The 62,871-nt window shown below is 38.1% G+C and overlaps 1 protein-coding gene and 1 long non-coding RNA gene across 2 annotated transcripts; one reads left to right on the plus strand and one right to left on the minus strand.

Annotated features, from left to right (window-relative positions):
* Positions 1–42,262: 42,262 nt before the first annotated feature.
* LOC145987079 (uncharacterized) lies at positions 42,263–50,429 on the minus strand. Its single transcript, XR_014441616.1, has 3 exons — positions 50,138–50,429; positions 46,259–46,357; positions 42,263–42,451 (listed from the first exon to the last, which is right to left on the minus strand). It is a non-coding gene; the product is annotated as an uncharacterized LOC145987079 (long non-coding RNA).
* Positions 50,430–59,792: 9,363 nt separating this feature from the next.
* LOC145986827 (protein GVQW3-like) lies at positions 59,793–60,185 on the plus strand. The gene has a single exon (XM_083121299.1). It carries the CDS (start codon positions 59,793–59,795, stop codon positions 60,183–60,185), a length of 393 nt encoding a protein of 130 aa, XP_082977425.1.
* Positions 60,186–62,871: the final 2,686 nt, after the last annotated feature.

The following is a 62,871-nucleotide window of genomic DNA, read 5'->3' on the forward strand; positions in this document are numbered from 1 at the left end:
GTCAAATGGAACGAACTTCGAATATCCGAAGGCTATTACGCATCTATAAACAGCATTGTTGCAGAAATCAATAAATATTCTGAAACATTAAATTTTAGTCTCCGAAATCATCCTGCGTACAAACATGTGACTGTTGATATATCTACCAAGCAGAGAAACATAAATGTACGATTGTCACCTCAACTGGCACGGATATTAGGTTTTAAACCGACCGATGACCTATCAGAAGTAAAAATTGGACGCTCGCCTCGAAATGTTGTGAGAGAAATTCCTTCCCAGATGTATATTTACACAGATATTGCGGAATCACATATGGTGGGAGATGCTGTCGCCCCTCTATTACGTATTATAAACATTAATCCTATGGAACATACTTTTGGAAGTGATGGTGTGCAAATTTTCGATTCACCACATTACATCCCAGTGCAGAAACATAATTTCGAACAAATAGAAATTGACTTAAGGGATAGCACTGGTGCACACATCCCATTCTCCTTCGGACTAGTGTGTTTGAAACTTCATTTTAGACGTTGTGGTGAAAAGCTCTGATTATGAATGACCCATATTTTCAATACTACCATCAACAAGCTGGATCTGGTGTGGGTAACATATATTACGGTGCTGCCTATCAAAAAGGACATGGCATTGGAAGTTTTCTTGGAGGACTTTTTCGGTCAGCTTTGCCTCTTATCAAAAAAGGAGCGAAAGCTGTAGGGAAAGAAATGTTAAAAACAGGGGTAAATGTGTTAGGTGATGTTGTAGACAAAACACCCCTAAAACAGTCACTACAATCCAGAATTTCGGATGCCAGATCAAATCTTAAAAGAAAATCTGAAACAAAGCTAAAGGAAATGATTGGTTCAGGTTGTCAGGGGCATAAACATTTCAAAAGGAATCACTCTGCTTCGGGACAGCGAACTGGAAGGATCGCTCAGAGAAAGAAGAGATCCAGTGCCAATACAAACACCAAGAAAACAACCAAACGCAACCGTAAGAAAATTCAAATAACATCAGATATTTTTGATTAGATATGGCGCTAATTAGGGAGAAATCATGTGAGTGTTTTAAAAGTGAATTGGATATTTTCTCGGTAAAACCTACTCAGACAAGCATCTTAGAACACCACACCATCGGATACAAACCTGTTAGTTCTCTGGCAGATAATGCCCCCACCGAGTTTGTAATACCTGGACATGGTGATGATTATATGGATTTAGCACAGAATGTTGAATATAGATGCCAGAATTGTAAAAGCGAATGGTCAGTTATTGCTACCCACAGATAAAACAATTGGACCTGTCAATGATTTTCTCAATGCAATGTTCAGCGAAGTACAAATCTACATAAATAAAAAACTCATCTCGTTTCCATCTCACATGCACCCATACAGGTCTTATTTTGAAAAAGCACTGAACTATGACATATCTGCAAAATCATCTCATCTCCAAAGTGCATTGTGGTACAAAGATACAGCAGGCGCTTTTGATAACGTTTCGGAAGACAACAAAGGCTTTACAAAACGTAACCAACTAACAAAACAGAGTAAAACATTTGATATGTTTGGTTACTTGCATTCTGATATTTTCAATCAAGAGAAATTTTTGATCAATGGAGTGGAAATGCGAATAAAACTGATTCCTTCGAAAAACACTTTCTGCTTGATGGGATTAGATGACAGTGAAGGCAAATTGGAAATTCTGGATGCTACACTATATGTGAGAAAAGTATCAGTCAGTTCATCCATCAAACTTAGTCACAATCGCATATTGCAAAAACATACAGCAAAATACCCTCTAACAAGAGTACAACTTAAAGCTGTAACTATTCCAAAAGATATTGTTTCAAAAACAATTGACAATGTGATACTTGGACGTCTTTCGAAACGATTAGTTGTGGGGTTTGTTACCAACGATGCATTCAACGGCACTCTGTCTACAAACCCATTCAATTTTCAACATTTCAATTACAACTTCTTTACTTTATATGTTGATGGAGTCCAAATTCCCGGCAAACCACTTCAACCAGACTTTGAAAACAACAAGTACATAACAGCATATCACACATTATTCTCTGGAACAGGGATACATTATATGGATGAAGGAAACAATATATCGCGTGAGGAATACCCCCAGGGATACGCATTACTTGTTTTCGATATAACACCAGACGCAGCTGCAAGTGCCATATCCCACTGCAGTCTTCAACGGCAAGGGGCTGTTAGCTTGGAAGTCCAATTCAAATCGGCTTTGGAATCTACTGTGACTTGTGTTATCTACTCTGAATTTGACGCTCTCATGGAAATTAATAATCAAAGAGATATTCATCTGGATTAATTGTATAACAAGGTGAGTTGCACAATATTACTATTTAGTGTCCAGCAATGCTGTCGACTTTAAATTTGCTTCAGGGGTTAATATCAAATAGAGCCTTTGACAATCATCATGTTGGGGTTTTCGCAGCTAATGAATTACCTGTACATGTGGAACTACCAGCAGCGTTGATTGTAAATACAGATCCCAAAGATAGCCCCGGGAAGCACTGGGTAGCAATTTACATAGACAGTAACTCCCGGGGGGAATTTTTTGATAGTTACGGAAAACCTCCACATGTGCATAACCATTTGCGATTTTTGGAAAATAACTCTAAATTCTATACGTACAACACTCATCAGATACAAAGTTACGGGTCTGTGTACTGTGGGCATTACTGTTTTCTGTATTTATTCCATAGAGCCTCTGGTAAACCCATGCATAAATTTCAAATTTTATTCCCACTACCGATAAAAAACGACAATATTATAACAACTTATTTGCTGACTCGTAAATTAAATTTATAATACTCGGTACGAATACTAGAAAATATTGACAGTAAATACTGTTTGAAATTTTATACAAGTTACATATAGTCCTAATAGTATATTAATAATTTTGTAGCGTTACAGTTTACAACAGCTTAGTTATAATATTTATCTTGTTTTGTGTCTTTACAGAACAATGACGCAATATCCAGAGATGGGATCTTTCAATGCTAGATTTTCCTCTTTCAGAAACTGGCAATCAAAAGAATTCCCGTTTGTAGAAGCTCTGTCCGAAGCAGGATTATTTTACATTCAAAAAGAGGATAAAACAGTATGCTTCAAATGTGGTGGAGGATTATACCGATGGAAATACAGAAACAATCCAATACTAGAACATCGTCGATATTTTCCATTTTGCCCCCTGTCTATAAACCTAATTTCAGATCGACAATGCGGTTGATGCTTTAATTAAATTAATTAATATTTGTTATCCAATATTTCCTCAATATGACGTTTATGATATTCTGCTGATTTTTCTCTCACCATTGATCTTTGTAATGCCCCGCCCCCTCCACCTTTTTTGTCCAGCACATGCTTGGTTTGCTACGCGCGCATGCGTCTCAAAAACACACCCACGCATTTCTTCAAATGTATACCTGCACGCTGCGACATGCAGTATCTCGCAGTTCTTAGTCATGGAATCTTCTATTTCGATGCCGCTGAAAAAAGATTTCAACCGTACACTAATTTCAAGGGGGTTCTTCAGAAAGAGAGCGATCAGCATTTACCTGAAGAACAAAAACAAGTAACTAGTCTTATACGCCAGTCGATATTATTTGATCACGTCTACTATTTGAATGCTTCGAAAACAAAAGTTATCTCAATCGGACTTTCCTCTCATCTGGATTTCCAACCTGTGGTCAGGCTACACAGAAGCGGGGCGGCCGGTGTTGAACTACAGTTGCAGGAGTGGCACGCTCTTCAGGAATTGTTTCCAGTAATCGACAATTACATCGCTATTCCAGGTGAGCAGCCTCGTGTTTCCTACCCACTAAGTGAGCAACATGAATTGCTGATAACCACACTGTACAATCGCCGTCAGATCATTATAAGGAAGAAACCAGCTTACGGTTCCCTGGAGATAGTGTTCATCGCAGAAAGTTCGTGGCGGAACTTTATGAAGATATTTGTGTGCATCGAGCATGCGAAAGTTATGTGTGAAATCATATTTTGGAAACTGTGTGGAATCTTGCATTCTCGACCTTCGCGAACAATGTTTCGGTTGCACAGATATTTCCCCTGTCCATGCATGTAATAAGGAGAAGTTTGTGCTTTCCCATCTACATGGATGTACAAAACCTGAGCCTTTGTCTATACAAAACATCGACGGAAAAAGACTTTCCAAAGAAGTGTTTGTTTTTTGCGAGAACATGCTTGTGGATAAAATAGTGAAACATTTTAATTCAGTGGTGGCAGCAGAAAATGGATATGATAGTGACACAATTCCTTATGTGGGTGAGTGAACAAACTTGAAGAATAAAAACTTGTTAAATAACATGCTGATAAACTGGTGACACAATATAAACATTTTACATATGTATGTGTGTGTGTGTGTGTGTGCGGCTCTTTTGAATTTTGTAAATATTGGTAATAAACAGGGATAAAATATATGTCTTGGCTTTTTTTCACTTATCACCCCTTTAAAAATCCTCATGGTTTATATTTTTACTGGTAACAATCGTTAATAACAACATTAATAATTAACTATATAATGAAAAAGTGTGTATTGTGGACTTGTCGAAGATAAAGCATGAGAGCTTTTCTTCACACTGGTAAAACTCGGTGTTAATAACAACATTAATAATTAACTATATAATGAAAAAGTGTGTATTGTGGATTTGTCGGAGATAAAGCATGAGAGCTTTTCTTCACACTGGTAAGAATCTGTGTTAATAACAACATTAATAATTAACTATACAATAAAAAAAATGTGTATTGTGGACTTTTCGGAGATAAAGCATGAGAGCTTTTCTGAACAGCGCTGGACACGCAAAGGCAAGTATCTTTATTTTCATTCTATTTCTAACAATGATTCGCTATTTTTTCTGTCACTATAAAAACTAATTCAATTTTTCTTTTATCACATCTGTCGCCATTTTGCTTGTTTTTGTTTAATTCCTCTTTATGCATTGAGGTTAATCGAAACATAACATACATGGAATTGAAACATAGAATCTTGCCTCCTTTGATTGAATCGAACCTGTGACTCCTCTTTGATCACAAAACAATAGTGACGGCCATCTTGCTTATTTTACCTACTCTTTATGCATTTAAGCTAATCGGTACTGGGGCCCCACACGGCAAAACAACAGATTCTAATTTATCTTTATACATTAGCAGTAAAGTCTTGCGTTGTAATCAAAAGGCATTTTGTTTTGATTTTTAATATCTGTTCCTGCCTAAATACTAATGGGGACTCAACACACTTCTTTTTTTAAAAAACAACAACATCATTATCAGCCAATTTGACATTGTGAATCGAACCGGGATCTTTCATTACAGCATAAACATCCTATTTCCAATTAGTTCATTTTCTCTTTGTGCACAAAAAGCTAATCGGAACTTTAAACAAATACAATTGAATATCCAATTTTCACCAACATTGGGAATCGAACCTCAACCACTTGTTGAAACATCTCGCGAATAAAAAACACCCCCGCGCGCCGCGCCGCGCCGCGCCGCCCCGCCCCGCCCGCGCCGCGCCCCGCGCCGCGCCCGGTCGCCGCCGCCGCCACCGCCGCTAAACACAAAACGCGGCCGCCATATTGATTTTATTCAAATACTATTTATGCACAGATGGACTAATCGGACCTATAATGGCGGGACTAAACAATTGGCCTAATTTAACTACGACCTCTTCATTGCCAGGTGACAACATTAACCACTAACCCAACTCGATTTTCGAACTCAACCATTTTGTTGCCTTTATTTACACCCAGGCTAATCGAGACCATTCAATATTGACATCGTCGCCTTGTAATCAAGGGGTCCCAGATTCGATACTCGGTGGAGGCACATAGTGGTCCGAATCACCACTTTTCAACTGTAGCTCCAATCCTGATTAGTTTTGCCGTGCATAAAACGGACTTAAAAAAAACTAGCCCAATCTATCAATCAATCAATATTGACTCTACCAGGCACGCAGGTTTTTACTGACGTTTAGTCTCTTAACTCGTGATGTGATGGTGTCCTTGGTGTGTTGACCAGCAGTTAGGATCATCTCCCTGGGCTCTATTTGCGAGTTTACCGTTGAGTCATGCCATGCGAAATCAACACAGCCCCAACCTGACCATCTCCGATTTTCATAAAGTTTGGGGAGTTTAAACTATGCAAGGAACTTAGTAAGTATGAAAATTTTTAGTTTCGTTTGTCTTGTAATTGTTAAATTATTCAAGGTCATAGTTAGCCGAAATTGCCCCTTTTTGAGCCCGCTTAGTTATACTAAATGTGCTGTAACTCCGCCCCTATTTCGCCTAGGAAGCTCAAATAAAGCTTATTGTACAGGGAATTGAACAAGCTTTCAAGTGATATATAACAAGCCTACCTGTGGATAAAAATATAATTTTGTCACGTGACCTTGAACTTTGACCTTGAATATCTCAAAACATGTCATCAACAAAAATCGTGAAAAAAATATATTTGGTCCCTCATGCCATACTATAAAACATATCAAAAAATCATTCTGGGACTGCAATAGGATCAGAAGATACAAAATAATATGTGTAACTATGTGACTGATAAAAGCCTCATTACATGAACTATGATAAGTCAAAAATCCTTTAAGGCGATGGGGGACAATTAAAAACTTGCCGAGGTTTACACTCGTTGGAAACACTGCGCAAGGGAACACTGCACAAGAGGCGGGTCGTTCGAAGAGCACGCCAAGTCCACAGCTGCCTCCCTCGTTCACTTAGCGGCAATATAATTTATGACTGTTGATGGGAGCGAGGAACACCCAAACCCTCGGTCAACTTTCTTGCAATATGAGAGTTGCTGTGGCGTCTGGAAAGAAGCCACCAGATGGGAAAGAACTTCTCCCCCTGAGATATCTGGAACAAGTTCATGAAATTTAAATTTTGAATTTGTATTGACATTTCTAGACTTTCGTTTTCGGGATCTAGAAAGTGCAGAAATCATTTACGGAAGTCGGAAACTGACATTGACAATACACGCGACAATATTTTCAATTACTTTTTTTCCTACAGTATCTTTCGGCGCGTAAAATCATGCATCAGGGATACCATGAAGGAGAGCAGAGAAAGTGATCTCTGTATGTTTTTATTTTCTCGATTATTTTATAATGATAGTGGACTCAAATATGAACTTGTCAACAATGCCAAAGTATTATGAATTCAATTAGAATTTTATGATCTGTAAAATAATTAGGGCTGAGCCGATACCACTTTGAACCGATACCGATGCTGATACCCTCACCGATAACGTTACTCTCACCGATACCGATACTTGAAAATTGCAATAATTAAAATTTGTTCAAAATATTGATCAATATTGGTGTGTAAATATTCTTCTCCAATTATATGTATTGATTTACCAAGAAATTTGCTTTATAATATTCAAGAATTGCATCAGAATATTAAAATATATATTATGTCATAAAGAAATATAGTTTGTCTTGCAAAATTTGGTGAAAAGAAAGTTTGACTTTTGCATAATTTCCAGGATAATTAGACTCTACGAAAGGGTTGCGCGGCATTTTTGCGGAGCTCGTGAAGGACCAAAATGCCGGGAAAGTGTTGGCTGATATCGGTGGAAGAATTCCAACCGATACTTTCTGATACCGATATCACTGGTATCGGCCGATACCGATGCATCGGCATCGCTATCAGCTCAGCCCTAATAATAATAATAATATTAATATAGGTAATATATATTTTCCTAATGACTAAAGATGAAGACATGCCTCACCTTCCTGCAGACAAAAATTCTTCGGGCGCCCTAGGTCGTCAGAGGAATGAAATGAATTAACTTTACTCCCATTTTTATGTGATAAATTAAATAATAATGTATTTATGTTTTTGGGTATTTTTCAAACACCATAGCCTACATTACAGTTTACCAAAGTCTCCAACGTAGGTCATTATCGAACAGTAGGTCTCTGTCTCGTCTCGATTTTACAAAGTTTGTCTTGTTCTCGGCCCTGTCATTACAATTTAGAATATTGAGATGTAACAAACTTGTACCAATCCCTTCGAGTTCTGAGGTCTAGCGCGATTTTGGTTTAGGTTAATTTCTCGAAGGCCACACATTCTGATTGACCAGCTATCCAACGAGACGAGAGTGTCGAACAGTAGGTATCGGTGTTTTCAGTCTTTAGAGAAGCACGTCTCAACGTTGGTCTCGTCTTTTGGAAGTCAAGGCAAAGTTCCCCGTGCATGTAGGACCGTGCAGAGGAGGCACATTTAGTGGATGTGGGGTATAGGGCCCCACATATTCTCGATCTCGACCGCTTTGGAGGTGATGTTATCAGCACCACTCTCCGACCGCCTTCACCTCCCACGGTTTCCTCCAGGTAACCACTGATTTGAGGCTGGGTGAAAACCGGAGCCGTTTTAAGTGGGGACAAGGCCGGAAAAATTCCAACCTTAATCGAATCCGGGTATCTCGCGTGGCAGTCAGATACCATACCGACTAGTCGCAAAAACCTGCCCTTCAGTCAACCGGTAAACTATCGTTTTCTACCGAATTATAAGTTTCCTGGCTTTCTCCCACATTGCTGATTTGAAAATCGCAATCTAAAAATGTGACCCATAAAGAGCATCCGAAAAGTAAAAAAAAAAAACGCCAAATGAGAAAAGGTTACACACAGAGAGAGAGAGAGAGAGAGAGAGAGAGAGAGAGAGAGAGAGAGAGAGAGAGAGAGAGAGAGAGAGAGAGAGAGAGAGAGAGAGAAATGTGTGTGCGAGCGTACAACCATTATATACACACATACAGGGTGGGCCAAAAGTCGCAATACATAGGGAAAAAAATGCTTTTAAGTTTCCATATTTATTTATTCTTTAACGTGTTCATTTCTAATGGTTGTTCATCAAGAGTGGGAGAAACGTATTGCAAACCAGTGATAATGACGTAGAGCATATTATATAAACACGTTGTTTCTTAACACAACATATTTATTTATTTATGATTATTTTTTCCCTCTGTGTTTGTTATTATTATCCCATTTAACCACAAAATATAATGCTATTATTAATAGGAGTAATAACTATACTCCTTACAATAATTCAATGTGTTTGTATATATATATTATACCAGTGGCGGCTATTATATTAGGGAGGCGTTGAGGGCAATTGCCCCCTACTTTTTGTCCTCGCACTATGGCCTCTTATTTATCAAGAGAAAGTAAGCTGTCCTTCCCTCCTAGTTTTGGCACCCAATCGCCTCTTCTGTATATAACCATATAAGCAGAACATTTTGAACGGCACATATATTCTTGTTCTAGAAATCGAGATTTGTGCATATTGCATGATCTAGGGCTCACGTACATTATACCATGAAGGTCTCCGCAATAATATTTCCTTCGGAAAATAGATCAAAATATTATATTATTTACTATTATTATTATTAACTACTATTTGTCACAACACAATTTACTGCAAACTAAAACCATGTGTCAGGTTAAAAAAATAAAGATGTAAGTAATTACGTTCAATTTCACAGATAATCACGCAAACCACACACACACACACAAATATTCATACATAATTTGTCTGTGTAACATATTCAACACGTAATTACTAGAAAGTATAATAATATCATGGCTGAGGTTGAACATTAGGAAAATGAAAAAAACAACATAAGTGATGCTAAAAATCTATTGAAATGGACAGATATACAATACGTCATTGTTATGAAAAATTTACAATAACTTTGAAAGTGAGTTGTTATTCTCTTTCGAAGCAAAAAAAAACTGTTCAAATCAACATGTACAACTGTTTTAAGTGTCCGAAACAAATACAGATACTTTTTTTCTCTTACGAACATTGAAATTTTTGGCAACACAATATGGCAATTTTACGCAGAATACATAAACTAACAGTACTAACAAAACTTCTCTGTAGCAATTTACTTGAAACCCACACATGTTTATTCAAGATATTTCAAAGACCTTCACCTTCATTGACAATTTTCATGGAAATTGAAATTTGCACATCCTTTACATAAAATCAGGCGATTACTATATCGACTGTGAAACTTTGTCAGAATGTTCTGCGAAAATATGCAAGAAGATATGCTTAGTACGTATATTTAGGACTAACCATTAGATTTTTGATTTGAATTCACCAGGTTATGAGTCAGAAATATGAAGAAACATTCTATCATATATCATAACTACATATTCTATTATGAAGAGCGTGAAACGTCACGTGGAGTGAGGATACAAAAGTAAATATTGTGAACATATGATACTTTGGGTCAAATAGGCTAAAGGCTAAATATCCTGCTTATATTGAAGCGAAAATACAACAAGCGGCATAGTAGGCCAACTGCTTCCTATTTTGATCAATCGGCTTGTTTTACAGCGAATTAAAAAGAGATAACCAAGAAAGCAGAGGACACGCTTTGCCTCAATAGCAGCACAATGGATATTCAACTTGACGTCATCACGCAGTGCACTTTGGGAAGAAACACTAGGTAAAAGTTCTGATTTGTATGTGCCAAAAGCTCACCGATAGAGTAGCTGTAACCCATAGAGATGTGTCCCATTTGTTTGTTCATAAATAGATTTACACTGTCCATTGTAAAACACATGAAGTTGAAGGAGAAATTTGGAAAACAAAACTGTGGGTACCAACATGAGTACAGTTTATTTCTTTAAAAGCACTATGTAAAATACCAGATAAATTGTGAAAAAAAAAAATGTGCACATATATCTTTGTGGGTCACGGTATCAACCGGGGTGTGAAATCGTTTCCTGGTACCAAGTTTTTTATTTTTATTTGCTTTATTTTACTTCGCTTTTTGTATTTTGGCTAATTTGCGAAGATGGAGATGAGTGATGACATGATGAAATTGATGAATGAACACTCATAAAGATCCATGCCCAGGCCTGGATTCGAAACCGGGACCCCTAGCGTCGTAGGGCGATGTGCTAACCACTCCGCCACGGGGGCCGGCACCTGGTACTAAGTAAAATAATCATAGCATTTCATTAAACTCTGATAATTTCCAAGGTATTTCCACGATTAAAAATGAATTTTAAGAAACAGTTGTATGCTTCAAAGTAGAACACTTAATGTAAAATTATGAAATGTTGCAAATTCATTGTGAAATTTACATTTCTACTTATCGTCCTAAATATAAGGGCCTTTCAAAATTATCCGAATATTTTTCTTTAGAAAATTTTAAAAAACATGAAAATTAAATAACATGATTTCATTTCACACCCTCGCACCAATAAATCATCGTTCTGGAAGCATAGATGTCCCAAAGCTTAAAATACATTCTACGGAAACGGCAAAATTTCAATGAGGAGAAAAACAGGTTTTAGTATACACATAAGTTAGTTCAAACGTTTTTGTGAGTAGTGTATATTGATAGTTTCAAAATAGTACTTGGCAGGTATCCTTTTTTTTTACCAATTGAATATCACTTTTTGACATATTTTGACAATTTTTTGTCGATGTTTTAGCGTTTAGCAATGTTTTTAGTACAATTTTCACTATACTCATTTTTCCCCCACTCGTACTTGGTAGGTATCCCTTTTTTTTACCAATTGAATATTATTTTTTGACATATTTTGACAATTTTTTGTCGATGTTTTTAGCGTTTAGCAATGTTTTTAGTACAATTTTCACTATACTTATTTTTCCCCTATTTGTATTTGGTAGGTATATTATGATCTTACGTGATACAACTTAACCTATTTTTTTTTACGATTATTTAATTTTTTTTACGATCCTAAGTGATATAACTTAACCTATTATTTTTTTTATTTATGCACTGTTTGAACGTCATCATTTGAGGATCATATTTTGTAGGTATTTTTTTTTATCAATCGAATATAAGTTTTTGACATATTTTGACAATTTTTTTGTCGATGTTATAGCGTTTAGCAATGTTTTTAGTACAATTTTCACTATACTTATTTTTCCCCTATTTGTACTTGGTAGGTATATCACGATCTTACGTGATACAACTTAACCTATTTTTTTTTACGATTTTTTAATTTTTTTACGATCCTAAGTGATATAACTTAACCTATTATTTTTTTTTATTTACGTACCGAACTAAGCTACAAGGGACTCTGTTTGTTTTAATATTTTAGTATTATAAGGTTTTTCACAAATTTTATATAACCTAAAATGTGTTGGATGTTGATTTTTAGTATGTGGCAATTTTTTATGAATTTTAAAACTGCTCTGTGACCCTCTTGTTCTTCACGTCGTAGGCGAAGGACTTTTCTGCAATTAGGATGACACTGCATAGGGTATCCTCGGGCAAGGCATCGTGGAACTCGCAAACACCCACTCTACAAAAATTCTACTATATGATCTTTTACTGGCTAAGCTAACCTACAAATAGGAATTGGCAGCACTGACTTATAAACCCACTGGGTCTTCTTCGCATGTTTTTTCATGATGTGTTGCCAGGCTATTGAGCATCTTGGCGTATACAATGACCCCCCCCCCAACTCCAACTAAACAACTAGGGGAAATAATTGTACAACAATTTGTACCTAATTGTACAATACTTGTACCTAATTGTACAACATATACACAGGCATAAAAGAGAGAGCCTTCCCGTAACTTACTTCATGTACAATTTAATATGATTTTACAACTGTGAAAAGAAAACATATGTGTTCTGTATGCACACATTCATTCTTATTTTTCGAAATTGAATGGAAGCACATGTTTTTACGCTCTCGTAATACTGACCTTGCCCCAGTGATTTTAAATTGCTTCCATCCGGTTTTTTTTTTCTGTGCTATTTCCGCATGCACGCAACATTCGCTTTCAATAGTTTAATGAAATACAGAAGGAGTGTTAGTTTAGCAGGTTTTGAGTTTACAATTTATTAAATTAAACAATAATTTATGTAAGAATATACTTGTACTTACCGAACACAAAATAATAAAAAAGCACATGTGAATTTTTGTGTGTGTTTATGTTATATGACGACTGAGTAAAAAAATAATGTTGACTCCCCGAAAGATAAAAGTTCCTGGTTCGACATCAGATGCATGCAAATTTTATGTTTTGCTCTCCAAAATCTTGATTTTTATGTTTGTGCTATTTGTCATACAGCAGAGGAGAAGAGGGGAGAGGGGAGGGGAGGGGGTACTATTAGCGCCATCTATTAGCAAACAATAGAAATAAAAAAGTAGGGTCAAACTTTTTCAACACCCAAAAATTTTAAACGTCCTCGCGTAGTAATACGATCAGCTGAAGATGTTTGAAGGAGTACTCTTAGTCGACGAAGCTAATTGCTAGGGCCCATATATTGCTAAAATGTTCTTTAATTTACATATTTCTCATACCGCCATATGTTGTTCTAGTTGACTTCTTCCAAAAAAATGCTAATTAGCGAGAGTTAATTAAGCAAGGCAAGTAAAAGAAGCAAATAGGACAATATGTGGCGGCGTGGAAATATGTAAAAATTCGACTCGATTCGAATTAAAATTGGAGGATATTTTGCATTTTTTTCCTATAATATACAAAACATTTACCGTACATAATTTTTTCTATTTACAACAGTATAAAATAAGAAGAATGTGTGACAATATCCATATTAATTAGGAAGGTATGTCGTATGCTAGGTTAGCTAATTGTGTCTTCTACAGCTTCACTGTTTAGAGGAAAGATGGAAAAAGAGAGCTCTACGGAAACTAACGCTCTTGACAATATTGTACGCCCCGTGAAAATTATATATAAATAAGGTATAAGCGTATTATCTGCTTTCATGTCAGATTTTCCCGACCTGTGAGCTGTAGTGTTTAGGCGACAAGCGACGCGCTCAAATATAATACCGTTGACAATATTGTACGCCCCGTGAAAATTATATATAAATAAGGTATAAGCGTATTATCTGCTTTCATGTCAGATTTTCCCGACCTGTGAGCTGTAGTGTTTAGGCGACAAGCGACGCGCTCAAATATAATACCGTTGACAATATTGTACGTCCCGTGAAAATTATATATAAATAAGGGATAAGTGTATTATCTGTTTTTATGTTAGATTTTCCCGACCTGTGAGCTGTAGTGTTTAGGCGACAAGCGACGCGCTCAAATATAATACCGTTGACAATATATTGTACGTATATTGTATTGTATAGGAGACTAGAAGCATATAATTTGGCGAAAAAAAAAAACCCCAAAGTAAGGTCATAGAAAATAGTTAAAAAAAAGTGAGCAATTATATTTTGCATTGCACAGCATTTGGTATTAAATAACATACCCCCAAAAAATCTCTGCATTATGCGTTCTGAAAAAAATTGCCCTACGTGCCAAATTACTGTGTCAAGTAAAAATTTTCAAAAGGCACTGTCGTACTTGTGTGCCGGGAAAGCGAATATGTGCAACCAAACTGTACTCTAAGTGTGGAAACAATTTTTCTATTGACTACTTCAAGCGACACCAGCTTACTTGCAAGAGCACTGGAACATCTCTACCGCAACCTTCCAAGCGAAAGGTAAAAGTAACCTCTCTCGATGCATCGCCACCTACCAAATGCGTCAAGCTGACGAAGAAAGCAGACCGAATTGCGTTTGAGCATTTATTAGAAGACTTTAACATAACATCAGACAGCTTCTGCGATGTGCGTAGTTTTCTGGAGAGCGAGCGAGCTAAGATAATATCCATCCTCAACGATGCATTGGCTACATACTCCACTAAATTCTATGCTGTGCTATGCTGCAAGTATAAGAAACCGTCTGATGAAATACCGGTTTTTTTTCACAATGGCTCGGGATATGATTTCCATCACTTGGTTACACATCTAGGGTACGACAATGAGAGAATCAATGTCCTGGTGCAGAACGAGGAGCGTTATATTAGCATCAGCAAGTGGGTGCCGATCCCCAACTCAAGCAACAGCATCGAGCTTCGGTTCCTCGACTCTCTAAGGTTCCTCCAGGCAAGCATCGAGGCTCTTGCTGGGAAGCTCAGAGACGACCAACTAGCCATTACTACATCAAGTTTCCCAAACTTAGATGTTGCACTCATCAAACGTAAAGGGGTCTACCCCTACGAATACGTCACAGACCCTTCCAAGTTCGAAGAAGAGTTGCTGCCTCCCCAGGATAAGTTCTACAGCCAGTTGAGAGGTTCAGGTATTACCGACGAGGAGTACAAGCATGCTCAGTCTATGTGGGTCGAGTTGGGTTGCCGAATTTTCGGTGATTACCACGATGCATACCTGAAGCTTGATGTGACGCTTCTAGCATGTGCGATACGAAGAACAGGTGTGTATGTGACTTACTAGGATTAGGCTCATGGTAATGAGGTCCTAGTAGCTGAAACGTTGTTGGGGTATTTTGCAATTTTTTTCAAATATGAACACGTTAAACTGGACTGTCTTGGATTTTAAGTTTTGTATTCGCCCCCCAAGAAAATTCTATATAAAATAACATACCTGAAAATTATATTCACAGTAGATTCATTTTTTAAGTTTTGTAATTACCCCAAGAAATTCTATATAAAATAACATACCTGAAAATTGTATTTACAGTAGATTGAATTCTTAAGTTTTTGTATTCGCACACAAGAAATTCTATATAAATAACATACCTGAAATTCTATTTACAGTAGATTGAATTTTTGAGTTTTGTAATCACTCCAAGAAATTTTATATAAAATAACATACCTGAAAATTGTGTCGCTATATACTAGATTTTTTGATTTCTGTGATTTTGGAGAAAGCAATGGCATCCACCACCAGTTTTAATCGTAAAAATGATAAAACTGAATGTGTTACTTGTGGGAAGCTAATGTTAAGGAACAATTTATCGGCACACAGGGCAAGATGTAGCAAAACAGGTTCGAGAATTAATCGTTCGTTACCTTCTAAGCCCTGTGCTCGATGCGGAAAGATGTTCAGCATTACAAATTTAAGTAAACATCTCAAAATTTGCAAACCATCGACCGAACAAGGAACATCGAAAAGGAAAATCGATAATTTAGAAACGGAAGCTTCCACTTCCAAGCAAATTAAATTATCTAATAAATGCAAACCAATTAGATCTGGATTTAACGACCAACTCCAGGATTTTTCAATTAAGTCAGAACCAGGTCGTGACATCCTTAGTTTCTTGGATGAAACGAAAACATCTGTACTAAATATTTTAAAAGATAAACTTGAAAACAACTCTATAAAAGTATATATTGTTCTGTTTTCTGAATACGAGAAAGTTGATGGCACAACGAGTATTTTTTATCATTGTACAAAAAACCAGACATTTTATTTTGCTGACGTCGAAAATTTGGACAACTTCTATTATAAAGTTACCAACGAGCTGGTTAAGAAACATGACGATTTCGAGGCTAAAGGGTCGGGATGGTCTCTGTGTGGAAGTCCTCACACGTTAACCGTTTACGTGAACCGATTCTCGCCTCTTCGCGCTTCCAGCTATGTTCCTCTTCCACCGAACATTCAACACAAGAGGGCTGTGTTAAATATACAGAACAGCGATAACAAGTGTTTTCTCTGGTGTGTGTTGGCCGCACTGCATCCTGTTCATTGCAAAAATAATCCACAGTGGGTTGGACATTACAAACAATACGAGATCGAGTTTAAAAGTGTAATGTCTGACATTGAATACCCGGTGACATTGTCGGATATAACAAAGTTCGAAAATCGTGCAGGAAAATGCATCGCTATTAATGTATATTCCTTCACGTCAGATAAATATCTCGTGCATCCCGTCAGGATAAGCGATATCGACGATGACGATGCCTGTGTAATAAATCTTCTTCTAATTTCCAACGAGGATGATCATCACTACACGCTAATTCGTTCTCTATCACGTTTGGTCAGAAGTCAAACTACCAAGTATGCAAACAACATCGAAGTTTGCCCGAGATGCCTAACCACGTTCGACGATCGAAAACAACTCGATCATCAAAATCTTCATAGTCGTCAAATTGCTCTGGAGAAACTTGCCGAACATAAAATTTATTGCGGCGACAACAGACCGGCTAGAATGTTGATGCCCGAAACGAACGAAGTCGAAGAATTCAAAATGCACAAGGCATTGTTGAAACATCCCGCAATCATCGTCGCAGATTTCGAGGCGTTCCTCAAACCACTCTCCTACTGCGAACCGGATCCTGAAATTTCCTCCACAACGCCGTACCAGCTTCATCAACCTAATAGTTTCGGCTATGTTGTTGTGCGACGTGATAAAATAAATGAAGCATATATATACCGCGGGCCAAATGTAATCGAACACTTCCTGGAAAAAATGGTGGAGGAGGTTGAGGTAATTGGTAGCGGACTGCTTACATCAAAACCGATGGCACCTTTAACTGAAAATGAGCTTCAAAATTACAATTCCACTGAGGTGTGTCCGGTATGTGATCAAAGTTTCACTGATGAGAACAAAAAAATATTCCACCACGATCATTTCAGCGGAAACTACATAGGTGGAATTTGCAACACGTGCAATCTTAAAATCCAGAAACCTAAATTCATCCCCATATTCTTTCACAACGGAAGCGGATATGATTTTCACCACCTGGTGAGACATCTTGGCTACGATCCGAAACGTATAGGTGTCTTGGCCGAGAATGAAGAACGCTACATTAGTCTCAGCAAGCAAGTGTCGATTCCGGGAACGAAAAATACAATCGAGATGCGCTTCCTGGATTCGTATAGATTTCTCTCTGCAAGTCTGGATGCTTTAGCGAACAAACTCACCGACGATCAATTTAAAATAACTAGAGCTAGTTTTCCCAACGTAGACATAGAACTCGTTAGACGTAAAGGGGTTTATCCTTACGAATATGTTAGTGATGGTTCTAAATTTAACGACGACGCTCTTCCACTTCCAAGAGAATTTTACAGCAGACTCAGAGAGAAAGGAATCACGGACGAAGAATACCAACACGCGCAACTCATGTGGGAGAAATTAGAATGTAGGACACTCGGAGACTACCACGACGCATACTTAAAATTAGACGTGACGATACTCGCGGATGTTTTTCAAGCATTCAGGAAAACGGCAACGAATATTTACAAATTAGATCCAGCGTATTTCTACAGTCTACCGGGATTAGCGTGGTCGGCAATGTTATTCCAGACAAAGGTCAAGCTGGAACTGATATCGGACGTTGACATGTTGCTATTCATCGAAAGAGGGATACGAGGTGGAATGGTGCAATGCGTACAGAGACATGCAAAAGCTAATAACGTACACATGAAAGAAGATTACGATTCAAATCGAGCATCGAATTACATCTTCTACGCCGACGTTAATAATCTCTACGGACATGCCATGGTTCAGAAACTTCCTTACGGCGGATTCGAATGGTTAGATCCCACTTCGATAGATATTATTCATTTCGACGATAGCGAGTGTGGTTTACTCGCAGAGGTAGATCTCCAATTCTCCGACCACCAGCACGACACGTTTTCGGATTTGCCTCCGACTCCCGAAATCAAATGTCCACCCGACTCCGTTCAAGACAAGCTTTTGTTAACATTGGACCCTAAACAGAGATACGTCGTCCACTACAAGAATCTCCGGTTTTTGATTGGGAAGGGTGTTCAGATAGTAAATGTTAGAAGAATACTAAAGTTTAAACATTCCACGTGGTTAAGACCTTACATAGAAACTAACACACAACATAGAACAGCTGCCACTTCCGATTTAGACAAGGATTTTTTTAAATTAATGAACAATGCGGTGTACGGAAAGACCATGGAGAATGTTAGAAAGCACGTAGACGTGAAATTAATTTCCGATAAGAATAAATGTCGGAAGTGGATAGCCGATCCTAGATTCAAGTCGAGAAAAATTTACAACGAGAATTTAGCACTTTTCAATCTACATATAAAATTGATGAAATTCAGAAAACCAATTTACGTTGGCGCAACGGTTCTCGACTTGTCGAAACTTTACATGTTCGAATTTCATTATGACGTGATGAAACCCTTCTACAATGATAAAATATCACTTTTGTACACAGACACCGACAGCTTCATTTACAGCATACAAACACCTAACCTATATGAAGACATAAAAAATCCTTCCATGCTTGAGTATTTCGATACTTCTGCGTACCCTCAACCCAACAGATTTGGAATTCCATCCCTCAACAAAAAAGTCCTAGGTAAACTGAAAGATGAATGTAACGGTGATATTATTGTCGAGTTCGCGGGTTTGCGTTCGAAGATGTATGCCATGAGAACAGAGAGTAGCGTCACGAAGAAAGCAAAAGGTGTGGGCAAAAATACGGTGGAGAACAAACTCACCTTCCACGATTACATCGATTGCCTTTACTCACAATCGACGATACTAAGCATAGAACAAAGAATCCAAAGTGTAGACCACGTGATTACAACAAACAAAGTTAGGAAAGTAGCATTAGATCCGCATGACGATAAAAGATGTATTTTGTCTTGTGGAATCCACACGTTGCCTTGGGGACACTATCGTTTAGAAATTAGTAAAAATTGTAGGCAATGCAAATGAAAAAAAAATGAACTTAAATAACTATAACTAAAATAAAAAAAATTAACTATCTCACATACACAATAAATAACTAGCAAGGACAATGAATCATTTTGGTTTCCGAAAGCAAACAATAGAGACTGTACACCGCACGGCAGATCGTGAATTTCTACCTTCCATGTTATCTAAACTCAACGGTCTGTTGATCAATCAATTTTCGGAACGCTGACGATTTCGGATTCGCGACGATCGACGTGACGAGAAAACCCAACGACGGAAAATACAGAAACAAAATCAACGACTTTCTAAACGTTGCAACGTTGTGAGAATAAATAACCAGCATGCCTATGAATTTGTTCGGTTTCAAAAAACAGATCATTATGGAAACCATACCAGATCATGAAGTCTTACCTTCCGTGTTACCTAAACTCAACGGTCTGTTGATCATTCACCTCAACAGCATTTGGACGAAACTGAATGACGATGTGGGCAAGATGTTTTATGTTTTTAATAACAATTTACATTTCTACGAAATTCCGATCGACGGGAAACTTCAAATCACCGTGAATCCGGAAAACGCAGGCGAAATCAAAATTTCTACCGGCAAGAACATTTTTCGAATCAAGCACGACAAGATGCTTTCTAACATTACGTACGATGTGTCTGCAGGAGATTATCTTTACATGGAACTCCTCGGAGATTACGACAAACTTATTCCTCTTTTTGTAGAATTACGAATCGTCTATCCTATTATAAATAACCGTTAACAAAATGCCTAACGACATTTTCGGCAACACCAAGCGTGTAGACCACGCAGAAGAGATTCTCATGTTGGATATTCGAGTTAAGAAGTTGAGGACCGATTTGATCGCTTTGCAGGAAACCTTAAACAAAAGTTTAGAGTCGGAAATCGCTACGCTCCAAACGCAATGTCTCGACCCCATTCTGAAAATCGATTCCGAACTGAAAACGCTCATAAAAAATTATGTCGACGTACCTTCTTACGACAGCGTTCAAAATATACAGTTGAGCGTGGATTCGCTTCAAAATGATTTGGCCAAATTACAGCAATTTCAATCGAAAAATAAAGATTTGGAAAAACTGAAACTCGAAATCGAAGAACGAACTTCCGCAATAGAAAAGAATTTCTCAGAACTTCAAACCGTCGTGAACGATATTGATGTAGAACGCTTGCATGTCGTTGTTTCCAAATTACAAGAAGAATTCACCAGCACGTTGGAAGAAATTAAATCCAAGTTGCAGACTTTGGAAGATACAATGACAAACCTACCATCGTCGGACGAACTGCAGGTCATCGGTAAAAGCGTCGCGAACATAAAAATTCAATTGGAGGCCTATCGAGATTTCGAACACATTCAAACCACCATCGCTACGCTTCAGGCGTCCTTGGAATTGATCAACGAAGAAATTAAAAATATTCACGCTGAAGCAAGAGCGTTGACGAGCATTCAAGACACGTTGAGCACGGTTCAGCAGAAGATCGAATATTTAGAAAATTTGAACGTCGAATCCAATCTCGCACATTTTCATCACGTACTGGACAACATACAGGGTGACTTGGAATCGTTACGGACGAGCGTACCTTCGAGCGAAGATTTGGAAAAATTGAAAACGGCGGTGACGGCACTATCCGATTCGAGCGACATCAAAAGTTCATTGAGCGATCTCGAGAGTAAAGTGGCCAATCTCCCCACCTCCAAAGAATTGCACGCTTTGAAAAGAAACATATCTCGAATGCTGAAACGACTAGAAACGGAAACGGCGAACGTGGAACAGATTCGAGACGAAATTAGTTCGCTGGTGTCGACGCTGCCCACTTCCCAGAGCGTCGCCGACCTTCACACGCAGTTTACAGAGATGCGAAGCATCGTGAACGATCTTACCGAGAAGAGCTCGAAATTGAATCAAGTCGAGAACCTTCAGAACATCGTCGTCAACATCAGAGATCAAGTCGGAGTGCTGGAATCCACGCAGGAATCGACGCTGGCCTCTTTCGGTGCCAAGTTGCAAGAACTCAACGAAAACTACAAGCAGTTGAACGTGGAAGTGAAAATCAAACCGTCGTTTTCTGCCGTAACGGATACCATAGTCGAACATTTGTTGCCCGTACAAAACACGCTGGGTCAGCTTCACAGCAACCTCGTTAGCGTCGATACTAAATTCGCTAAACTGCATTCTCTGCAAGCCATCGAAATCAACAGCGTACCCAATCAACAGAGAATCTCCACGTTCGTCGAAGGTAACAAACTGTACATGTTGCATCCTTATCATCCGTACTACAAGTTTCTCCTCGATGGCACGATTCAGATAAACGAATTTTCGTACTGGTCTCACGGTAGAAAAGCTAGCGTTCCCACCATGACTTTGATATCGAATCGTGGTGTCCAGAAAGCAGGAAATATTCCTCTGGCACGTTGGAACGAAACGCGCAACATATATGAAATACACGAAGACGAAGATCTCACCGTTTTCGACGTGAGTGCCGGCGATAAGCTGATCATTCAAAACACGAGCGAAGTGCCACCCTCTTTGAATCCCATCACGCTTGTGCTTCTCTTGAAACGTAATCTCTAAGAAAATGTCTAGGCAAGCCATCGTCGAAGAATTGCATAAACCTGCACGCCGCAACTACGAACGTTTGGCTGTGGTAACCAAGGGCATCGACGACCTCTGGCAAAGTGACCTCGTGGAGATGAGCAGCGGCAATTTGAAAAACGTGCATAAATGGAACAAGGGCAACAAGTACCTCCTCACCGTCATAGACACGTTTTCGAAATTCGCATGGGCTCTACCTTTGAAGGCGAAAACGGGAACGTGCGTCACGGAAGCATTCAAGACAATTTTTCGCGAAAGCGGCGGCAGACGACCACGGTTTCTGCAAACGGACAAGGGTAAAGAATTTTACAACGCCGTATTCGAAAAATTTATTCAAAAACACAAGATTCGACATTATTCGACTTTCAGTCACATCAAAGCCAGCGTCGTGGAAAGATTCAATCGAACCTTGAAAACACACATGTGGAAACAATTCACGCTTCGGGGAAATTACAAATGGGTCGACATCCTGCCGGAACTCGTCGATATTTATAATGATACGGTACACAGAACGATAGGCATGAAGCCAGCCGACGTTACCAAGTCCGACGAGCAGCGTTTAATTTCTACAGTTTACTGTCCAAAGTACGCGCCCACGACAAAAAAAGCTAAATACAAAATTAGAGACCAGGTGAGGATCAGCAAATTCAAACGCACCTTCGAGAAGGGATTCACAAAAAATTGGAGCACGGAACTCTTTACGGTGGTTCGAGTTCTACCCGGAAACCGACACACGTATATAATAAAAGATAGTAGCGGCGAGATTTTGAAAGGAAGATTTTACGAAGAGGAACTCTCTAAAACGAAACACCCTGACACGTACCTCATCGAGAAAGTATTGCGTAGGAAAGGTGACAAACTTTTGGTCAAATGGCTGGGACTTCCGGAAAAGAGTTGGATCGACGCGGACGAAGTGATCTTGTGAGTACGTGGAACGTGGTGAAGCGTCTACCGGATCCGGAAAGTCAAACGAAGAAAAAGAACGGCGAGTTGCTTCCCGACAGCATCCGCTGTCTGATCGTAGGTCCTTCGGGGTGTGGGAAAACGACACTGCTCGTGGACAATTTTCTCCTCGCACCGAATTGGTTAAATTGGAAGAACAGGCACCTGTACGTGTTCTCGAAAAGTTTGGAGCAATCCAAATACCAGCAACTGATGAAACTGTACGATGGTCTGGACATTGCAACGTTCGCCTCGGAAATAAAACCACTCGACGATTGTCGTGAAAATTCAGTCGTTGTGTTCGACGACGTCATCCTGGAAAATCAAAATGAAATTCGCAACTTTTTCACGCAAGGTCGTCACAAAGAAATGGATTGCTTTTACCTAACTCAAACGTTTTCCAAAATTCCAAAACAGTTACTACGCGACAACGCTAATTTCATATGTTTGTTTCGTCAAGATCACACCAACCTCAAGCACGTAGGCGGAGACATGAACTACAATCAATTTTCGGAACGCTGCTCTTCTTGCTGGAACAGTGACGATTTCGGATTCGCGACGATCGACATGACGAGGAAACCCATCGACGGAAAATACAGAAACAAAATCAACGACTTTCTAAACGTTGCAACGTTGTGAGAAACGACGTGTATAAATAACGTCATGACGAAACGAAAAATCGAAGACGAAAATCTCAAGCTTCGCGATTACCTCGCGAAACGCTTCAAAGGTTGGAAATCCGAGAATCGCGGATTCTACGAAGAGAAGAAACGTCAGGATCAACCCGTGATCGATGCCATCAGCAGTCTAGGTAAAGAAATTAAAAGTGTCACGGAACAAAATAAAAATTTGATTAATGAACTCGTACCGCTCGCAGCTAAAAGTTACGCCCTACCCACACCTATTTCGAGCATTCCTTCGACGCCGTTCGAACTGAAGGATGCACCGGCACGACGTCGAGCCATAGGCAGCACGTCGTCGTCTTCGGATAAAATCGAGTTGGGACCTTTGGCACGAGACTACCTGAGCACGGGGAAATTCGACAAGGATGAAGTGTTCGGATTGTATCCCAGCATGGAAACCAGCGAAGGCGGTGGTGTGGTGTGGAAGATTGGGAAATCGAAGGTGACCTTCGAAGGCAACGACATTAAAGTTAATTTAGGCGACAAGGATAGTTGGAACAGGTATCCGGGTACGGTGGGACTGTGGGAACTCGTCGCCAAAAAGCAGCCGAAAGATTACACCGACGAAGATTACCAAAGTTACAAGGAAATTCTGATCATGACGGATGCCTTGTACCAAAACAACGACGCCTCGCAGAATAGGGTGAAATCGAGCAGCGGCGAGAAGTACAGGAATCTCATCAAACCGATTTGGAACCAGGTCAAAACAGGCAGCGGCGTCAAACGCTACAACACGTTACCCAAAGAATTCGTTTGGGTGGACGACGTTAGGAAGCTCGTGGACCGATTGTTGGTGATAGCCGGCGAAGAGAATGCAGGCAACCGTAATTTCTACAACGAGAAGGTTGGCATCGTGGACATGATCAGCACGAAACTTTCCAACTTCATCGTGAACAACAACAAGGGCATAGGTTACCTGATCAAAATCATCAACACGCTGCCTCCGAAATTTTGGAACGTGGCCGAAGGAAAGGGACTCGTGAACGACATCATCAACAAGTTACCTTTCGAGATGCATCTACCTGGCTACCAGTACTGCGGACCGGGTACCAAACTCGAGAAAAGATTGGAGAGAGGAGACAAGGGTGTGAATCCGTTGGACGCGGCATGCAAAGATCACGACATCGCCTACAACACCACGCAGACGGATCTGAATGCACGTCACGAAGCAGACAAAAAATTGGAACATGCAGCTTTCGAAAGGTTCGTGAGCAGAGACGCATCGCTGGGTGAACGGGTCGCCGCACTGGGTACCACCATCGCCATGAACACGAAACAAAAATTGGGGTGGGGTATATAAATAACATACCGTAAAAAAAAAAAAAAAACTTGTTATATAAATAACACACATCGTAAAAAAATAATCTTCGCTATATATAAATAACACACATCGTGAAAAAAAAGCAATTAAATTTCTCTCTAACACTCTGACAACTGAAAAAATGAGCGATCTCCAAGCATTAAAACAAATGCTAAATTTGTCAGTTGAGTATGTAAAAATTCAGGAATTGGAAGTCGCCAAACCTTACACGATAACTTCCGGTTCAATCGTTTCTACCCAGTATGGTCCCAAGGTACGTCTGTTGCTCAACGCACAATACAGTCTATTTTTACCAGATCGATACGCTAACATGTTATCCGACGAGAAGCTATCTATTTTAATCGAGAACAAAACTCGAATCGTGTACAAGGGGACAAAGGAACTTCTTGGCAAGAAAACGATGCACGTAATAGAATTTGTGTAACAACTGCGAGGCCTTGAAAATATATAAATAACATACCGTAAAAAACTACACAAGAAAAATCTCAGAATATATATATAAATAACATACCGTGAAAATAACACATAGAGCGTTAACATGAAGCCCAAGGGTGTCGTGTACCAGATACCATACTCCAATCTAAAAAATCTAGGTGCTCTCGATGGGTTACTCACCAAGAAACAACGCGAGAAGAAACGTTCTTGCTTGTCGAAAGGACACGGAATGAAATTGCTGCTCAGCACACCTCAATTGAAAAGATTGCAGCGTTCACGGAAACAGCAAAAGATCGGAGGTTTCATATTCAGCATCCCGGCCATCCTGGCAGCATTGGGGGCCGTTGGAAGTTTGGCCGGCGGAAGTGCCGCCATCGCGAAAACCGTCATCGACTCGAAGAAGAACAAGGCGGAATTGGAAGAACAGAAACGTCACAACCTGGCCATGGAGAAGAAAAAGGGGAAGGGCGTGATGAGAAAGTTTAAAAAAAAGAAACAGAAGCACTCACCAACCGAGACATTGAATCTCTGATCGAACCGTTACAAATCAAACACTTTAGAGGAGTTTTCATGTCCGACTCGTTACCTTCAAGCGTGAAAAGAAGAGAATGCGGAGTAGTCAACTTGGACGATCAAGAAAATCCAGGCACGCATTGGATATGTTACCACAAAAACGACAATGATAAAGCATTCGTTTTCGATTCTTTCGGTGGTGTTCCACCTACAAATTTAGTTCATTATCTGAAAACAAACAAAACCTCCATATACTACAACGACGAACGCATTCAAGATTTCGGAGACGTGAACTGCGGTCATCTCTGCCTCTCCGTGCTCGCGTTTCTCTCTAAAATAAATAACCCTACGATCGAGGATTTCCAGAAAGCATTGTGGAACCTCAAACAGCATCACTAGGATGGGCGTGTTCCATCTCACGAGCGAATCTTCAATCTTGAAACTCACGCTGCACGACGACATCGTCTATCCTAAATCCGTGGCTCTGCGTGCATTCTACAGCATGTACCTCATACCCAATGTTACACAGCACAACAACAAAATTAGCGTCGGAAGCGAACACATCGTCGTCACGCCAGGTCAATACAATCTTTCCACTTTGCAAGCTCAATTACCCAAAGGTACATACCTTTCTCAAAATTCGGTCACGCACAGAGTGGAAATCCTATCCGCGACGGAGACCGTGGACCTGGGCACCATGGGAGAACTTTTAGGTTTCGAGAACGACACCAAACTCGAAGCTGGTATCAAGCACGTGGCAACCAACATTCCTAAATTCTTGGCCATAGAGACTCTGAACGTACACTGTAACGTGGCCGAAGGTATGATCACGAAATCTTCGGACGGATTGTTAGGAAGTCACAAGCAGACGGGAATCATAGCCACGTTCAAACCAAGTTCCGAGTTTATGGAACCGATCATCTACACACCCTCTTCGCCGATCTATTTTCCAGTATGTCGCAACCGCATAGACGACATAGAGTTGGTGGTGACGAACGAGAAAGGAGACGTGGTGGATTTCGCAGGTGCCACTACGACGGCCATCGTGGAGATCAACGTATAATAAATAACCATACATGTAAAATGGAGCAAATCGAAAGTTACGAATTGCAATCTTTCCCACCCAACCGTCGCACGTTCGCCAATCTGAACGAAGCGAACCGGGAGATCGAATACGACGTGGACGTAGGCGACGGGTTCATTCATCCTCACAGAGCGGACCTCTACCTTCAATTCGATGTGGTGAAGAAGGAAAGCGGAGACGCGTTTCCTGCAGCAGCAAACTTGATACTCGTGGACAACTTCGTACCTCACCTGTTCTCGCAGGTGGAGGTGAGGAAACACAACACCGTCATCGATAGAATAGACTATCCAGGCATCACGTCGACGGCAGTGGGAACTTTGAAATTATCCAAAACGGACGCAGCATACTACCAGGCCGGGGGATTCGAAGCCGGGACCAAAATATCGACGAAAAGTCACACGGTGCTTTTTCCCATGCGTCTGCTGCCTGGTTTCTTCTCGGACTACAAGGAGATCATGTGGAAGGGAGGACTGAGAGTAACGTTTCGAAGAGCGGCCAACGACAACAACGCACTAATGCGATACGCTACTTTGGGTCCGGACGGCACCACGTCGATAGCCAACACTTTACCCGAAGCAGCGAAATGCGTCATCCGGAGCATGGAATTGAGAATGCCGGTGGTGGAATACGAAACGAACTACGCCCTCAAGTACAAAGCGGAGATCTTGAAAAGTCCGCAGGTGCCGATTCACTTTCACGGTTACCAGTGCGTTCAGAAGATGGCGTCCGGAAGTCACATGGAATTCGACGTGACGACGCAGTTCAACAACATACAGTTCGACATGCCAGATTTCGTCGTAGTGCTCTTTCAGACCGGGCGCGATAACAACCAGGAAAAAAATTCCAGCAAATTCGACGACTGCAAGATCAAGAACGTTTATCTGAAGAATGGACGCAACGAAGTGTTCCCGCGCGAGAATTACAATCTTGACGTGACCAAAAACGATTACCTCAAACTTTACGAAGCTTACACAGCTTACAAACGCGTGACCGAGGGAAGCGTGGACATGTACTACGCGCCCAGCGAATTCAAAGCACGGAGGCCGATGTTCGTCATCAATACATCTAAGAGAAAGCAGGTGGTGGTCAACGATCGAACCAACATCAAGGTCGTCTGCGAGTTCCACGATGCCTTGCCCGAGGATACCCTATGCAGTGTCATCCTAATTGCAGAAAAGTCCTTCGCCTACGACGTGAAGAACGAGAGGGTCACAGAGCAGTTTTAAAATTCATAAAAAATTGCCACATACTAAAAATCAACATCCAACACATTTTAGGTTATATAAAATTTGTGAAAAACCTTATAATACTAAAATATTAAAACAAACAGAGTCCCTTGTAGCTTAGTTCGGTACGTAAATAAAAAAAAATGATAGGTTAAGTTATATCACTTAGGATCGTAAAAAAATTAAAAAATCGTAAAAAAAAAATAGGTTAAGTTGTATCACGTAAGATCGTGATATACCTACCAAGTACAAATGGGGGAAAAATGAGTATAGTGAAAATTGTACTAAAAACATTGCTAAACGCTATAACATCGACAAAAAAATTGTCAAAATATGTCAAAAACTTATATTCGATTGATAAAAAAAAATACCTACAAAATATGATCCTCAAATGATGACGTTCAAACAGTGCATAAATAAAAAAAATAATAGGTTAAGTTATATCACTTAGGATCGTAAAAAAAATTAAATAATCGTAAAAAAAAATAGGTTAAGTTGTATCACGTAAGATCATAATATACCTACCAAATACAAATGGGGGAAAAATGAGTATAGTGAAAATTGTACTAAAAACATTGCTAAACGCTAAAAACATCGACAAAAAATTGTCAAAATATGTCAAAAAATAATATTCAATTGGTAAAAAAAGAGGATACCTACCAAGTACGAGTGGGGGAAAAATGAGTATAGTGAAAATTGTACTAAAAACATTGCTAAACGCTAAAACATCGACAAAAAATTGTCAAAATATGTCAAAAAGTGATATTCAATTGGTAAAAAAAGAGGATACCTACTAAGTACTACTTTGAAACAACCAATATACACTACTTTTGTGGCCACTGAATTCAAATCCATGAAGAATTGCATAATTGTAATCATTCCAGGCGTTTCCTGCATTTTACCCATAATTTTCCAGTTGTATTCAGGTACGTAGCTACTCCCTGCTGTCTGCTTTTCTTTTTCTTCCCTTCCTACTTTCCAGAGCTTCCTGGGCCTCCTTGACAAACCTGGGCTCGCGAATCCCACCTATATTATAGCGCGGACTTGCGAGCTCAGGTAGTAGACAACAGTGGTAAAAGCGATGGAGCTTTGGGTACATCACACTATTCCAAAACGTATCATCCCTCACAATTCTTTCTATCGAGGTCCCCTTCGGAGTCCAAATAACAAAATCGCACCACTGTCTTCTTGTGATGTGAAGTTGTCCTTGGATCTGATAGTAATAATTGTGCGAGACTTTCAAGTTCAGTTGATTTCCAGGATCAACTACACTACAAAATTGCTTCAGACACCGGGCAGCCTCAACAGGTGTCATATTTCTGGCACTGAAGGGACATTTCACCTCCAAAACACCTTCAGTCGACACAAGACCATCGGGAGTAGCAGCCAGGAAAGGGAGCTCCTCGTCAATAATCAAACCACATTTGATTACTGACGAGTTGGTTTGAGCTTCATACTGTGCAATGGCCACCGGCTCATTGGCTATCCCAAACCTGATGGCGGGAGAACATTGGACAGGTTCGGGATAAAGAAGTCTCGAAACTGTAGCTCTGCAAGGCGTCGAATCTCTCATCTTAGAAACAGCACCAAAGTTGGAAGCAGTGAGCCTTACCTTTCTTTCTTCCCGCCATAATCCATGAGCAGACTCACTGCCTCCACTTTGGTCGCGGGTCGCCTGGTACGAGACTGCCAAGTCTTCTAATATTTGCAATTAATATGAACATCAAACCCAAATATGCACAAAGTGTTTCAAATCGAGTCAAATGAATTAATTCGTTGAAAGCATTTGAATTTTCCTCAAGGAAAAAAAGAAATATGCAAAAATTCGCCAGCGAATCATCATCACTCATCTTCATCGTCGCCATTAGTATAAAGTGGCAAAAAAAACCAACGGTAAATAGCAAAACTTTAAAAACCAAGCGGGACTCCAACAAAGTATAAAAAATTGAAGGTAAGGACTTCACTTCTCTATACATTGCTAACAAAAGTAACAAGAGTGAAGTACTGGCCTGGGTTTGTAAATAAAGATACAGAAGGTTCGAAACATGTAGGGGAATTCGTACCTGTAAGTCCCATGACGTCACTAACATCTTATACTAACACGACACCCTCTCTTTTTATTCTTGGAAACAAATGATTTCCAATTACTGACTAATTGTTGACATTCCTACAGTAGCAACCAATGCCCTGGATGTTAGCTCCCAAACAAACTTTCACACCCCGCTTGCTTCTTGCCTTTGTCCTTGAAAATGTATCAGAAAGAGGTAACTTTTGTTACAGTGACAACAGTTAGAAAATAAAGTATCAGTGAATATATATATATATATATATATATATATATATATATATATATATATATAATAACCCATGGCTTGATAGCCCTCGAAGGGCCTTGGCCCTATCTCCCGTATATATATTAATACTTACTTACAGATTAGGGGTTAATTAAGTAATAACATAAGAAAATTGGGTTTAATTTTGTAAACGCTTGGGAAATTGAAAACTGATTATTAAAGGTTATCTTTTGTTAGAGTGACAGAAGTTAGGAAACAGCTATCATGTATCAGTGTAAACATTAGATTCTGGAGAATGCCTGGATAATTTGCCCATTCTTCGCAGATTAGGAGTTTATGAACAAATGATGCAAGGAAACCGGATATTTTTATAAAAAGGCTTGATACACACACACACATACATACATAGAGAATGAACTTCGATGGAAAACATACCACTTTCAAGTTTTCCAAAATTCACTTTAGATCCACGCTTAGCCAGTCCATTGTTCCTGAAGGACTCATCGGTTATGACGCACAAGCGGCTACAATCAGTATTCCTTGAAAAGCATAATGTTTGAAAAATACACGAAAAAATCTGACAAAGTTTGTCTATTTGTGGATCACTGTATGAATCTGTTTGAAATAGTTCCCTGGTACGAAGAAAAAGTAAACATAGTATTCGATGGAATTCTGATCATTTCCAAAGTATTTCCATGATGGAAAGTAAATTCGGCAAAATACAGAGCGTTCCCTGACATTTGGTACGAGACTCGGCGGAAAGCGGCTCGGCATCGGCGCTTGTCTTTCCCGGTGAATGGGTCCGCGACAGTCGCTTATATTAAACCTCGTAAAAATGTTTAGAGTAACCGGGTCAGTTCTGAATAAAAGAGGAAAGAAAAATGGGAAAATAAAGTATACAAAGACAATCCGCACACCATCCGTGAGTTAAAAGAGAGTATTGTACGAAAAATCGGGAGAATTACAGTAGACGAACTTGCACGTGTAAATGTCAATTTCCTTCGGAGATGCCAGGAATATGTTGCAGCAGAGGGACATCATTTTTAACACCTTCTGTAGTCAAGGTTAGTACACAATATAAAAACTGTAATTTTAATAGCCGATTCTAGCGACTGTCGCTGACCCGTTCACCGGGAAAGACAAGCGCTGATGCCGGGTAGCTTGGCGCCGAGTCTCGTAGCGAATGTCAGGGAATGCTCTGTAGTAGTATGCTTGAAAGTAGGAAATGTAAAGGTTTTTTTTATTATTATTTTTTTATTTTTTTTATTTTAACATACGTTCAGTGTGAAATTTACATTCAGTAAAAGCAAAATAAACATTCAATACACAAAAACCTGTCTATTTATCGTCCGAAATCACAGAGCATCCCAAAATTATCCGAACAATTTGTTCAGGGAGATTTAAAAAAGCCCTGTGAACAAAATAACACCGTTTTATTCAGTAGCGTACGCAAGGGGGGGGGGGTTACCGGGTTCAAACCTCCCCCTTGAGCTTTTGAAATATTATGGAAAATGCTGTAGAAAAAAATTAAAAATGGCTAATTTATCACAGTCAAAGATCTGCGACAGTATTAATAATAATAATTTGAATTATTATTCCCATGCAGCATGAAGAAAAACACAACATTCCAAACACAATCTAAGCGGCCGCCAAGTTCAATTTTGCAATTTGTTTTGCAAAAAGTCGCGCAGTGACTCTCGCGAGAATTGTGAAAATTCCTTGCTTCGTCGCAGTGTGCCGACCTTATTTCAAACGTTCTTCCCGGTACTGATTTCACATCCCCTTGTGCACTCTCAAGTGATGCTGAGTCTACATCCACATCATTAAATAATGTTGAAGAAGTGCTTTGTGAATCACCTAGAAGTGATAAATGTGTTGGAATGTCTATAAACTTACTTTTCAACGAAAACATAGACTCAGTGGAATTCAGCAACATGTATTCTCGCGCTTCATCATCATCCTGGGCGAGTTCCATAGGTAAAGGTAACGTAAATTCCCCGTGCATATAGCACCGTGCCATGAAGGCACACGTAGTGGTGTGGTGGTCCCCAAAGATTCTCGATCTCGAACTATTTTTGCAGGTGATGTGATCAGCACCATGCTCCGGCAGCCTTCATCCCCCAGGGTTGCTCTCAGACCCATTGCTATGAGGCTGGGTGCGGAGACAAGGTTGGATAAATTCCAACCAATTCCGGGAATCGAACCCGGATATCCCACGAAGTTGTCAAACTTGACCAGCGCGGCTCCTTGAATTAATTTCATATTTCGATCGATTATTTCAATAAATTTAATATAGTTGCTTGTTTTTATGGATTTTTTCACACTTAAAATGTCTCACTTATCATATACAAATAACCGTTGACTAGACAATTATTTCGTAACAAAGAAACAAAAGAAATGTAATTTTGTTCTATTTCTTTCATAAATAGCAGCTGCATTAGTAGTAATTATTAGTAGTAATTAAACTAATTGATTATAATAATTATTAATTAATTTATTTTTATTAATTAATTAAAGTGTAATAAAACAATGGTAATGTGAATTTGTAGAAAGGTTTCGAAATAACACCCCCCTTGATGAAATCCTGCGTACGCTACTGGTTTTATTTCCTACCCCAGCACTAATAAATCATCGTTCTTGAAACAGAGATGTCCCAAAGTTTAATATATATTGTGCGGAAACGAAAAATTGCAATGAGGAGAAGTACAAGTTACAGTAAAACAATAGGTAAACAATGGTAAACCAAATAAATATAGATATAATGTAAATATGTACTGTATTTGTTCGGTTACATATATATTGAGACAAATCCATGAAGAATTACATAATTATTATAGTAACTCCATGCCTCTCCCGTATTCTGCCCGTAATTTTCCAGGCTTGTTCAAGTACGTTACTGCATATTACAAGAAACTGTATAATATGTTTCCTGCCTTTCTACCTGAAATCTATTCCCTGCTGTCTGCTTTTGTTTTTCTACCGTCCCTACTTTTCATAGCTTCCAGGGCCTTCTTGCCTAGCATGCCTTGGTCGCGAATCCCACCCTGCATGCTTGTTTACTCTGGTGGACCCGTCAGAAAGATTTTTCCTCTAAAACGAACATGTGTTTCTCGTTCGGTGACCAGAAGACAGACCTCTTCTCGCTCCTCCCCCTCTGCCAACGCGACGAGCCTCGAGGGGTGAAGCGTGTGCGGGGTAGCTGTAGCAGATAGGCAGAAATTTAACATTACGCATATGGGAGAATTACTTTACTGGTTCTCTTGGGAATATCAAACTTCCGATGGCGGAAAAAAACATATGATGTGGTAGAGGATCCATTGAAGATTACATTTTCAAATGGAAAATACAAAACTCCCATTGGTTTAGCCGTAACTTGAATTTAAAGTTGCTCCTCCATAAGGAATACATGGGATTCTGTAAATACTAATTCATCATATTTTTCAAAGACCGTATAAGGCGTAATAATCAACTTAAGAAACCGCTTCCACTTGCCAAATGGGGAGAAATTCATACTCTTCATTTCTGGCGGAGATATTTTTAGTAGCATTGCTCATTCCGACGATATTGGAATAAATGCATGCCTGGTGCCTGGTGCGTTATTGTCCCTCTTCGCAAAATGTAAAGGAGTTATCGTGGTCCTGAAAAAAATAGGTTAGGCACAGGGAGATCTCTAACTGTGTGTGTCAAGCGCAGGTCCGGCATATTTTTGACCGCCATATTGAATTCAACGCAAAAATTTCAAAGGAAAGGGAGTGATGTGATATATTAAATCAGGCTAGAATTTCACGAGAAATGAAGCAGCGAAGGTTTTTCCAACTTCTTTTTAGGCAGCAAGACTTTATACACATATCTTTCACTTACGATATATGCACATTATAGTGTTGTCAATATTCCTATGGACACACTCGTTGACGTCTCTCACACTCACATAGAATATTTGGCAATGTAGCAGGTGCAACATCATCGCAAGCAGCAACTATGCCTTCTCTCAGGTGGTCAATATCAGGGGCTTTTAGTGCATGCATCATTCTCTTCAAATGTTTCTGAAGGTAAAAGTCTTCCTAAGATGTTAGATCTGGGGAATGTGCAGACCTTTTAATAGATCCCCGTCTGCCCATCAATCTACCTAGAAATTTACCATGAAGAAATTGCCAAAATGTTCACATAGTGTGGTCACACACTGTCCTGTTTCAAAACTCTGGAAAAGTGCCATATCCCATAAGCAAGGATGAAAAACCTGTTCACTTAACACATCCAAGAAGTCCTCATCATTTAAGGTTCCGTTGTTGAATATGGACCAACCATTCCCGTTCTCTATACACTATACCACATAATTAGCTTACCAGCAACAACCATTCGGCTGGGATCTGTCTACTGTAGGATATCAAATCACAGGTATTGCATATAATTTTTATTAACTTTACCGTGAACTTAAAAATTAGCCTCGTCACTGAAGAATTTTTCATTCCAAAGGAAGTGTCACGTAATTGCTTGAGATATTTTTCCCAATATTCTGCACTATTCAAGTATTTGGTGAATGTTGCTGATTAAAATCATATGCAATGGTGCGTATACTTCTTTCTCTACCAAGATGTCAGCTTGGTCTCGACGAGTTCCTAACACGTTAGGAGCATTCTTAATACTTTGTTTTTAACACCTCGAAAAGGAGAAAATGGTTACAAGCATGCAGTAATAACTTTTTATTGGTTAAAGATACTTTGGAAAAAGCTTCGCCGTTTCATTTCTTTTGAAGTTCTAGCCTGATTTGTATATCACTTCACACCCTTTCCTTTGAAATTTTTGCGTTGAATTCAATATGGCGGTCAACAATGTGCCGGACCTGCGCATGACACACACAGCTAGGGATCTCCCTGTGCCTAACCTATTTTTTTTCAGGACCAGGATAACTCCTTTACATTTTGTAGCGGGTGTTAAAGGACTTTTGACTCGTCATAGTTCATGTAATGAGGCTTTTATCAGTCACATAGTTACACATATTATTTTGTATCTTCTGATCCTATTGCAGTCCCAGAATGATTTTTTGATATGTTTTATAGTATGGCATGAGGGACCAAATATATTTTTTTCACGATTTTTGGTGATGACATGTTTTGAGATATTCAAGGTCAAAAGTCAAGGTCACATGACAAAATTATATTTTTATCCAAAGGTAGGCTTGTTATATATCACTTGAAAGCTTGTTCAATTCCCTGTACAATAAGCTTTATTTGAGCTTCCTAGCCGAAATAGGGGCGGAGTTACAGCACATTTAGTACAGCTAAGCGGGCTCAAAAAGGGCAATTTCTGCTAACTTTGACCTTCAATAATTTAACAATTACAAGACGCACGGGACTAAAAATTTTCATAGTTACTAAGTTCCATGCATAGTTTAAACTCCTCAAATTTCATGAAAATCGGAGATGGTCAGGTTGAAAATTGCACATATCTGTGTTGATTTGGCATGGAATGACTCCGGTGTCTTGTCATGTGGCTCCAAATGTAAAGGTCGCAATGCGTCAAATCGATCGGGGGATCGAGCTGGACAGTCATCATGCTGATAAATCATGTCACGTCTTGTAGCTAGAGGCACATCCTCCAACAACATTGCCATCCCGTTCCTCAAAAAATGTTCATAAGTGATGCCATTTAAGATTTGGGGCAGGAAAAATGACTCGATCAAATTATTGTTGATTATGCCCATCCATACTTCTGCCTGGGCGTGCGACAGTGGCTGGATAAAAATTACCCAAAGAAATGGATTGGCCGAGGCGGCCCGTTTCCCTGGCCGGCTCGATCCGCCGATTTGACGCTCAGCGACTTCTACATTTGGAGCCACATGACAAGACACCGGTAAACACGCAAGAAGAGCTCAGGGAGATGATCTTAACAGCTGGTCAACACATCAAGGACACCATCACACCACGAGTTACGAGACCAAATGTCCGTATAAATCTGTGTACCTGCATTCGTAACGGAGGTGCCCACTTTGAGCAAGACGTGTAATGTTGTTTAATTGTATTGTTCATTGATTCCATTCACATGAAGATGAATGAAGTATTATTTCTTGTACACAAATGTGAATGTTAGCAACATTTGTACCTTGTTGGATAGCAGATGACACAAGGAAGTAATTATAGTAATTTGTACGCTTCGTGTCATACCATTTTTGTTATTAATACGTTGCCAAGTAAACTAAGAGAGCATTTTTTTATCATCACTTTTAAGTTTAGACCCACCCGGTACTTACATGTGATTTTTATTTGGGAAAAACTTTTTTTTTCAACGAACCACTTATTCGTTAGCTATCAGCAAATGCTGAAATAAGTTCCATACAATGAGCAGTTTTTTCTCAATTCATGTTTTTATGTGGAAAATTGTCATTTTTTAAAAAAACAATTGAAATTCGATTATCTCGAAAACTACTAATTTTCGGATGGGGTATCATATGGTCAAATTTATTGCAAATTGTCTCTACTTAAACCCCTTTCAGGGAATACATCTAATTACCATTCACCCTGTATATATTATAATTTTTGGAGTTTCTCTGCTTTCACCGGTTCCAACTCCCTCCGTTGAATTACACATACGCGCAACCAGGAAAAACATAAAGCGTAGTGTAAAAATCTGATATTTTGTATTATCGACCCGTGGCTGCTAGGGACGACCCAAATGACGTCTAGTTTAGTGTTCTTTGTGCATAAACATATTATATTTTGCCCGTTTGAGCTACCCTGCCGTTGCGCTTTCATGTATTAATTCTTAGTTTCAGGATAATGTAATTTTCGGAAACTTATGACTTGCTACATAATCGTAAAGCTTTGCTAAACCCATTTTTATTATCGATTTACAAGTGAAATTCTTACCTTCGTTGAAAATAACTTTTGAATTGCCATCCCATCGAACTCCAATGAAAAGCTTAGGGCAATCAAATGACGAACGAAATTCTTTAGGGACATAACAGGGATGGCGCCGCCACCGGAACAGTTTTTCAATGAACAGCCCCATTTTAAAATATAGTTGCTTGCCCTTGAAGTAGATGACAGTGTTTTTTGTAAATTGTCTTAACTTTAAAGTTAATGGTAATAACACCTCTCTATCTAAAACCATATGCTAAAACTACCCTAAGAGGCGGTTTATCGCGTTTTCGAAAAACTGGCTCCTTGAAGGTAAATTTTGGCTCTATTAAAGCTGCAACTTAGCTCTTTTTTGCTGATCGTGTTTGGCAACACTAAGAAAACAAGACATGGCGCCGAGTGGACAGCTGTGGCCGTGTCCGGATTGGCAAGCTCTCCGTCCCGTTCTCTCCCGTTGCTCTCGAGTGCCGTCGAAGTCACGTCCAAATCGTCCGAATCTGCATGTCCCCTTGTAGTACGGTTGTCACTTTTCCCGCCAGGTGTCAGCCCGAACTTCACCCACCGCGCTCTGGGGCGCAGGCGCACCGCACGGAAGCAGAAGGCAGACGCCAAACAAACATCACAATGATTTCCACCTATTTACTACTCATATTAAAAATGTAACATGCTATTTCATCATTTACAATTTTTCTACATTCAGTATTATCGATAAAATGTTAAAGTATCACTGAGTTTTACATCGTCTAATCAATAAATGTTGTCTGTACAAAGTGAAAGTTAGCATATGGCTGCCAAGCGCAGGGCCACAGCGAGTTCAAGCGTGCATCTGTCGCGCCTCTCTGCTCTCCCCTCCGACTCCACGTCTGCCGCGAATTCGGACAACGGAGTTTGGGTAAGTCCCCGGATGGAACGGTGCTCTAGGTGACATCTGGTGCCGATTCGCTCGCGGCCTGTGTGAATTGAATTGTGCCCTAAACCATTTTATGGTAATCAACATATATTGCAAAATTGTGTTTGTGTTTAAAGCTTTCATGTGAGAGACTGTTGGTAAAACTGAATATGAATAATTCATGAAAACGGGTGTGTCAACCTATAATGTGAGAAATCGTAATGAAAACGCTCCTTTGACACCCTCGAACTCAAATGACCATCCATTATCGAAGTTTCTGATGATGAAATGGAACTACTTGATGATTATAGCGATACTTGTGATCCGGATAAAAATATAATAATCGTAAGTTTCAGGGATAGGTAGGGTAAGACTCAACTTTACGTCCTTTTCCTAAGGAATACGTCATATATCGTTGGAAAGCTTATTGTATAAGGAATTCAACAACGTAAATCCCAAAGCGACGAAAAATTACCTGGACGAGGAAATCGATAAAAACCGATGTTGTCCGGATATGCCGAATTGAACGTACTGAGGAAATTTTTCGATGATTAAGCACATATTTAGGGGTGAAATGAGTGCTAATGGAACCTAACCTAACAGGCCTCACCTAACTTCATAGGCATACCTCGTCCTCGTGAATGGTTCATGGGGCTATCGTGAATGGTTTGTGGGGCTACCCGTGCATGGTTTTTGGAGCTAACGTGAATGGTTTGTGGGGCTAACGTGAATGGTTTGTGGGGCTATCGTGAATGATTCATGGGGCTACCCGTGAATGGTTCATGGGGCTATCGTGAACAGAAAGTGTAAAAAGAAAAAGGTACTTACCCGAAGAGATGCTGGCTGTCTGCAAGCACTGTTTTGAATGAACCAATAAATTATTACTGGGGATAAACGTATTTTACACTATCTACAAGTTTTTGGAACCTGTTCTTCTTCATGCACCATACACATGCACAACACACCGCAAACGCAAAGAAGCAATCACCACACAGAACACAAATGAGCAAAGCACATGCATTCACAACGTGGACACATAGATGAGCCTGCAGTGTTGTTAATTCCCATCGGTTACCACCAAAAGGCAATAAGGACGTAAAGTAGAGTCTAGCCAAAGGTAGTAAAGTGCACTAATTGTTGTTCTTCACAAGATTTGGTGATGAAAATGATAATTGCATGTCGAAAACCGAAGTGATAGTGCTAAAAGATGCATGTGTGTCTTGCTGAAAATTCAGCCTTCTGTTTTCGGTAGATCAATAGATGTTCTAAAACATCTACAGTGTTCAGATTTTCAAAAAGATATAAATAAAAATTGTTAATAAGGAGGAATGGAAAGTTATATTTACAGCCAACATGTTGAGCTAGACACACTACATAGAATAATACATGCAATACTGAAGAGAAAGTTTTACTTGTAGTTGCTCTATTGCACAAGTACATTATGTCTGCTGAAGGTGTTCAGTAGGAAACAATTGAGTTTCAGTGATTTCCGAGAACGACAGTAGACTAGAGTAAATACAAGTGATAACAGTATATTCTGTCTACTATAAACAGTAAAAAATTTTAGCAGGCTAGTTGAATCAGTTTGTGAAGCTTAATTCTAAGTCTAATTCACATGCAGGTGAAGTTAAGCAAGCAATGTGCCTTTGTCTGACAGTGATCACCCAATAACTTTTATATGCCTGGGAACCCTGCAAGGCAACAAATGACAGGCAACAAATGACCAGCAACTTCCAGTGTTGATATAATTCAAACTTCCACTGAGAGCAAGCAGATTAGGATAATTAATGCTCCAAAGTCATCTCACCAAGATGCAGTAAGACCTAAGTATAATAACCAAAGGAAATTACCCATACAGCACAACATGGTTTCAGATACGTTAGCAACACGTAAGTCGTGAAACATTGTAACATTGCGGCAATGTTGCAGAACATTACAGAAATGTTTCGGGTAAGTTTCAGTAATGTGGAAATGTCCGCGAACATAACACAACATTGAGAATGTTACAGAAACATGTAAATGTAACATTACCGACATTACAGAGACATTTCCATTAGGTTGCATAATATTTCAGTTACATTACTGCAATGGTATTTTACATTGTGGTTATATTGCATGTATTCATGGATGGCATATTTGAGGGGGGTTATTGGGGGTTAAGCCCCTTCAAAAATTATTACAATATTAGCTTGTAAATCATTTCCTGAAAATAGAATTCACAAGATTCTACTTAGAAAACTAGGTTTAGGCAAGATATCTAAATGTATTTATTTTACCTCTCATGAATTGACCACATATCTTAATTGTCGCAATTAATATGAGGGGAGAAAAACTGCATAAAAGTACTGGATATTAATTCATTAATATCAGATAACAGGTAGAGCTAATAAAAAAAAGATAAGGAAACTAGAGTGAAAATTAAATATTGACAACTAAATCACTAAATTCTAAAATAACATCAAATTTGTATAAAATAGTGTTTTACATGCTATAATAAAGCTCTCCCTGGTTTGTAACACCATGTCATGAAGAAGATTGGATTTGAGTGATGTTATCAGCATCATGCTCCAGTCGCTATCCATCCCCTTTACCAATTGATGAGAGGCTGGCAGGATGTAAAACATTTTGCAGAATCATGGTCATCTGAAAATTCAATTCTGTCTGCATTTCTCAGGGATAACACATATGTTCAACTTTCATGGTTTTTCAACCTACACAGAGTCAAACTATCAGTATTACACAGCAATATTCCAAATGTTACAAATTAAGTATGTGGTTTTAAAGTATATAACTTCCATATACTAAAAATTACCATGTGTAAATTCTGGTATAATCTGGTGTAACATATTGTTCTGTTTTGTAATATTCCTGTTAATTACAAAAGAATCAAGACGTGACTTCAGCCTTTCATCTCAAATAAATTAATTAAATAGCACACTTGCATGTTTGTAGTTTATCAAAACCTTGTACGTACCTACTTGAAATTCTTGACAAGTCTGCATTCTAATAATATTAATTGTGAAGTATTATGCATTATTCTGTAAACTTGAAATACCTCTGGAGATCATGCAAAGGGTCCTAAAGTAACCTGAATTGGAAGACAATGTCTCTTATACTTACATAACTGGAGAATGTAGACACACATTGACCATGAAAAGAGATTCAGTTAATGAACCAGTAAAAAAAAAATTTAAAAAACTGGGAAAAACTACCAGTTCACAAGAGACAAATGCAAAATGGATAAAAGTTAAACTTCAGGAATTTTTGTGCAGTAACATTACAAAAATGAGAACACGCCAGACAATTGTTATGATGTTTGGCCGGTTTGAGCCTACACTGTAAGAAATATAAATGAGAGCCTTGTAATCAAGGGGTGTCTAGTTCGATACACAGTGGAGGTACATATCTGTGTATAGTGTGTTTAAAGCAACAATAACAACTAAACAAATATAAATAAACATACTTTGACACAGTTATGATGCCAGTGAGTGCTCAGGCACAATTCATGTCCAAGGGCTTCCCCGATGGCACAGTGGTAACGTCATTGCCTTGTAATCAAGGATCCCAAGTTTGATATCTGGTGGAAGCACATAGTGGTTCACATCCCACTTTAAACTGTAGGTCAAGTCCCGATTAGACTTACTGTGCATAAAGTGAACTTAAAACACCAAATCAACCAACCAACCAACCAATTCATGTCAGCATTGAAGTCTACAAATTACACATACATTACATGGTTTGTTAAAACACCAAAATCACACACTAAGAGCACGATAAAAACACTTTGGAGTTCTTCCAAGCTTTCGACTCCTTCACGGAGTCATCTTCAGAGCTGGTCTGTCCTCGAAGAACTCCGAAGTGTTTTTATCGTGCTGTTAGTGTGTGATTTTAGTGTTTTAACAAATATGTTGCCGGCACGTGATGTAAGAAGTTTTCTACAATCATATGGTTATGGTTATTATGAAAAAAACATTTTTTCATAAAATATACCCTTTATTTTTATTTTTTTTTGTTTAAATACACTTTTATCTGTAGTTCAGAAGAATTCCATTGCAGGTTCTGCAATATACCCTCATGTTGGAGTGGAATAACATTCAGTTCCTTCCTGTAAAGGAAATACGGTCATGTGTAATATCAATTCGGAATTAACATTCTCGTCAGAACTTTCATTTAAAGAAAAATATTTTGCATCAGTAAAATAACAACAACCCAGATTTTTTAAACTTCTAGTTCCCATATACCAAATATTCTTAACTTCAATTTTATTTCTAAAATATATTGTGTGTGATAATATCTGCGAAAGAATACCTATGATACACTAGGGCTTCTAAACAAAGATGACTTTCATCAACAATAAAAACCAACTTCATCACAGAAAGAATACTCCAGCTGCCTCCATGGTGGAGTGGAGTAGTTATCACAACATGCTATGATGCCAAGGGTCCCGGACCGAAACCTGGCATAGGGATTTGTGAGTGCCCATTCATCAATTTCAGCATCCCCATCTTTGCGATTAGTCAAAAGTGGCAGAAATACAAAGTAAAATAAGCCAATTCAATCAATTAACAATCAGGAATATTGCACAAATTTGCAAGACATTTAATTTGAAAATAAAAACGTTGCAACAATGTGAAAAGTGATCAATAAGTTATCGGGAAATTGTGATTTGACGAATGTTTGAAGATGAAATTTTGGCATTCTGGGCTATGCAACAACCTACTGCATAACATGCCAAGTTTTCTTGTGAGATGATAGAGTTGCAAAAAATCTAGCTTTTTGAATGAACTGTTTCTTTTTTCGATAAAAAGCAGGCTTTTTTTTAAAGAAAAAACAACAGAAATTTTGGCTTTTTACCAATTGCAGCTAACCTATTTCACTTGAAGTTATTGTTATGAGTTTACAGGTTTGTAGTCACATATTTTACAACTAGCTACAAAAATTTACATGATGCAGCAGCCAAGAGACATATATTGACCAATCTCAGTGGGCACATATTGCATAATGGTTCAGCTACAATTTAAATCCTAGCTTACCGAGGAAGAGGGGGAGGGGGGGTTGCAGTCCAACCACATCTTATTTTTTAGATTTTTCAACTGTTTGAAAATAAATTACATGGTTCCCTGGAATGTTCCCAATATTTCTGTATTACTTCTGCTCATAAAAACATAAATGTAATGTAATTAGGAGGCAAAATGCACTTGGGGAACATATCATGCATCATCTTTGAATGCGAGATACTCATGCCAGTGACAGTGTACAATTAGTTGGTAATGATGGTAATTATTGTAATAATTATATTTAATAAACAACTGCACTTCTACAAACAAAAATTCATTAATAAAAATGTCATCGGTTTTGCGAGTTTTAGGGAATGATAAAATATATGTTGGTCACTCATGTAATAATTGGTTATTATTTTTTATTCATGATAGTAATTTCTGTAATTATTATAATTAATAAATAACTAGCCATATATAATCAGCAAAGGAAGCAGTGATTCAATAATAAAATGGTTTCAATGTGACACCCCCACTACCATGCGTTGCTTCGGTCTGAATGTTCTTTCTCTATACTTAACAAGATTATTAGGTACTTCATCCGAGATTAAGATTTAGTTTAGCCTGCAAATCAGAGAGAACAATTTGCAAGTACTGTTGTTGGAAAAAGGGCAGCTTTTAATATAAGGTACCTTTCATAATAATAAATGGAACTCTGGAGTGGAATAAAAAGTAAATGCTCTTGCCTTGTAATAAGAAGGGGTCTGAGGTTCAATCCTCATTGGAGGCAGAGTGCTTTGGATCTAATTCCAAACTGTAGGTCCAGTCCTGATGTCTTAAATATTTTTTTGCAATTTGCAGTCAGTCTTATTTGCTTCTGCTTCAGTTTTAATGCCAGTGCATTTCAACAAAAGGTCCGTTGCACCCAGGGGTTGACAACTAATTTAAATCTAATTTCATATTTGACAGCAAACCTATACATAATTGAACTATGTATTACTCTTTATGATTATGCCATAGTTTATATATTAATATTGAATATTCATTGAGAGTGCATGTTAATTTACACAAACTTGAAAGATCAGAAATGTATTTATGAATGAAATTCTTGGGATCAGGGCACCGACTTATAAGAAATAAATTTAGTGGGCTGTGATCTCAAAGGTGAGAACCACTGCAACAAGTAGCAAAATTACATCACTAGTTGCTCCGTGACCAGGTTTAGCCGCCATTTAACCAAATTATACATTATGTACTGGAAAGCCAGAATACAATTGTATTTTACTGAACACAAACTTTAATGTAAAGAGATTTCATACTAGATTCTCAAAAGATAGAGTATATTATTTTTTTGCTTCATGTAAATGATCCTATAACAAATTCAAGCATTGAAAATCATATCATACTATTAGGTTATATTAAAAACACACACAAAACTACTCTAGTTATGTGAATATTTTTATACTACATAGATATATTTAATAAGCCTACCGAAATATGAAGATGACACTCTGAAAGAGCAGCCCATTAAAAAAAAACAGCTTTTTTGGAAACACTGTTTATATCTAGCTACGAATTTCATATTGTAAATTGTATTTTATATTTAGAAATGAGTGCCTATTTTACAGTAGGGAGATATACGAAAACCATGCAACAGGAAAAGTACTGCCAACTCCTTTTTTTTCATTGATTTGAGACACTTTTGTAAAAAAGCTCAACCAAAAACAGCTATGGAGAAAAAAACTTGTCCCCCCCCAAAAAAAGCCAGTTTTCCGACCACTTCCAACTCTATGAGATTATAAAACAAACATGGAATGACAGTAATTCTATACATTTATATCAAAACTTTTACAGCAATTCCTTCAATCAAACATCTCCAACTCACTGTGCCACATCTAAGGGAACGGATAGATGTGCCAAAATGAGATTTCTTTTTCTAATGTCTGTGCTTTAAGAATACAATAGGCACAATTTTGGAAAGGGAGAAAAGAAATTAATTATGAGCTCTGTATGTTTGTACAATTTCTCAAAGAACCAAAACCATTGCTGGAAAAAATTCTGCATCTCACATAAAAAATGATGACACAAACACTTTATTGCCTCCCTGATGGCATAGTGGTAACGTAGTTGCCTTGTAATTAAGGGGTCCCAGGTTCAATTTCCGGTGGAGGCACCTAGCAGTTCGGTTCCTACTTTAAACTGTAGGTCTAGACCCAATTAGCTTATCTGTGTGTAAAGTGAACCTAAACAAAAAAAAAAAAAAAAACACTTCAAAACGCAATGAACATTTTCTTATGCTGTGCGAAAGTCACCCAAAAGGACAGACAGGAATAAGCATAGGTGAATATATGTCTGCTATGTAATTTAACCAACTTTTCAAGGCTGATTTGGAAAAGAAATTTGCATTTCACTGTCTCTGGATTCTGAGTTTGAAGTGGAAAATGTTAGCTGAGGGATGTTTGATAGAGCCTTGGGGTTAGTTGGGGGGATGCTCATGTAGTTTAACATGGTGACAGTGAGACAACTAGGGCGAAGGGGTGCTTGCGAAAAAAAAATTTAAATTTTTTTTATGGATTTTTATGCTTGCCAAATGGGGGGAAAAGTTTCACCAAGTTTTCTTGCTATATATGCCTTTAGCAAGCTGTCTGGTGGGAGGAACAATGGCTGATGGGAGCAATGGCAGATATCTATATCTTGATGATGCCAATGTTCTCACTGTAAATCAAGGAGAATGTGATGGTAGATTACACTTTAAAACTAGCACAACCACAAGCCCGGCAAATATCTAATTCGTGCTTAGGTTTCTGTAACTGCACTGTAAATATGTTAATCTGAATCAGTGTATTGCTTTTCATGACTTTTGCGAGTAAAAAAATGCAAATTATCCCAGTTTCCATTACATCGTTATAACTTACTTGTTTCGTTTGTTGTTTCCGAGTTTGACCCGCACACGCCACTTCTGCCATATTAGACACCTCTTGCTCTAGCATTTGGTCAGTGTTGGTGAACAGTTCCTAAAAGAAGAAATTTTATGAATTAAATCAGTAGTAATTTATTTCTATTTAAATTGGATTCCTAATGTGGATGAGTAGTCAAATAAATTACTTATGAATTAACATGTGAAATGCTCGGTAGTGCATTGAAGACAAATTGCAGAAACAATAATCCAACCTTGGACATTGGGTATATTCTACCCCAGCCCGAACACAACCATTACATGCAACAGTCAACAGTCAGTAATGAACTGACAGGATTATTTTGATGGGTGACTGATAGTGGAATTAATGTAGAGTATAAAAAGGGTAGTGGTGGAACCTACCCCACATGCAAGGTTGGAGTTAATGTTTCATTTCCCCATAACATTGCAATTGAACATTCATCCTCCCCCCCCCCCCACCAACCGTGGGACCATTATTACCATTACAGCAAATTACTTTTCCCCCACAATTTAATCATGGAAAATTATTTTGTGTTATCGACGGCTAATTTTATTATTGCCGCCAAAGGAGCTGAAGTAACAAGAATCGAGATTCAAAAATAATTTACAATTTTACTTCGTGCATGTTGTAGATTCCATCTATATTTTAAAACAAAGTCTGATTGCATAAGTTTGCAAGAATGTGACAATTATTTTTTTGCAAGCAATGTAATCAAAAATAGAGTTGGGAAAAACAGCTTGGAGACATGTGCGAACATGTAACAAAAAATATTTTTGGGCCTTTTATACAGTATGTATAAACCTGACCTGCCTAACCTACTGACGTATGCATCTAGTATCAGAAATAACCTAAACTTGACTTACCTATACTATTCACATATTTATTTCTGCTATAGATAGGATGCACACATGAGTAGGTTAGGCAGCTCAGGTTTATGCATAGAAAAGGGCAAAAAAGGTTTTTGTTACATGTCATACAAACTAAAGGTTAAAAGATTAAAAATCAGTAACTTACGTGTGTGAGCATAAGATTTATCGAACTACATTTCGAAGGTTATACTACCTCCTTCTTCAGGTTGAAACGATGTTTTCAGACACCTGACATGGTGCCTCGTCGAGAAAGTGATGGTTGAGGATTTAGGTTAAAATGGTATAAGAAAGACACTTTCTAAAAAATAATGTTAAATACACATACTAAAACCGCGCAATACTCCATAAAAACAAGGCTCGCCTACCCTGAGCACCGATCGGCAGTTGGCCTTCATCAGCCTTGAACGTTCTTTTGTTTTTATGGAGTATTGTGCGGTTTTAGTATGTGTATTTAACATTATTTTTTAGAAAGTGTCTTTCTTATACCATTTTAACCTAAATCCTCAACCATCACTTTCTCGACGAGGCACCATGTCAGGTGTCTGAAAACATCGTTTCAACCTGAAGAAGGAGGTAGTATAACCTTCGAAACGTAGTTCGATAAATCTTATGCTCACACACGTAAGTTACTGATTTTTAATCTTTTAACCTTTAGTTTGTATTTAATTGTGAGCAATCAGCACATTACCAGTATGTTACATGTCAGCACATATCTCGAAGCAGGCATAGCTGTTGCTATCTACTCATCTAGCCAGTGTGTAAAATTAAAAAAACTGCATGACAATGGTGCTGCCCTCAATTTACACATTGTAACAATATCGCAGAATGAATTAGTTGAAACGTGAATATTTTTAGATAGAGGCTGGGAACGTAACAACTTATATGGTACAAGGTATTCTACACCTCTTCACTATACACAGGAAAGATAGAAAATTTTCTTTTTCAAAGAATAGGGTAAGTTTTGTGCAAAATTTAGGGGAGGGGGGTTATACTGTAAAAGCAAAGGTGTATATTTAGGCCACAGCTTCATCACCAGGTGATGAGAATAGCATATGGAATTGCTATCACAACAGCCCTAAACCTGGCCTGCCTAACCTAACAAATGCATTTAGGAATGTAATACCCCTTCATACCTACATCGCGGGCATTGTATTGGTAAGACTGCAGAATATGGGCTGCTTAGGAGGAACGCGGTTAATAATTTTTTTGGTAACGTTTTGTAGTTAGTAATCGGGAAAAGTAAGTTTTAAGGTGCGGAAAAAAAAAAAAATTCTTAAAAAAAACAGAAAAACGTGTCCAGGTTGGGCGGTATTGAAATCGTAGCAACGAAGGAAAAGGCATATTCCTGCACAAATCTAGTGAAAGCAAAAAATTCCTATGTTGTTAGGTAGCTAGGTTGAGTTCACTTAGCTTAAATAATAGTCACTGTATTTATGCTAATGAAACCTAACATAACCTTGTAGGCATTCCTCGAAGAAATAATGAAAGGAACTGTGCGTAAACAATATGGACACGATCGAATGGAGAAATGCATTGCTTTTAGTAGCACGAAAAACATTTTTCATTGTATTTATGCTATTGGAACCCAACCTAACAGGCCTAACCTAACCTTGTAAGCATTCCTCGTCTGAAATAATGAAAGAAACTGTGCGTCTGTGGGTGGAATCCGGAGCAACAAATCAACTCGAATGCTGCGAAACGAAGGGTCTCACTTATCGCACAACACTTGAGCGCGTAAACAATATGGACGCGAACAAATGGAGAAATGCATTGCTTTTAGTAGCAGGAAAAACATTTTTTACGCACAATAATATAATAGTAATCGTAAAAGGAACACCGGAAAATGGAAGTAGAAGGTACGTACTTTCAGGGGATATAAATTTTGTTAGTCTATTTAGAGGAAAAAAGCAGGCCATGTTCTGCAGCGAGACCATTGTATTACGGAAGAATTTTAATGCTAACAGCCCCATATTTGAGCTTCCTAACCTAACAATGAAAGCATTTAGGTGTGTAATAATTATTCATACCAACGTCAAGTGACATTAGCAGCAGCAGCAGCAGCAGTCCACAACGGAACACTTTGCAGTATTCTTCCACGTTATTTTATTTGTGCGCGCTGGAAATGTTCACTGCAATAGTGGTACCCTTGTCCCTCTGTACCCCAAAAGAAAGTGAAATATCTTGCATTGTTTATGAAGATTTTGTTGTTTATGAACGTTTTCAGTTGATTTTAGCTCTCGGAAATGTGTTATTGTGAAGTAAAGTACGTTTGTTTCCTTAGCATGTTACTTTACTGTGAAGCAGAGCAGTCTTCACGCAAGTGAATATAGCACCCAAAACGACTTTCCACAAAAGCAGCTATAATTTTACGTAGTTAGGTTACGATTGTTAGGTTTGGTACTGATAGTCATTTTCGGCGTATTCTTTTGCTATTTTACTGTACATACAAACAACTTTTACCAACAAAAAGTGGCGAAAATACTTAGAAATTTAAGATTTTATCTTACGTGTGCCATTCTATGGTATCAAATATGTCCGTTATTTGTGCTTTCCTAAAGCTGGAACCACTTTTACATTACATAAAACATTGAAATCTGTCGATTATGGGTAAACGGTTCCGCGATAGTCAGCCACGCTCGGCAGAACGATAACAAACTCTATCTACATGCTTGATTACGTTACACGTAGAAATAGGAAATAAATTACACGGTACGTGAGTAATTCTGTTGTGTATATATATATATATATATATATATATATATATATATATATATATATATATATATATTTTAATATGTATGTTCACACACACCACTATAATTTCACAATAAAAGTAACATACTTTTCTCACTAAAACTGACTTTGTTTCCAATCATGGAGGAAGCAGAATTAATAGTAGACTATATTTAATTTATTTAATGTTGGGAGTGCTGTATTTTCGTCGTAAAAAACACTACTGTTAAAAAGTAAATATTAATACACTTACCTCTGTCTTTACAAAGACGATTGTCCCATGAAACGAAGCTGAAACCACGCTACTCATCTGTGTTTGGCTTCGTCGGTGCGGAGCATCGTTCAACTTCTTTGGCGCAGTGGATGATGGGAAGCAACGAGGCAGCTATCGCAAGTAACTTCGCCGAAAGATCCCTGTGTAAGATGTAACGAGCTCCAAAAATGAAAGCACCACGCAACGTTAAAGCAACCACGACAGGGAAACACTGAAGTATGTTATGTAAATGAGACTTCGTAACCTTTCAGAAACATGATTCTGACTTCGTGTGCTGTATGGGTAATGCAAGGTACTAAGAATAACTCAAATCTTTGAGAACAATAACAAACCTCAGGAAGAAAACAGAATTTTTAATAGAGAATTCCGAAGAAGTAGCCAATATTTTGAAAACTAAAAAATGGGATGAAAATTATGATCTAGTAAGTTTTGACCCAGTGTTCCAAAAGAAATTGCTTTGGATTCCCTTGGAAAATGGTTACGTGAAGCAAAGGTGGAAGAACTAACAATATGGAACACACTTCAGATCATAAGAAGAACAGAGAAGAAAATGAAAAAAAGAGAGGAACAATAAGGAACAAGAAGAAAATAAGGATGCACAGGAAGAGAAGAAGTATGTGAGTGTGCCATTCAGAAGAAAGTTGGAGAACGGTATAAGAAACATCTATGCAAAGTATGGACTAAGAGCAGCCTTCAAGCCACCAAAGAGCATCGACAAATGGTTTAATGAATACAAAGGAGAGTGATGAATTGGCAACGGCAGGGGTATATGAAGTAGAACACACAGGAGAGACAGGGAGAAGCATCAACAAAATAATTAAGGATCATAGGAGAGACATTAAAGATGAAGATCAAAGAACAGCATTGAGTGAGCATATATTCACATATGGGCATAGGAGTAAGGAAGTACAAATGAAGGAGAAGAGGGAAAATGAAATAGAGAGAAAAGTGGTAGAGGCGAAGCACATATGCATAAACAGGGAAGAGAAAATGAACAAAAACGAAGGGGAAATTGGAATGAAATGGGTGGAATTAATAAAAAAGCATGTGGAAAGCAAGTTGGTTAAGTTTCCTTAGCCACCTTCAATTTTCTGCACAAAAATGGAAGATTTAAACTTGCCACATGAGTTAAGGGAGAAAGGGAAGGTCAGTGCCACCAGAAGGAGGGGGAGAGAGAAGACAAGAAGAGTAGGTTACAGGATGGAGGGGAGAGTGAGAAACAGCCAGCTATGACACCTGCAAGGTGGAAAAAACTGTTTACCTTGGGGGAAATAAGGACACAAGTTATTAATTCCTTAGAAGTGTAGAGTGACTAGTCGTGTGAGGTTGTATGTATATTTTGGTGTAACTTGAAAAACTTCTGGGAAACCAGAAAGAAATGTCACAGATAAAATAAAATAAAAACCACTAGAAATAACTGTGTTAGATTATTTTGCATCTACAAAAAGTGGTTATGCCAACCTTTAAGAAGAACGCAGGCCTCCCTGATGACAGTGGTAACATAATTGCCTTGAATTCTCTAAGCTGCTACAGTTCTTTACAGGCTTTGTCCTGCTGAATTTCATACTTCCATCCATCTTTATTCAACTCACTTTTCCTCCAATTTTCAATCTTCATGCACGTTATGACACTTCTAACATCATCAATCAATCTAGTCGTGGTCTTCCTTTTGATCTTGTAGCAATAGGTCTTCAGTTGTAAATTAGCTTTACAATTCTTTCTTCGGTCTTCTTTCAATGTAACCCAACCAACTCAGTTTTTGAGCTTTGATGTATCTTCTTATATTATTATATTTTATTAATGTACCCAGTTCTTCATTTGCCATGGCCATTAGACTGTTTTGTTGGGCCATATATTTTAATATCTTTCTTTCAAATATCATCAGTTTCTGAATTATATCTTCTCTGAGCACCCAGGTTTCACAGCCGTATGTAACAACAGTTCTTATTATGGATTGGTACAGTTTTAATTTTGTTCCTGAAAACTAATTTAGAATAGAATATCTTCTTATTTGCATAGTATGCTCTGTTTCCAGCTGTAATCAATCCTTTCTTTAATCTCTTCTTCTATTAAATTGTTTCCATTTACTATTGACCCAAGATATTTAAATTATTGGACCTCTTCTATTTGCATTGTACCTATATCTGTTCTCTGTTCTTGGATTTTTCTTCTTGTACACCTCATATATTTTGTCTAATTTTCATTCACTATTAATCCATATTTCATTGCCTTTTGCTTTAGTTTCACAAGTGAGTCAATTGTTGATTGCTTAGTTCTTGCAGTAATTACAATGTCATCTGCATATGCACAGATCTGACTTAACCATGTTGAAATGTTGCCTCTAATTTCAAGCTTCTGAATTATTGCTCCCATGACTATACTAAATAAAATTGCTGATTTGTGATCTCCTTGTTTACTACTCTGTTAATCTCAAATTTCTCACTCAAATCATTATTTTTACTCTGGCTGCAGTATTTTATAAGGTCAAATTTATTAATCTTATTAGTTTGTTTGATACATTAAATTTCTTTTCGATTTCCGGTTGAGGCACATAGTTTTTCGGATCCCACTTTAAACTGTAGGTCCAGTCCCGATTAGCCTTACTGTGCATAAAGTGTGCTTAACACACCAAATCAATCAATTAAATTTCTTTAAACATGTGGTATTTAAGTTTATATTTACTGAGTCAAATGCTTGAATGAAACCAATAAATATGTTATGCAGTTTGATATTATGTTCATGACATTTTTGATACATGGTGTCCAGGCTTCAGGTAAACAAAAGGAACATGCTATAACTTTCAAACGAATTGATAGAAATGTGCAAGCAAATACTCATTTGATAGAAAATATATTGAAGCTTTTATAACCAACATGGCAACACTGCAACTGCCACGCTGCACGCTGCATGATGGGAAATTGCAAAATCTTTAGGTATCGGAGCATGCTTGTTTGCTTTGTTATTCATGATGTGTACCCTGGAGCGGAAAGTGCAGTGCATGCTTTGGCAAGGTGAATTGAAATCCGTTACACGTGTTCAGCGGCATGTCAGAATGGAATGGAATGGAATGTGGATCCTCCCACATGCAAAACCATTTATGAGTGGGACAAGACTCTAAAGGAAACCGGAAGTTTGCTGTCTCGGGCAGGGAAGTATCTGAAGAAGCTCGTAACTAAAGAGACTGTTGAATGTGTGCGGGACTCATTCTGCAGGAGTCCACAGAAGTCGGTATGACAGGCAAGTAGAGAACTAGGGATTCCTCATTCAACAGTACACGATATTGTCCACAAACATCTACCGTTTGCGTGCATACAAAGTGCAACTGCTTCAGCACCTTATGCCAGATGATCCACAGAAGAGAAGAGACTTCACTGTGACAAAACTGACCCAGATTGAAGAAGAAGAAAATTTTCTTGATAAGGTGTTTTTTAGTGATTAGACCATCTTCCATGTTTGTGGTAAGGTAAATCGGTATAATCGTGTGTGGGGTAGTGAGAATCCTCACCAGCTGATGGAATATGAAAGGGATACACCGAAAATTAATATCTGGTTAGGACTGCATAAAAATGGTGTGGTAGGAATTTTTTTTTCTAGCAGGATGGGGCCCCTACTCACTATCACAGAGACGTCAGAGCATTGCTCAATCGGACATTTCCGGAACAGTGGATTGGATGAGCTGGGCCGATACCTTGGCCCCCAAGATTGCCAGATTTGAAGCCATTAGACATTTTTGCTTGGGGATTCATTAAGGACATTGTGTACCAAACAAAAATTCGAAATGTGTCAGATTTGAGAGAACGTATCAATAATGCAGTTCAGCTTATAACACCCCAAATACTTTTCAATGTGTGGCAAGAGGTGTAGATTATTGTTTTGATATCTGTAGAGCTACAAATGGTGCTCATATTGAGATTTATTGACACATGAACACTTTCAGCTATTCTTTTACGATTATGAACAGTTCATACATAGTTTCCTTTCGTTATTTGTAACTTGTAAAGTGAAAATCATTTAATTGATAACATGGCTGCTTAAGAAATTCTGCTCTTTTCATTTGTATACCTAACAATTTTACGATTTCCCACCATCCAGCACACAGCGTGGCAGTTGCAGTGTTGCCATGTTGGCTATAAAATCTTGAAGATATTTCCTATCGAATGAGTATTTGCTTGCACATTTCTATCAATTCGTTCAAAATTTATAGCATGTTCTTTTTTGTTTACCTGAAGCCCAGACACCCGTATACAGTGCCTATTTTGGTCCATGCATCCGTGGAGTGGCAGCTAGCATGCCGGAAAGTAATATCGCGTCTGCTGGCAAACTGGATGCAACATCCACATAACTGGAACCACTAGCTATGTAATAAAATAATCTCATACAATTAATTGACAGTTACAATTAAAATGAGCACATACCTTGTTAGAAGAGGTGTTGGAAATGATGTCCCCCTGCATCCACACATTTACGGCATGAATTTGATTTGATTTGAATTACTTTATTTTACTTCACTTCTTGTGCCACTTTTGGCTAATTTGCGAAGATGAGGATGAGTGATGATATGATGGAATTGATGAATGAACACTCACAAACATCCATGCCCAGGCCAGGATTCGAACCCAAGACCCTGGCATCGTAGCGCATTTATGGCATGAAATTTTCACTAACCTGTATCAGTTCCTCTTCTGAAATTGCTTCAATTTCTCTCCTGATATTTTCTTTCAATTCTTCTAATGTATGGCTTCAGGTTTAAAAGCTTGGTAGCTTGCCACACAGACATAATGAAAATGTATCTTTCTTGTGTAAGGTGCCAGAGGGATTTTTGATCATACTTCAACGTCGTCTAGTTTCTCCTCATTAAGCACATGTCATTTTACCCTTCGCTTATTATCAAGAACAGACCCTGATTACCTACATTTCTTCATATTCGAACACTGTCTCTGTGTGAAACAGGAACATCTGGGAATTTTGCTGCAAAATGTATTCTAACTTCCTTACAAGAATTCGTAATGATGTAAGAGTCGTACATAAAAATGCTTTCTTTCAAATTGTACAGATAGCGTGCCATTATTAGACTGCAGAAAAACACCAGTAATGTGTAAACAAAAACAAAACAATCTTAAACACTTGTTAACACTTGAACACTTCACAAAGACATGCAAACTGGACACAAGTTAACTGAATACTGAAACATTGACACATTCAATACCAAGGTCAGCGTACAGCTGTGGGTTTAAATGCCGGCAGACGCGATCCCACTTCCCACTGCATTGTTGTTAGTACATGCTTTCTACTTCAACAACTTCCATGTTCAACTGCATATTCTCATGTATCTTAATACTCATATGGTTTTCCACATGGTGTCACACCAATCTGTAACATGAAATCACAATAGTTAAAATTTTATTTTTTCCATTGTTGGCTTTGTTTCAAGTTTCCATGGATTTCAGGTCAGATACATTTGTATCGAAATATCTGTCTTCAATTACTTGATGTAGATACATGCAAAGTGCATTTTATAGAGACTCTTTCATATTCAGAAAGTTATTTCACAAATGTTTTTATCATTTTTTTAAATTCAAATACTCTTTGTATGTGCTATCAGGTGTGTTGTGGCATTACTATACAATGTTTATTTCAGATGCACATCCATTGATCTCAGGATGATGATACATTGCAAATAGCATGACTTGAGGATTGAAGCAGTACAAAAGCACATGTAAGTGGCATATATTTATATCTGTAAGAAGAATTAATTATTTTCATTTGCTCATAAGTCTAAATTGACTTATCTCATGAGATGAATGTCTTTTTTTCTTCTTCATGTTATTATTATTCTGCTTGAAATGATCGTAATATTTAAATTAATATAGTGATGAAAGAGGAATATACTATCTACTTTATAAAAAATTCATGGCACAACACAGTTGCAATTCACTTCTTACATATACATTAGTACTGTGTAACTTTTGAGAACATCATTAATTTGCCTATCAATTTCAGTGACATTAATATCATTCACAAAACCCAAAACAGTCTTTTGTGGATAGTGGTACTGAGTTGCTCAAATCGATATAAATTGTGATGTTTTTGCAAGTTGCAAGGTGTTAATGTATATTTACATAAGAAGTGAAACTACCTTTTTTTTTTTTAACAGGTAGTGATAGAGAATCAAAATATTTTACTTTTTGAAAATTGTACACATGAATATCCCTTTAAATGACTTTATAAAACTAGTGATATATGTGATTTAATCCATTTATTCATTTTTGTGAACTTTATCTCTAGCCCTCTCTTCATGCCTTTTTAGCGAATGACTTAAATCAATTAAAGTACTAATCATGAATGTGGATAAAACATGTGTATAAAGTTTAGACAAGCTACAAGCAGAAATCACTGAGTATGTCACAGTAAAGTGCACATTGGGCATTAGCAGATAGGTAAATAGCTGAAACTATTGTCAAAATCACAGTGATGTGAGCGAACTGCAGACATTTTGCATCAGACTTGAACAAAAACAAGAATTTTTGAGAGAAGAAAGCTTCCCAGCATAGGCCTAACTAGTGTAGAGTAGGTGGGGGTCCAGACCTCCCTCCGAACCTGCCATCTGAAGGGGGAGCGAATGACTATCTTTTTACTTCCTTAGTTTTTAGACATCATAAAGAGCTGTCTGCATTTATTCTTATATTAATGACCTGTTTATTGTTATTTGGGGAAGAGTGAGCAACTGATCCTTTAAATATGTATAAAGATTTGAGGAGTGAAAAGAACCAGCATAATTTTTTTGTACCGATCATTGTTCCATCAACAAAAATATTGTTTAAACAATATTGTATTTTTTCCCAAGTGAAAAAAAATTAAAAAATTGTGGAAATACATGGCCTACAACAAGGAGAGCAAAATGTGTCTGTAATAAGTTTATAATGGCCAAAAATATATGTACTTTGATGGTAATGTAATATATTTCTACATTATTATCTGTCATCATCACGGCGATGACAGATTCTGAAATGCATAACCTTCATCAATGTGTGTGTATATTATTAACACATCAGTCACATCTTTTGCAGAAATCTAGGCTATACAAGTTTCATTAGACCCCTGTGTATAAAGTTGTCTTTAAAACTGATTTTTGTCACTTTATTTTTCTTGTTCAAAAGATAGTCAGTCTTAGTCTTATAGGTAACAGTATTGTGTGTTTATTTGCACATGCTATTTTGTTCTTTTACTGCAAAAGTATGGAGCAGAGACTTGGACAATGACAGAGAGAGACAAAAGAAAGATCCAGGCAGTGGAGATGAAATTTTTAAGAAGTATTTGGGGAAGACTAGAAGGGATAGGATAAGGAATGAGGAGGTTCGACAATCAGTGAGGGTGGTGAAGCTTCAGGACAGAATAGATCAGGCACAGATGAGATGGTCTGGACACATGAAGAAATTGGTTTCAGAAAGACTGCCAGTAAGAGCTTACAATGCACATGGAGTGGGAATAAAGCCAAAAAGGGAGACCAACGTGTCAGTGGAAAGAGAAGATAGCGGAGAGTGTTGGGAGAAGAGGACAAGATTGGAACACCATGGAAAGAGAGGAATGGTGGAAGACCAGAAGAAAATGGAGAGGCTTGACTTCTATGCTGACCCAGGCAGAGGCAGGAAACGGCAAAGGATGATGATGACTGCAAAAGCACATCCGGTTGAGAACAAATTCCATGCGACCCCTAATTCCCTAGTCTCATGTCCATTCAATACTTGAAACATATATATATCAACCACGTCAAGTGTATTATCCAAAGTTTTGTTATGGCAGATTGTAAGTCTGTGATGTTTTATTGATTCCACTCATTTGATTAAAATACTGTACCAGGTATCTAGCTGCTATGAAAATTACAGATCAAAAATCTAATATTAAGGCAGATGATATAACTAAAACATGGATGATGTGCCCATATTTTACTCCAACCTTCCCCAACTATGCACTATATTTCAAAGTCTTCATGGCCAAACTGTAGTCTACACAATTCTCTAAAATTTACCAAAAGTTTCTTAATCTTAATCTCAAGCTGAATGATGGTAGAGATAGAGCTTTGAAAATACCAGCAGAATGTGAACATGGGACACTTTCAAATTAAAGTATTGGTGCTTTTTTTTTTTAAAAAAAAATAATATGTATTATCAGTTTGCAAAGAAGCAGCTCCAGAAAATTTTCTTGCTCACCTTGTTCAAAGTACAGCCATTTATTTGAGAGTCATATTAAATGTTTACTTATTATTATTGCTCCAAATGTAAGGGGTGGCATAGCCAAATATTCTAAATTAAACTCTCTAGTCGTTAAGGAAATAAAAATGGATATATTCAATATGTACTGAAATAATTTTTACAGCTTGTGGGCTTGAAACACACTCCAAACCTAAAAGTAGGAACTTAATATAAATCATCTAGCAGTGGCATCTGTACATTGCTCTCAAAATTAGAGATCCTTCTAAATAAGATAACACTCCAGTAGCAATATCATCATTCTTAGTGATATGAATATTGACATGCTGCAAAATAGCAATAAATGTAAGGATTATATTGATCTAAATTCATACTGTCTCATCCAAATAATACGAGTACATGACTCAACTAGGATAACACAGAACACAGAGGTCACATAAGTACTGTACCTACCTTTCCATGAATTTTGTGAAAACCGAGGTAATGCATAATTTAAACCCAGACCACCTAGCACAAGTAAAAAAAGTAGAAATACATTTAAAATCAAACAATAAATTCATAAAGGGATGTAACACAAATTATGGCCAGAAATGTAAGTGAAGGAAATGTTAAATATTTTACATACCTGTTAACAAAAGAAGATTGGACAGAAGTTTGCCCAATCATCGACCACCGAAGAAATATGAAAATTTTTATTAACATTAAAGCAGAGATTCCCAAGCTTTTTCATTTTAAGATGCCCTCAGTGTTTTAAGATTTTTCCGTGGTGCCCAAGTCAGAATGTAGGCCTATCTAACACTTACAACGCTCTGTTAGTGTGGTTAGGTTGCTCGCCTTAAGTTAAAAAATAAACATATATTTTAAATTCAGAAACATTTTATATATAAAAAGTACTCAATAAACACATATTTGGAACAATCATATCATTGATTGAATTTCAGTGAAAATATTGGAAAAATTTGTGGTGCCCCTGTAAGCCAGCCACAGCACACACTTTGTGAACCACTGCAATAAAGCATCACATAAACATTCCTGCCCCATAAAAAATAGCCTAATTCCACCAAACGAAATCAAATAAAATACACAAATAAAATAATAAACAAGAATGAGTTAAAGGATATTTCTAATAAATTCCTCTCCTACAAACTAGATACATAATGATGAAAACAAAAGAAAGAAGAGAGACTATATAAAAAAAAATGTCTGAGAAATCAAATATAATGTTATACTTACACTCTTTTACACACCTTTATTGCATTTTAATAAATACGAGGGGGGGCTGGAAAGTTCATGAAATCACCTAGAAGAAATAAAAATTGAAACAAATCGTTGTAGCCATTCGAAAGAGCATATATTGTAAATATCTTATCCTGCATATGATTCTTTTGTCATTGTTATTTTTTTTGTTTGAGGTTTAGTAAGAAGAGATGGCGGAGGACCTGAGGAAATTTGAGAAGAATGAGCTTTGCAGTGTCATCAAGTTTTTTGTGTTGCAAAACAAATCCCTCATGGATATCCATAAAACTTTGCATGAGAATTTGGGCAAACATGCCCTAGGATATACAACAGTAGCCAAATGCGTGAGGCATTTTAAGACTGGACATGGTGAGACTGAAGATGAACCCTGCTCTGGCAGGCCTGCAAGTGCAGTGACCACGGAAAACATTGACAAAGTGCACAACATGATCATGGAGGATAGGTGCATATCCACCAAAACCATTGCTGCGTATCTGGGGATATCGCGTGAGTGTGTGGGTGTCATAACATCAGAGTATCTGGAAGCTCAGTGCGAAATGGATCTCAAAATGTCTGAATGCTGACCAGAAGAGAACACGGGTGCAGATGTCACGCGAGATCGTGCGCAAGTTTCAACACCCTGATGATTTTTTGCACTGTCTGGTGACTGAAGATGAAACATGGATTCACCATTATGACCCACACACTAAACAGCAATTTAAGGAATGGCGCCACAGTGGGTCTCCTCAACAGGCCCGTAGCCAGGAATTCTTATTAGGGGGGGCAAATTCAATTCTAGAGGGGGCAAATTTTTAATGCATTGGCAGATATAGCAAGGTACAGAGGGGCACTTGTCCCCCTCCTCCAAAAGTGATATGTAACAGGAAAGGGATGATATCTTGAAACTCCAATGAACAAAAAAAGTTCGAGCAACATCAAATAACAATATTTCAATAATGACTTTTCGGAATACCAAAGAATACAAAGATAAAGTTTAACATAAATAGCGACTGTATCTACTTTATATATACAGGTCGAAAAGGTTAATATACGATTAATATGTACCAACAGTTTTGGGCTTCTCTGCAGAACTGATTAAGGAAGTCCTTTATAAATCGTGCTTCATAATGTCTCCCTCTAGTTTCCAGTATGCAAGATTTTTACGCACAAAGGAATCTAACGAGAATCCAACACCACCATTGTGTTGTGTTATGCAAGAAAAATTGAATTAATTAAATAATAGTGATTACATTACATCTACACTTTGATGAATTGTGTAAAAATTTGTAATACATTTTTTGTATTACAAGAGGTTAAGGTACGTATCTCTGAGCAGCTTGTTGTAATATAAGCAGAAAGGATGTAAGTTTCGAATGAGTGGAGGTTTACGGACTTCAGCTTTGCGGCGGCAGTAGCATGCATGTAATACTCGAAAATTTTGCATACCATACGACATATTGTGTGCACTGTTGTGACCTGATCGCCACCTTTGATACCATGCACATTAGTGCCGCCATGTGGCTGAATTCGAAACTTACATCCTTTCTGGTTATATTACAACAAGCTGCTCGGAGATACGTACATTAACCTCTTGTGTATAAAGGTTTACTTTTCTGACATCTCAAACAGATCACCCAGTATTTTTCCAACATGTTCAATTTCATATTAGCTAATAATGGAAAACAAGCACACAAACTGTATTTTTGAAAGGCAGAATATGCATGACGAACATATTTTTGTTTTACATATGACACATATAACTTTCATGTACAACATATATTTTACACATATGCAACATGGAGTGAAGTAAAATAAGAAAATGCATAAGCAACATGTTAACGCTAAATTGTGTACGTATTCAAAGTTTCTTATTATTAAAATACATTACATGATCAATTCATACGCCAAATTGTCTCTCAAATGTGCACGCTCCTTTTCTCAAAAGAATTGTTCGTGCATTTGAGCAGCAACAATCTGAGGTATATATTTGGTCTTACTTTTCTCTCTGGTAATTTAGAATGCATTACAGAGAAGAATCATATTGGGATCGAGGCGAGCAGGAAAATCTTTAGATCCAAATATTTGCAAACTGAAAACAATATTGATTTAATAGGGTGCAAATAATTTCACGGGGTGCCATGGCATTCTCTTTTAACATTTTTTTTCATTTAGATCGTTTTGGCTCCCAGGATTTTGGACTATATGAACAGCAGAACTTGTATTTGCGAGAGAAATTTTTTTTACAAAATGTACTTTTATTTGTATAAAATTTGAAAGCGAGGGGACAATTGTCCCTCTGTGCCCCCTGCAATTGCCCTTGGCCGTCTGGAAGAAAAATGCAAGAAAAACTTGAAAACTAATTCTATCTTGAGTATCCATTTGTACTGCTATTCTTAGATTCTGCTAGTCATGTTTCTTTACTTCAATGTTTGCCCCCCCCCCCCTAGATTGGACTTCCAACTAAAATTGAGGGGGGGAGACTTCGGAAACAAAAGATAAATCAGTTCAAACTTCATAGCAACACATCCAAGAAAAATATCCAAACACATTAGGCACCTTTCATACAAGACTTCTCAAAATCTGTTCTAGATACTGAAAATTACGAAATCATTTCCTGAAGTCTGAATCAGGAAGGGATTTTCTTCCCCTAATCCTAGTACGACATTATTCAGAATCCCACACACCTCAATAAATCACAAAATCAATAAGTGTCTTTGTTATGTTGCTAGAGTAGCCTAATAGAGGATATAATTGTAAAGATTAGTGGGAATTCCAGGTAGGAATATGTTCTGTATTTTTCACAGGGGGGGCAAATCAGGCTCTCAGGGGGGCAGTTGCCCCCCTGCCCCCCCTCTAGCTATGGGCCTGCTCCTCGACCAAAAAAGTTCCAAAGTCAAAGGTCAGCGGGGAAGGTTCTGGCATTGGTCTTTTGGGATATCTTAAAACAGGGTGAAACCATCAATGCTGCTGTTTATTCCCAATATTTGATTAAATTGAAGGAGTCTCTGAAGCAAAAACGTCGGGGAGAAAGTGAACCTTGGTGTGCAATTTCTCCAGGACAATGCACCCTCGCACAAGGCCCATGAAACCATGCAATTGCTGGCAGATCTGGGCTTTACCTGTGTACCCTACCCACTCTATTCCCCTATCTGGCCCCATCCAACTATCACCTTTTTCCAAATTTCAAAGAACATCTCAAGGAACTGGTTTAGGAGGTGAAGGGCTGGTTTGCACGGCAGAACAAAACCATCTATTTGAAAGGGTTACAAA

Source organism: Lepisma saccharinum, chromosome 4 (genome assembly GCF_977018435.1).
Source record: "Lepisma saccharinum chromosome 4, izLepSacc3.1, whole genome shotgun sequence".
NCBI classification, from domain to species: Eukaryota; Metazoa; Arthropoda; class Insecta; order Zygentoma; family Lepismatidae; genus Lepisma; species Lepisma saccharinum.

What these genes read in the sequence shown, in the direction of transcription:
- LOC145986827 (XM_083121299.1), top strand. Translation starts at nt 59,793, where the DNA reads ATGGCGGAGGACCTGAGGAAATTTGAGAAGAATGAGCTTTGCAGTGTC.